The 72,089-nt window shown below is 44.2% G+C and overlaps 1 long non-coding RNA gene across 1 annotated transcript; it reads left to right on the plus strand.

The window, feature by feature from the left end:
• The first annotated feature begins 3,012 nt into the window (after positions 1-3,012).
• On the plus strand, positions 3,013-55,258 carry LOC128324578 (uncharacterized). Its single transcript, XR_008306951.1, has 4 exons — positions 3,013-3,138; positions 40,065-40,124; positions 42,995-43,061; positions 54,195-55,258. It is a non-coding gene; the product is annotated as an uncharacterized LOC128324578 (long non-coding RNA).
• The last annotated feature ends 16,831 nt before the right edge of the window (positions 55,259-72,089 follow it).

Here is a 72,089-nt window from a genome sequence, read left to right on the forward strand (position 1 = left end):
GAGGGTTTAATACTGGCTGCACAAGAACAGGTGCTAAGATCAAATGCAATAAGAGCAAAAGTTGAAAAATCAACCACAAACAGCAAGTGCCGCCTTTGTAAAGAAGCAGATGAAACCGTGCAGTGGCGTATCGGTGGGAAGCGACGCCCAGGGCAAGCGCCCTAAAATGGCGCCCACCGACACCCCCCGCTCCCCACATACCTGGGCCAGCGGCGGCGCCCCCCAGGGAGCAGATCACCGGGGGTGGCGGCGATTCGGCGGCGGGCGGGCCGCGGCGGCGATGTGGCGGGCCGCGGCGGCGATGTGGCGGGCCGCGGCGGCGGCGATGTGGCGGGCCGCGGCGGCGGCGATGTGGCGGGCCGCGGCGGCGGCGATGTGGCGGGCCGCGGCGGCGGCGATGTGGCGGGCCGCGGCGGCGGCGATGTGGCGGGCCAACGCAACGCCACACTCACCAACGCAACGCCACACTCGGCGGGTGACCCGCCACCGCTGTGGCCTGCCACATCGCCGCGGCCGCGGCCTTCCACATTGCCGCTGCACGCACGCCGCCACACTTGGCGGGTGATCCAGGGGGGTGCGGGCGGGAAGCCACTTTTTGCCACCCCCCACGTGACCCGCCGGGGTGGCGCCGGGGGCATGTGCCCCCCCTGCCCCCCTATCATTACGCCTCTGAAACCGTGGACCACCTAATCAGCTGTTGTAAAAAGATCGCACAGGCTGACTACAAACAAAGGCATGACAAAGTAGCAGGGATGATACACTGGAACATCTGCAAAAAATACAAGCTACCTGTAGCCGAACATTGGTGGGACCATAAAATTGAAAAAGTTGAAGAAAATGAAGATGTAAAAATATTATGGGACTTCCGACTACAAACAGACAAACATCTGCCACACAATACACCAGATATAACTGTAGTTGAGAAGAAAGAAAAACAAGTTAAAATAATCCACATAGCAATACCAGGGGATAGCAGAATAGAAGAAAAAGAAATAGAAAAAATCACCAAATACAAAGATCTACAAATTGAAATTGAAAGGCTGTGGCAGAAAAAGACCAAAATAATCCCAGAGGTAATTGGCGCCCTGGGTGCAGTTCCAAAAGACCTTGAAGAGCACCTCAACACCATAGGGGCCACAGAAATCACCATCAGCCAATTACAAAAAGCAGCTTTACTGGGAACAGCCTATATTCTGCGACGATATCTTAAAAAATTGACAATAAAATTCTGGCATCCCAGGTCCTTCCTAGAAGCCATTTGCAGCCCAGCCGGCGAAGCGGACGGGGACGGCAGGGGAGTTCTCCTGCCGACCCCATGCAATGGGAAGGGAAGGGGCGGCAGGGGTCTTGGAGTCTCAAAGGGGGCGGCCGCTAGCCAAGCGGGGGCATTTAAGAGGGCGGCAGGGACTGGGAGATACCCTGCCGCCTGATGCAGAATTCAAAAGGAGGGAGCCGCGCCGAGAGGGGGAATGAAGCGGGTGGCAGGGAGGTATGCCGCCCGCTTGCTCAATAAAATACGGCACCGTTCTTGAATTTACTAGAGGAGTCCTATTTATTCCAGCCTCAATTAAGTTATTTGAGACTAAGTCTTTGACCTAGATTCTGTTTGGCGTTAAATTAGGTCTGCCCCATAATATTGTTATTTTAGAGAGAATAAAGTCAAAATTTCTGAGGGCTATCTTTCAGATCCCATGCTGTGTTGCTAATGTGCAGAAAATGTGGCAGGTGTGTGTGTGTAAGAGCACCCTCCCTGCTCCTTAAAGGTAAACCCATAGCCTCCAAACCAGCTGTCTGAGATTCCATGAACATCCCTGCTTTCTAGTTTCAGTTATATTCTCTACTTAGCAAGCAGTAAAGAAGCATGTTTTTCTGCAATAAGTGTATAAAAGTTTGTTTCTTCTAAAATCATTATAATTGTGAATAGCCAGAGCAGAGCTAGATGTTTAAAAGGCACTGGTGTATCTATTTTATTTATTTATTTGATTTCTATACCTCCCTTCCAAAAATGGCTCAGAGCGGTTTACACAGATAAATAATAAATAAATAAGATTGATCCTTGTCCCCGAAGGGCTCACAATCTAAAAAGAAACATAAGATAGACACCAGCAACAGTTACTGGAGGTACTGTGCTGGGGTGGCCCGTGTTTGTGGAACCCTGTTGGGACACTGGTGGGTCTGCCCCTGTTAAAAGGTGTAATAAAGATGTACTGTAAAGTGAACTGGAAAATATCTTTCCTAAATTACCAATTACTATATTAAAGTAATCCTGGAGCACTTAATGATGGCAAAGGCGGGGGGGGGGGGGGTGGACAGAGCCCTAGAGGAATAAGCATGTTGTCCTGCACACTACAGTTAGCTAGCTGGCTGGCCAGCCAGCCACCTAGGCTGTACTTGGGCCAGGGCTTCAAGCACCTCAGAGTTGCACCACTTGCTCTATTATTTATGCTTCTCCCCTGAATGTGTGCATAGCAACATGAGGCCTTTTCAGAGTTCCTGGGCAGTAGAATCTACCCTACCAGTTAAAAAATAATAATAATCAAAAATATTGCCACAATACATTTCCAATTGCTGAGTTAGTTCTGGCAACCAATGGTTAGTAACGGCAACCAGTTAAAATGTTTTCCTTGGTTGTCTGACAGAAAGGACAATCTAAAGAGAAGTAAGGGAACAAGACTAGGAGGGGGTGTTAAAAACCTTGGTCATATCTTATTTTCTCACTGTCCTTCTAGAAATCATTAAGAGTCGTTGTATGGACTCAGGGGCGTAACTACCATTAGGCAGGGGGAGGCAGTCGTCTCGGGGCCCCACTGCCTTGAGCGCCCCCCCAGAGACACCTCACATGACTCCCCATTGCCCCCTGCCCAGCCCCAAGACCCTTCAGCCACTTGCCCTGTTCGCCCTCTCTCCTGCTGGTTGTCCTGGTCGGCAATCAAAGCAGCAGGCAAGCTGCTTTTCTCCCCGCCTCTCAGCTGATCGGTGGGTGGGCGGGGCTTCCAGGGAGGCCTCCGTGTAGGCCTCAGTAAAGCCTGAACTCGAGTAGGCTGGCAAGCCCCAGGAAGAAGGCTTGCAGTCAGAGTGGCCACTACAGTTCTCTGCAGCAGACCCTCCTCCCAGGCCAGACAGCTCAGCCTTTGCCAGGTAGAATGTGAATTCCTTTTTGTGGTTACACCCCACCCCCACCCCTATATAGGGAACTGCTTGCCATAGGGCTTTGATTGCGGGGGGGGGGAGACTGAGAAGTCTCTGAATATTTAATTTAAAACTGATTGGAAAATTTGCTGGCTTAAAAAAAAACCTCTAAAAAGTCCTATAAGTGGCTTGTTTCATAGCAGGAAATTACAAAAACTTCTGGAACAAATTTATTTATGTATTAATTAATTAATTAATTAATTCATAAATACACTTATGTTCAAGTTGTTTTGCAACCCAGGTCTGATTGAGAACTGAGACGTGAGTGAGAACAGTGACGCATGTGTTGTGCTTTTATATTTTTTACCCTTAGGGTAAATCTGGTCAACATGTGAATGCAGCACCTCCATTCCAGAGGAGCTGTGTGTTAAAGGGCTTTAAAAGCCTTCTCTGAAAAACCTCCTGGAATCAAACTTTACTGAATTTGTTCAGAATTCTGAGAAAACAGACATAGACTCACCCTGCATGGTTGAAAGTCTCCTTTGCTAATCTGCAGCAAGGGGCCCATTTTAATAATTAGTGTTTCTAGTGTGTTCTAGGCATTAAAAGTAGCACAAATATATAGTATTCAATGTATATCACTATATATTGTGAAGTGTGTGTGTGTGTATTCAGTGAAATGTATTTCTTGGCAGCATACTTATTTTGAAATATCAGACTTAAATCCTTGGAAGCCTGGGGTGTGGAGGCCCTGGACTTTGGGGGGTAGGGCATTTTAAAATCTCTTCTCAGGGCCCACTCCAACCTTGCTACACCCCTGAGCGCATTCGGCTCCACTCTTAGAGCTCTTCTTCGAAAACGGAGCACAATGCAGAGAGCTTCACCATTGAAAAGGGAGCTGCATCTGCTGTCCACAGAGCCACCACCGGGTATTACTTGCTGGCAGACTGGAAGTCGCTTAGATGAACTTCAAGCTCAAATCCTTGGTTTTGCAAATACACCATATGAAAAAGGAATTTTTGACTTGGAAATAGTTGTGCCTGAAAGGTATCCATTTGAGCCTCCAAAGATGCGCTTCCTGACTCCTTTTAAAAAAGGTTTTACTCCCATATAATTCTTCTCTTCTCATTTGCTCAATTTTGTACATCTGGTTTTTGTATGTTTTGAATGAGGACAGAAATGTGAGAATAAAAGTCCCCTGCTAACTGGGCAAAGAGGCCCCTTTTTCTCTTTGTAAACCGCGCTGAGCCATTTTTGGAAGGGCGGTATAGAAATCAAATTTATTATTATTATTATTAAAATTTCTCAGCGGGGGGGCCCATTTAAGAATCTTGTCTCAGGGCCCACTCCAACCTAGTTACGCCCCTGTATAGACTACTTTGTTATTCAGGTGGAATCTGAAACTGATTTAGCTAGTTCAGCATAAGATCCATATTTCTTATGAAACAAAAATGTAGTAGGGATTTAATTCCTGGTGTTCATAATGAATTTTCTGTTAACCCAACCTTTACATAGCCTATTATGTACGTTAATGCTCTCTCTGCATGAAGGAAGAGTGAGGGGAAAGGTCAACTGGGCAAAGACATACCTTTCAAAGAGGTGATTCTCTTTAACTTTAGCAGGGGGCGAGCAATGGCTGTTGCTGGTGTTTCCTTTGTGTTTCTATTTAGATTGTGAGATCTTTGGGGAGGGAAAACTGCCTTATTATTAATTATTATGATGATAATCAATTTTCTATATAAATCACTTTGAGGACCTTTCTATTGGCAAGTGGTATATCAATAATGATGCATATAAAGATGCTTCCTTTCCCTTCCCCCTCACATCCTCCTCTCACAGTGAGGGGAAAAAAATTCAACTGGCACTGTGCACCAGCAGAAAGAAAGAAGGAAGGAAGGAAGGAAGGAAGAGTAAACTAGGCTTGAGCCTGAAATGTTTCAGAGGCCATTATGAAGGCCTCTGAAACGTTTCGGCTCTGGGGCCATTTCGGCATTTCAGTGCTGGTGTGGGGAGGGTCCTTTAAGGGCAGGGGAGGGTGCATTTAACTCTTCTGCCACTTTCTCCCCACTGGTGCTCCGTTTATACCAAAATCCATGGTGTGCCAGCATACCTCCCTGCCGCCCCTTCCCCCTTTCATCGCCAAAAATCGCTGAAAGTATCGGCTGCAAGTGCACCCATTACATGCATGCGTGCATGTGCCTGTGTGCTGTGCACATGTGTGCACGCAACAGGCACACACGCAGCCGGTACTTCTGCCAACTTTTGGCGATGAAAGAGGGAAGGGGCGGCAGGGAGGTACACTGCCGCCCCATGGATTTTAGTATAAACGGAGTGCCAGCGGGAAAAAGCAGCGGGAGGGGTAAGTGAACCTTCCCCTGCCCTTAAGGAGCCACCCCTGCTGCCGCTGAAATGTGGCTGAGCCATTTTGGGCTCAAGCCTAGAGTAAACCCCACCTAGAAATGTGGCTGTTCCACCTAAGAAAGGAGGCTGGCTATAGAACTGGTCTAGAAAGAAAAGCAGCTTTGAAAAGGGAACTATAGAGAACTATAGAGAAGCGCATGGTTGGGAAAGTGTCATGCAACCCCCACTTCTCAATTATGAACTATTTCTTCTAAAGCAGCTTTTCCTTCTCTGTCTTTTTATTTAAGAGGTGTTTGGGATCTCCCTAGACACATTTATGTACAACATGTTGAGGCTGTTCTCACGAGCAGCCAAGCCCAAGTGAGTGCAGCCCAGCCTGGACTAGGCTGCTTGCGTGCAGCATCAGGATCCAGCCAAATCCCAGCGCTGTCCGCCCACCAAACCTGACTTTTAATCTCTGGAGGCTTAGCTGAGGTTAAGAGAACAGCAGGTTATATGCTTAATCTGTTTATATGCAGATATATATGCTTAACTTTGTCAGGCAATCGTCTGGGCCAGGGATTCTCAACGTTGGGTCCCCAGATGTTATTGTACTTCAGCTCCCATAATCCCCAGTGGCCTTTGGTTGGGGATTATGGGAGCTGAAGTCCAGTAACATCTGGGGACCCAATGTTGAGAATCCCTGGTCTGGACAATCACCGCCGGGTTAAAAGGCTTCTGCATGGCCCGCCACCATTTCTGGCAGCGAGCTGGGGGGAAGGAGCAGCCATGTTTAGTCGTGCCACAGATGCCCTAATGCAAGCAGCCACCATGCTCGTGGCACTGTGCACTCTGGGATGTGGGGGGGGGGAAGTCTTCCCATTCCCAGCGACAGCCTTCACCGCACTACTGTTTATGTGGAAGCACAATGTAGCGAGAGCACAGATAGTCACCGCTTGTCTGTGGGGAAAGGCAGGAGAGCTCTTTCCTTCCTTTCAGGCCACCCGCCCTCCCAGCTGAGGTTGTGTGAAATACCTCGTAGACTGCCTCTTAAGCCAAGACTCCCTTTAGCTGGATCAGAGCCTATATGGAAATCCTGGTGAGTAACTATGCATGGATTAAAGTGCTCCCCCTCCCTGCAACTAGTATGTAGGTCTTGCTCAATCCTGAGTTAAACTGAGTTAAACTATTCTAGGTAGAGAAGAATGGTCTTCCTTAGACAACACTGGCAAGCATCCTGACTACATTTACTCAAAGAAGTCCCATTTGAATTAAAAGGGCAGGCTAGGCATGCGTGCTCTTCAGTTTCCCTCTTAATGCAATGAACTGCCCAGATTATAAATTTCTATCTCAAAGCCACAATGAAAAGAAAAATGCAATGCACGGAAATGCAGGAGTGTTTCCGTTACCCCTAATTAAGCAACACTCCCTCCAGCAACAGATACATTAAACATCCAATCCAAAGTGTCTTACCCCCAACTTAGAGCCATGTTTTGAGAGCTGTCAGTTGCTCATATCACATCCCTGATCCTTTTGTTTTGAGACACACAATTTTCTTGCATCTTCTTTTATGACATTTCACTGTGATAAATTATTATACAATGTCACATTTCCAATCGTTTTTCATGTTACATTGATTGCTTTGTGACATGGTTAGTCATTATTTTACCCAAGAGCGTTATTCCACTGCCATTCCAATAAAATGTGCAGAAGCCAGTTCAGTGCCAGCATTTTGGGAAGAAGTCAGCAAAGGGTTGGCAGCATACAACTAGAAAAACATTTAAAGCCAATATTCAGCCAATTATTGAAGTAAGAGCTGGAGGTTTAAAGAAGAGAACTGTGCAGAGTCAGGGCTGTAATGATAATTAATCTTTGGAACAAATGCAAAAATTGTGTTTCCTGCATCTCATTTAGCTATGTGCCACCTCCACCTTAAAAACTGCATTGCACATTTATGCATGCGAGTGTCCATTCAGCTATCAAAACAGCAGCTATACATAAACAAATATGGTGGGATCCATAGAGGGCAACATCTTAATTTATTTTAAGATCCAAAGCATCTACTAAGTGTGTAAATGCAATATAATCCCCAAGACAGTAGCGGCATAGGTGTCAGAAGTTGCAGAAGGTATCAAGCAGAATAGGAATCATGTACAGAAGTAACAGAGGACTAGGGATGTGCAAGTTGGCTCACATCAAGCCAGGCTCAACATCGAGCTGGCCTGGTTCAGGCAGTCCAAGATCGAACTGGACCAATGCACAAAGGGGAGGTGCTTGTCCACATTTGAACCGGACCAATACCTGGTTCACAGAACTGTCTTGTGGGCCAGCTCAGGGGGTATACTTGTAAAGGGGAATCTGGCTAGGCTTCTCCTTTACAAGTACAGGGGATTCCCTATGCTAAAAATACCTTCTTTTAACTTTAAAGCAGTGGGGGTGTGTGAAATGCTTCCTTTTAAAGAAGCTTGCTTCCTTTAAAATGAAGCCCCGCTGGCATCGGGGCAGCAGGGGCAGCCACTGTGGTGGTGAAGACTTGGGAGGCAGCAGCAGGGGCTCCTTCATCCACCCTGCCGGCCTCCCAAGTGAGAGTCTGGGTCAGCTGCTGTGGTGGCAGAGAGTTGGGAGGCAACGGCATGGGTTACTCCATCTGCCCCACTGGCCTCCTAAATAATTGTCCAGGCTGGCTCCAGCCTGGCCGTGTGTGCAGAGGCCCAAGCTTGGCCACAGCTGGCCTGGACTGTCATTTGAGGGGCTGGTGGGGCAGATGGAGGAGCCTCCATCTCCAAAGTCTCCACTGCCCTGCTGCCGTTGGGGCTTAGGAAGCTTTTAAAAGGTATTGAAAGGAAGCATCCCCCCGCTTTAAAGTGAAAAGAAAGCCTTTTTAGCGTCAATAATCCCCTGGACTTGTAAAGGGGAATCCCAGCTGGATCCCCCTTTACAAGTATACTGCCCTCCCCAGAGCTGGTCTGCAAGCCAGCTTGGTGGGCCCGCAGGCCAGACCAGAACCAGCCAGGCTCAATCGAGCCCAAGCCTGAGACATCCAGGGCGGCTTGAATTCAGCCCAGATTCAAACAGAGCCAGCTAACATCTGGCTCACACATACCTACAAAGGACATTTGTCCACAAAGTAAGGTCTACCATCTTTGTGATGGATATCTCTGCACCCAAATACAGATAGCTATGCTTGTAAAGTCACAACTTGTCAAGTCATTTTGATGTAAACTGCCCTAGCCATTTTTGGAAGGGCAGTATATCAATCAATCAATCAATCAATCAATCAATCAAATACATACATAAATAACAGAGATCAAGCCTGTCTCAGGATCTGCAATGCAGTGATACAGGATGCAATATTCCCTTCTCCAACACCCTGGTCATCTCACCCATCTTTCTTTTACAGCCATATTGTCATCCAAAGCAGGAAGTGCTGGGTGGACAGAAGGAATAAAAGAGTGAGCTGCAGTGGGCATACCTTTCCCCCCTATTGCAAACTGTTAAAGAGACGTGCTTATAAATATTAGAGACTAGGAATGTCTTGAGAATTTTTGCTAGTATTGTGGAAACTCTTTTGACTCCTCTCAACATTCTTCACATGGTCTGCCCAATTAAGAACCAGCAAAATTGCTTCAGGTGGAATTTCAGTCAGAGACTTCATAGTGACTCAATTAAAAAGAAAGAAAAGAAAGAAAGAACTGTCAGAAATTGTTCCCCATGAGAAAGAACTGAGGTAATGGTTCAAGATAACTCATCCTTTATGGATGATGATCTGAATGTCTTATACTCAGAAACGAAGAACAGGGTGGACTTTCATAATAAGCATGGAGAGACAAGGAAGAGCCAATCAGTCAAAATTACCATATTGAACAGTCATATTAAGAAGAACAAAAACATGTAGGTTTGGGGGTTGTGTTTTTGGGTGGGTGGGTGGGCTAATAATAGATGTCTTACAGTGATGTTAGGGCAGGTGTGCTCTTGGCACATCCCCATGTTGTGACTGGCATCCATTTGAACCAGTCCATAATTACAATATTATATTGGTAATTAAAAGATTCAGAATGAATGTATAAGACCTATAGAAGTGTCAGAGTACATCGCACTGTGCTGGTGCAGTTCTATGTGCCAAAGACTGAGAGCAATAACCTAGAGATTTCAGAAGGAATAAATTCAATAAGAATCACTGTAGGCAGAAATAGCAGGCCAAAATTACAACTGGAGACAGACTATCACCCTCTTCCCCAAACCAGGTGTGTAGGGAGCTTACCTGAGGCCAGAGGATGAAGTCCTGACAGCTCTCCTACCCCTACCCCTTTTTATTTTTAACCATGCACACTTCATGCACATCCCAAGCCACACCCCCTCCATCAGATGTCAGATTTAGGAGGCATGGCAAATGCCGGGGTCGAGGCCATTCAGCCCCTGCAGAGTCTCCCCAGTCAACAGTTCGTTGATTTGCTGACTGGGAGCTCCTTTCCCTGCCTCTGTGCTCCTGAGAGCTCCTTTCCCTGCCTCCTGCTGCCCATTCAGACCCTCTCCAATCCTCCTCAGTCAGCACTGCATTGAAATGCTGACTGACTGGGCTTCCCCCCCCCCCGCCCCCGCCCCAGTCCAGCCAGAGTTTCAATGAAACACTGGCTGGGGAAGGTAGGGCACACCTCATGCTCCCAGCCAGCAGGTGCTTCATTCACCATCTGGGTGTGGGAGGGGGCAAGGGTGTGCCCTGCCCAAGGGCAAGGCAATGCCTCGTTGGTCTCCCCAGACCCTGGTTGCTGAGGGATAGTCATCCCCCCTTGTTCCATTGTCCCCATGCCCCTGCCCTAAGCTCAAATAGTGATCCTAAGATGGAGAAGGAAATCAGGGAGGCAGCCAAATGAAAAAAATATTGTAATAATGGGAGACTTCAGATATCTCTACATTGACAAGGTAAATGTACATTCAGATTATGACAAGACAAAATTGTAGGATATGATAAATGATTGCACCTTAGAACAGTTAGTTACGGAGCTGACAATAGGGGAAGTGACCCATGATTTAATACTGAGCAATGGTACAAGGGTCGCAGAAATGCCTGGAAAGAGTGACCATAATACTTTCATGTTTAAGAAAAAAAGAATTAAGGGAGCAATTTGATAAAGTGTGGATTCTATGAAAATCAGATTTTCAATGAGACACCATGAATCCACTCTAATATGCTATCATAGAATCCACACTCAATACCTCAGAAACAACAGAACCCTGTACCCCATGGGTTAGAAACCCATGGGGGTGGTTGGTACCCTATGTGCACTATACCACCACTCGCTCTGGGCCACCCCGGCACCCCCCAAGTGCACTTATGGGGCTGCTGACACCTCAATGCTTCTCTATGGGGAAAAACCTTAAAGACGCGTAAACTTCAACAATTAACCAAAAATCAGCCCTCTGCCCAAATCCTTTGAAAAAATTCAGATAGCTTCCCTGCTCATAACCAGCACTACCACCAACCCCACACCGCTCTAGGCCACCCCTTTCCCCCCAATGTGAAGCGATACACCCTTCATTATATCTAATGGGGGGAAACCTTAAAGACACGTAAACTTCAACAATTAACCAAAAATCACCCCTTTGCCCAATTCCTTTCAAATAATTCAGGTAGCTTCCTTGCCCACCCTAGGAACTACCAGCCACCACACTGCACTCTACGACACCCCTTTCCCCCCGACGTGAAGCTATACATTTGCTGCAATCCTCATTATTCTCTATGAGGAATTCAAAAATACTTTAAAAATTCACCAATAATCAGAGGAGTGTCCAATTGCCTTGGGACTTTTTGGGTGGTAGGCACCCCTGCCTGTCTACCACCCACTCCACTTTTGTGCCCCTAGGTGCTCCACAATAGGGGATATGGACTGGTTCAGGTCCCATTATACTCAATGAGAAAAATAATTACAAATATTTCAAATATTCATAAAAAATCATAGGGGTGTCTGATTGCTTCAGGGTTTGCATGGTTGTTGGCACCCATGGGTGCTCCACAATAAGGAATAATGGCCTGGTTCGAGTCCCATTATATCCTATGAGAAAAAATAAAAATATTTTTCAAAAATTCATAAAAAATCGTACGAGTGTCCGATTGCTTTGGGGTTTGGGTGACAGGTACCTCTGGGTGCCAGCTACCATCCTAGCTACTTTTTGAGATCCAAACCAGTTCAGTTCGGATCCAAACCAAACCAGGGGGTGGTTCGGACAAAACCAAAACCGAAACACCCCCTCCCGGTTCGGACCCGGTTCAGACCCGAACCGAACCGGGAGAACCGGTTTTATGCACATCCCTACCAGGAACATGGTAGGACTTTCACATAAGAAGAGTGTACAAGGACGAGGAAGATCACAGAGTGGATACATGAATAGTTTGGGTCAATATGCAAAGGGAAGTTCTGTGTCAAGCCTTTCATATTCTTAGAGAGTCACCAAGCACTTATGTACAAGCACTGCAATAGATATCATCTACTTGGGCTTGCAAAAAGCTTTGTCAAATATCATTCATTAAACTCACCTAAGTAAACTTAGCAGCCATTGGATAAGAAGAGGGGCCCTCTATCATATAGACCAACTTAGACTGGTTAAAGAAGAGGAAACAGAGAGTCAAAAGTTTTCACAGTGAAGGGAAACAAGCAATATAGTCTCCCCAGAAATTGTACTGGGACCAGTGGGTCAGACCAAGCCCAGGAAATTCATTCCCATCCCTACTCATCCCCCTCCCTGCCAATTCCTTCCTCAAACTTACTCTTGCATTGAGATTGGGTAGTGTACTCCTGGGCCTGTGCTAAGGATGTCCTTCTATTTATTATATTTTGTACATTTTTATACTGCCCCAAATACAGATCTCTGGGCAATTTACAAATGTAAAAACACAAACAGTAATTAAAAAATAAAATCAATTAAAACAGTTTAAAAATAACTGTCTGTAGAACCTTAAAACATAAAACTCATGAACTAAAAGCCTGATTGACCAGGTATATCTTCAGGTGTTTCTTAAAGCTACCAGAGATAGGGAGGCTCTAGTTTTGCTTGGGAGCATGTTCCAAAGTCCTGAGGCAAAGGCCCAGTTTGGGTCACCACCAAATGAGCTGGTGGTGGCAAAATCACAATCAGACCTCCTCAATGATCTTAGGCAGCAGGGTTTATGAAGAGGAAAGTGCTCTCTTAAATGCCCTGGACACAAGTGTTCAGGGATTTATAGGTAATAACCAGCACTTTGCATTTTGTCCAGAAACGTATTGGCAACCAGTATAGTTCTTTTAGAATGCGAGTAATGTTGTGTCTATGAGTAACCCTGGAAAACAATCTGGCTGTTGAATTCTTCACCAACTGCTGTTTCCAGGCTATGTACAAAGACAGCACAACTTTTCACTTGGATGTATGGGGATTTGTATTGCAATGCCTCCTAATTTAGTGAGCTCAGCTCATGAGGCTAGGATTACCCAAACTAGGGAAATTTGTCCCTGAATTTCCACTGACATACCAGAATTCACTGACGTCACTATTCAGAACATTGTTCTGGGCATGTGACAATGATGACATTATTAGTAGGTATCACACCTCCTGCTACCACTGACACAGGCGTTAATGACAAGCTAAATAAAAGTTAAAAGGTTATTCTTCAATATATAAAACAAACTGCGTTTTCAAAATGAATTGGGACCTTTTGAATGAATGTCAAAATCAATGATGCAGGATCCAAAAGAGCCAAAATCAAAATCAAATCTAAGCCAAGACAATAGAGTTCCTAAATAAAAATGTTAATGTGGCACACCCATACCCATACCCATAATGTACTCAGCCATAATGAAGAGGGAAGGAAGAAATAATGTTCCATTTGCTTAAAAGATTAAGAAAGGAAATGGTGTGGTTACCATAAATATAATAAAGTATGAAATATTCCATCTTTCATCATCTTATCAAGAGCAATTAGTTGAGTGTATTGAAGAAATTCAGTCTAATAAGGCTCTCTAATGTACAGGTTATAGATGCTTTGGTAAGAAGTAATTCAAGGTGCTTGCCAAGAAGCAGCTCATACTAACAACACAGGCACTGGCGAAAACCAAGTAAATTAATATATAATAGCTGGGCTGGGTGCAGAGTTTCTGTGCCTCTGGCCAGCCCACCCACCGCTGCTTTTTCCTCTCCCCTATTGCACACCCAGCTTTCTGGCCTGCCAGCCGGCTGCTTCACAACAGCCCCCCCCCACTTTCTGTTGGGCCAGCTGCCCAGCCCACTTCCTCTCCCCCCACCCACTTTTCGCCCCCACACTGTGGTTTCTGGCTGGTGGGCCAGCCAGCCGGAAAGCCGGCCTGCCACCTCCTCCTGCCTGCCCACCCACTCCCGATAGCGGCCGCCAACTCCTGCTGGCTGGGTCAGCCTGCAGCCTTCTCCTCCCGGTGGCTGGCCCGGCCCACCACCACCTCCTGCTCCTGTGGGTTGGGCCAGCCCACTGCCGCCTCTCCTCCCAGTGGCCGAGCCACCCGCCGCAGCTGCCTCATGTTCCCGCCATCCCCCCGTCCCCATTGCTAATCCTATCCAGCAGCTGCTTGCGAACTCTCGCGAGAGCTGCCACACATGGGATTAGCAACGGGTACACCTAGGAGAAATAAATACACAGATTTTTATTTTTTTTAATGTGGAAATGAATGAGGTTGCTCTGATGATCAGCCAAATCCAGGCTAAGAAAGCCAAGCCTGGAGGCTCAGCTGATTGTCAAGATCACTGGAAGCTGTGTGGCTCCTGGCAGCAAACTGGCCTCTGGAGCCTGCCTTTAATATGAGGTTGCAGGAACAAGTTCTCCCTTAGCCACATTTTTTTTCATCTGCCAGTTCCGGCTGCTTGCAGCTGGGGCTGGGAGACTGTAAGACTGCCGGCTGGTGTTGGGGGAATCCCCATAATTCACTGTGTACTTGCACAGTGCATTATGGGAGTTACGGGGCCTCCTGGCCACAAATCCTCCTTGCTGCCAGCAGCAGCTGGCAATCATCTGGGAGGGCAATCTTCTGTGTCCAGCAAAGCAACAGAGATCTTCTGTGGAGGAGGTAAGCTTTTTGAAGCGTCCTCCCCTAACCCTTCAAGCCCTTTCTCATGGATTGTGAGAAAGGGCTCAATGAGTAGTGGGGTTCCAAAACCAAAGTCCATTCCCTGCTAACTTAGCAAATTCCCTGCTAACTTGGCAAAGAGACACCTTTTAACGTGGTGATTCTCTTTATTCAGCAGGGGGAGAGTAACTGGCCCTATCCACCCCCAGCACAGTACCTCCAGTGACTGTTGCTGGTGTCTATCTTATGCTTCTTTTTAGATTGTGAGCCCTTTGGGGACAGGGGTCCATCTTATTTATTTATATTTCTCTGTGTAAACCGCCCTGAGCCATTTTTGGAAGGGCGGTATAGAAATCGAATGAATGAATGAATGAATTAATTAATTAATTTATACCCATTGATTGCACATTACATTTGTTCCTACACTCAAGGTTACCATTAAGTTTAAGCCCTCTTCAAACATTATCAGTGCGAACAGCACTCAAGCTTAGAGTGGGGAAGAAGTCCCACTGATCGACTGAAGTTACAGATCACATAATTGTCACAGAATTATGGTGCCTCCCGTTCAGACAAATGGTGCTGTAACCATGTGTGCCTCGCAAGAGAAAGTGACAGCAATTGGGCAGGACATCCTCCCCGCTTTCCCCACTGAAAGCGTGAGCCCTGCTCACCCTGATAATGTCTGAAGAGGGCTTTAGATTTCATTCATTCCAAAAATCATACCCTCGTGAATATATCTTTCCCGAGTTCCTTGCTGGATCCTTTGGCCACCTGGATCACTGCAAGCAAATAGGGTTGGAGCCAACATTTCTCCAAAGTGAAATTGGAAAGAAAATATCAGGATTCCTCCCAAGAAGAAACATTGCTGTGTTTTCTCAAATGGCTCCTCCACATCCCTGCTTGCAGGGTGATATTTATTTGTATACAGTTTAACAATTCAGCAATTCTATGAATACAAAGAAGTTGTTTAACACACATTTAGCAGGCTGCAAGTGTTAAGCATCTGTTTGCATGTTTCTTTTCCAGTCACTTTCACAGCAAACCTCCCACGGATATTGTGTTTTCTGAAACAATGTTTTCTGTGCCAGGTGCAATGGGGCTTGAGTAGGAGACCATTGATCCTACAACTATATATTGCATAGGAATATATTTATATAGCCAAGTGTCTCAAGACATACTGCCTTTTCCTCTACAGTTTTGTCTTTTAACACTTACAATCGCCAACAATGAAGCTCTGACACTTACCCACACAAACAGATCAAGTGAAAAATGATGTGCAGCCACTTCACATATTATGGATTAAAAGTGTGCTCAGTTAATGGCAACAAGTGCCTGTGTCCGGTAATTTGGTTCAATAATATATTGTTCTTGAGGGGGAAGAGAAACTAACCTAGAGATGTCCAAGACAGTGTGTGTGCTCAAACATCTGAATGGCCAACAACCCCTGTTACTCACAGGCAACTTGAGACCTCTGGAATGGCCAGACTGGGTATAAGTTTTAGAAGCCTCATCAACAGAGCAGAATTGCATCCAAATTATGAATTTGAGAAGTGTGGTTCAAAACAGTAGCTTGCCTGGAGGTAACCAAGCAAACATAATGACTGAACAAGATTTTAACACTTTCTCCAGGCAAATAGCAATACTCTACCCACTACCCCACACTGGATCTGTATTGCATAAGGACACAAACTTAATTCCATAAGAGAAGTTTCATCAGGGACTGTGGGCAAGTCTAATATTATAGCCCTAGTCTAGACAGAAGCAATTTCAAACAGCCTCCATACTGTGGCTGAAATCTTGAAAGTGGCTTTCACTATCAAATGATTTTCCATACCATTGCAGAAACCAATAGTAATGTCTAGGGGCGGGCATTTCCCTTGCTGTAGTAAAATACATGCTAAGCTGTTCTACACGTTCCAGACACTGCATGAAGCATTCACCCCACCGAGGCGGCTGTAAGAGGCTATAAACTGCACACTGGTACTTAGACCTCCCCATTATCTGCTACAAAATAAACTCTGGGGGCTAGTTCACAATATATGTGAATGGCCTCTACAAAATCCCTCACATACTGCCCCTGGGTACAGGGATCAACATGTATTGTGTAAATGGGTGCTTCTTTGAATACTCCCATTGCATGGTACAGCATGCTATTTCTCTTTTTAAAAAACGCTCTGGGATCCCATTCCAAATATATCATGTCACACCTCTGCTGAGCCAATAGCCAAACAAGCAAGCCCTGTGCCTTCCTCTCCTGCTCCAGAACTTTCAGGGCAAGTATGGATTTGTGTGTTCAGCTGTGCTTGGCCGAGGTGCTGCGGCAGGCAATCACAACTGTGGCTTAGCAACCATGACCAATTAATTATTGTGGAACCCTATCATACTTTAGGTTGGCCTGTTCACCTAGAGGTGGGGTGCCCCGTAAAAAAGATAGTGACAACATTGTCTCAAGATCCAAGGACCCACTGAATCCAGAGCTTCCTCATTCCTCCCTACTGTATTTATCCAGCTATCAGCAGATATGGGTCCAAGATATGACGAGAGAGTCATGACACAGTAGGGGAATTCCATATCTGCCACCCTGAGCTCCTTGAAGGTAAGGGTGGAATACTTAATGCAATCAAGAAAACATTGTCTAAAGATCAGTGGTCACAATCCAGTACAAAATAGAGAGTATGCTTATTGAAGCAAACAGGCTCAAATGCACAGCACAATATTCCATCCTTGCACTGAGGCCGATACATATTGCTGTCCATCACAATGCTGTGCCGGATAAAGAATACATGGAAAAGGACTTTATAGTATGAGTCATACAATTCAATAGTTGTGGAGTATTCTTATCATGATAAAGCTTGGCATCATTTCAGAGAATTTGCACTAGCTCCCCGTATAGCCATGTTCAATTTTTGTCCTTCCTTTAATGTTAACATTTAGCATGAAGACAGCTATGTCTATTAAAAACCATCCCGTTAATTTATTATTCCCTTTTATCTGCTCCTCACCTAATATATTTGCGCCAGAGGATTAATAAAATCAGACTCCGGCTTCAGAGAGTGACAAAGCATGAGTCAGTTACGATGACTTATATTTCAAGGGAAGAGCAAGAACACCACTTTAGATAAATATGCCAATCAAGGTAAAAGTCATCTCCTAATGGGGTGGGTGAATGGAAGCGATAACAGCATTATCACCTTGCATTTCACAGCACCTCAGTGCCAAAATCGCCAACAAAGGGGCCATGATACTGGTCAGGTACATTGATTGTGTATTCTCACTGGGGACAGCCTGATCCCAGGTTTTTTTTCCCTCCATGGAAGGGGGTGGGTTATTAATACTTCTTTGTGCATGCAGCTCAGCCTCATAACCTGAACTTATTATAACTTCAGGTTATAACCTTGTCTTATCTAGAGCCAATTCTTTATCCTACCTCCTGTCTGTGGTTTCCATCTCTTCCACAAAGTCTCTTGCAATACAACAGGGCATGGCTCTGCAAGCATCTCCTAGATGAGTGGTATCCAAAAGAAAAAGGGAAGATTGTGCTGTCGAGTTGGTGTCGACTACTGGCGACCACAGAGCCATGTGGTTTTCTTGGTAGAATACAGGAGTGATTTACCATTGCCTTTCTCCAGTGCAGTATGATATGCTGCCTTTGCCATTGTCAATGAAGTGAGCATCCGCCTCCAGCATCTTCCTATATTGTTGCTGCCCAATATAGGTGACTACAAATATATATTTACTAGGCACAGTCTGGGAAGCACACCGGCGGGGATTTGAACTAACAGCCTCGTGCTCCTTAGGCAAGCTGATTCCCTGCTGCACTACCGCAGCTGATATCCAACTGCTCTTGAAAACCCTGTTTTCCATAGAAGGTTCAGGAGGTCCTTAATGAGAAGCTTCACAACAATGGACAAGCTTCCCCAAAAGACAGCTTGACCACCATTAGTAACCAGTGTGCAGACACAGAGTACTGGATATGTTCTTAGCCGTACAGCTACCTCACTTTATATTGGACAGTTGCAAGGCCCTGCATGAACCAAGTATATACTCTAGAATGCAGTAGGGATGTGCACGGAACAGGTGCCCTTCAAGCTGGTGGGGGATAGCTTTAAGGATGGGGGAGGGTGCCCTCCCCCCCTGCGCTTCCCCCTCCAGCGCTCTGTGTAAAAATAGTCCGGCGGGGCAGCAGAGTACCTCCTTGCTACCCTGTTGATTGCCTGACCAGAAGTGACTGGAAGTGACCGGTGCACATGTGCACGCCACGGGCGGGCATGTGCATGTCACATGCACACACGGCATTTGCCCCACCTGCCCACGATGTGCACACACACTGGTTACTTCTAGTCACTTCCGGTCAGGGATCAATGGGGTGTCAAGGAGGTATGCTGCCACCCCGCAAGACTATTTTTATACAGAGCGCCAGAGGGGGAAGCAGTATGTGTGAGTGTGTGTGTGTGGGGGGGGGGTAAATGCACCCTCCCCCATCCTTAAAGCTATCTCCCCCACCTTCAAACTGGCAGAACTGCTGGTCTATCGAACTGGTGCAGAGGTTCGTAATGTGACCCCAAATCCTCTGCAGCATTCCCAGGTTCCCTGGTGGATGAGAAATGGTTCCTCAGAAGATAGTTCACCAACTCCAGCTGAAGCCATCCCTGGGGATTTTTTTCCAGGAATCTGAGGTTCGGAGGGGTGTGTGTGTGTGTGATAACTTATACTCAAGCAAAAAAACAAAGAGGTGTCATCCTTTGATCCTAGCACCCTAGGTTTTTCATCATTGGTTAACTGCTTTTTGTGGCCATGAAAATGAGTAATGCTGTCCCAGTTATGAGCATAAAATGAGAGAGGGCACTTTGTATGCCATCCTGAGCTTCTTGAAGGAAGGACAGAATAGGTGCAACAACATATGGGAGTTTCAACTAAGCTTCAATGCAAATCACTTTCATATCCACCATTTATTTGTCTGTTTGCTCAGTTAAGCACAAATTTCTTTGAATTTTCTGTAAGCTATAACAAGACCTCTGCATTGTTCTTATTTTATACAATGAAAAGCTCTTCATGAGCTAGCCTCACTCATCCTACCATGCTCTATTTTTTGAGGATTGTGCAACTGAAAACAAGGAGAAATTGGGAATTGCCTGTGTAGTTGCTATAGACATAAAATCCCTCTTCCATCATCACGAAGAAGCAAAAACAAAATGTAATATTAATGGCAGTGTACATTTTCCTTGCCTCACACTGTGCACCCTTTTCTCATCATTGGCATTGCTTGCTCTCAGGTTCCATTGCCTGACATCATGCCTCTCTTCTGCCATGCCCAGCCTTCTTGCGTGGATGAGAGTCTTGTACTTTGATGGCTCACTTCACCTGAGACATCCAGTCCATCTTCTGTGCATGTGCCTCCCCTTGCTGTCACACAGTCATCTCTTTCCACTCCCACCTCCAGCTGCATCTCAGCACAGATGAGAAAGATGGGTTAGCAGGTAAACAGCACAGCATGAATATGACAGAAGACAGGAAGCAAGATAGGAAACAGCCTGATCAGCAGCAAGCAGCAGCAGCAGCAGCAAGGCTTTAGGGGCATGTGGATGGACAGTGGCACCGTGGGCTGAAGCATTGCTAATAGCAGTGGTGCCTGTGCAAGATCTCATGCACCCTTGAAGCCAGCCATGGTGGTGGTGAGAAGAGCAGCCCCTGCCCACCTCCCAGATTGCTGTCAAGGAACTCCATGAGATTAGGGAGTTCTCCATTAGGTTCTGAAAAGGTTGCCAATCCTATCAGGTGGCAGCATTTTAAAAGGCTTCCCTGAAGGCAGAATGTCTGGAAAACTATTTCCTTAGAAGATGTTCTGTGTTTTAAAAACCAAAACACAAAATCTTGTTGTTGTTTTGTTGCCATAGCTTTGAATGCCAATGGAGCAAAAGAGGTCCCTAGAAAAAGTCCATGGCTATGGGGATTCCCCCTGCCCCTTAATAGGAAACCACAGCCAGTTTCTAATACAATGAGGAAAAGTGACTTATAATAAAGAACATGTTGGCAATGAAGGCCTGCAGCCATATACTTTCATCCAGTATTAGCAGTTTCATTAAGAATTCCTATTTACAGAACTGGATGGGAGCAAACACATCATCTGGTCTAGCCCCTACAACAAGGCAAGACCCATTCATCAAACAGCCTCCCACCTCAAGTCCCTGACTGCTTAATTTTAAGCTATGCAATTCAGAGCAAGGGACTGATTTTTAACAACTTTCTGATGTTATACCATATGTCTTCAGCTAGGGTTCCAAGTCAGCATACAATTTATTCATAAGATTTCTAAAACTACTTTCCTACTTTAAAAGAAGAACCCATGGTAGTATACAAAATTCAAACAATTTAAGGTCTATGCTCTGCCCTTGTGACAGCGGGGAGGTAAAAACCACTGAACACATTCTCCTCTCCTGCCCTATCTATCTATCTATCTATCTATCTATTTATTTATTTATTTAATACATTTCTATACTGCCCAAAATGCAAGTTCTCTAGGTGGTTTACAAAACAATAAAAACAGTCAATAAAAGATTAAAACATTTCAAAAATTAAAATTAAAAAGTTAAAACTATTAAAACACAATTAAAACTTTATAAAGTTTTACAATTTTATACACTTTAAAATTTTATAAAGACAGTCGCGACAATCTTATACTCCCACTACTCCTCAGATATCTGGGTCGCCCCAGTCGAGACTACATCATGATGCTACTCTCAGATTACAACCGGACTTTCACGTATAATACTGCCAAGTTCTGAGCAGCAGCCTGCAAGATCTGCCGAAACCTGACTATCACTTCATAATCAGTGTAGCAGATTTTATTTACTGACTATTCTATCTGACTTCTCTACCTCAGTTAGTTGTCTTCCTTACATCTTAGCTTTTGTGTCCTATATATTAAATATTTTATGCATATTTTACATATTTAATTCTCCATTTTTATCTCTCTCCTACTAGCTTCCTTACAATAGTTGGGTAGTAATCTATAATACAACAATTGATTTACACTTTTAATCAATAATTGATGACTCAGTTGCCTCATAACTTGCCTTATGACAATGATTATACTGCCTTATAATGTAATCTGTAACTATATCACGCTTTTTCGCTTTTACATTTTAGCTTTCATGTCCTATGCCTTAAATATTTTATGCATATTTTACTTATAAAGCTCCCCATTTTTACCTATATTTTACTGTCTTCCTTACAACATTAGAGTAGTATTTTATAGTATGGTAAATGATTTATACTTTTATTCTATAATTGCTATAGTAACTATAGTCATAAAGTATAGTATAATTATAGAATGACAATTAATCATGATTCAATTGTCTCATAATTTGTCTTATGACAATGATTATGTCAGTGTCATCTGTAACTATATCACACTTTTTTGCTTTTATCCCGTGCTGGTCTCTGACCATAATAAAGATGATTGATTAATTAAAGTATACGAGATCAAACAAGCAACCAGATATCAACAGGTTCTAATCAAAATTCTACAGTTACATCAGTAACCCACAATGAAAACAAAGTAAAATCAAATCAAACAGCAGTAATCCAATAGTCAACAGTAGAGCATGTTCATTAAAAAAATAAATAAATCAGAATGCAACCATTAAATCACCTTCCACCTCATTTCCCACATAGTAAAAACCCTTCTAAAAAGAACCAAGAATGCAACTCACCATATCTTCGACATCAGGAGCCAGCTGAGTTCTTGGCTATGTGGATTAAAGTAGCTCTGAGCACTGCAGAGTGCCTTGAACAACTGCACTGAATTTACAAGCAGGTTGTCTGAGTACATGGCTAGCCCAGGATTTTCTGCACTGTATAAGGCCTGAACCCACAGCCCGTTACTTCCAAAATAAAATAAAATAAAATAAAATAAAATAAAATAAAATAGGCTGGTTTGTTTCTATTGGAGTTTAAAGGGGCCATGCCCTATTTTTCAAGCACTGCCGCTGCCAGACTTCCTGGCACTGCCAGATCTGCCTGCATTTCCTGGCATTTTGAAGAGGAATCCTCAGAACAGGAAGGCAAGGCCAGGTCCTCAGCAGTGTTCCCTCTAACAGAGATTCCCAGATGTTGTTCACTACAACTCCCAGCATCTCCAGCTGCTGTGGCCTTTGGCTGGGGATTCTGGGAGTTGTAGTCAACAACATCAGGGAATCCCTGTTAGAGGAAACACTGGTCCTCAGACCATGCTAGTGCAGGCTCCTAGGCTCCTTTCTCTGGGTGGTACCTACCGAGGCTGTTCCTGGAAAGGGATATTTCACCCAGAGTTCCCCCATCTTCTCTGTCCTCAGATCCCTCTTCTGATAACACACTTCTAGACCATGACACATATATTCCATTCAAAATGTTATTGGGCATACATTTCGGTTTTGTTTACAAGGTCCTTACCTGAGGGAATGTATAGCAATAGCAATAGCAATAGCACTTACATTTATATACCGCTCTATAGCCGGAGCTCTCTAAGCGGTTTACAGTGATTTAGCATATTGCCCCCAACATTCTGGGTACTCATTTTACCGACCTCGGAAGGATGGAAGGCTGAGTCAACCTTGAGCCCCTGGTCAGGATCGAACTTGTAACCTTCTGGTTACAGGGCGGCAGTTTTACCACTGCGCCACCGTATGTAACCCATCAATTTCTAGTATCTTCCAGTGACAGAAAAATGAGATGAGCATGCGCACCTACTATGTACAGTATCTTGTCTTATTCACTTTAATGCACTCATTACCAGATAACCCTATGGAACTTATTTCCAGAAGGTGTTTTACTTTGTGCTTTTGATTCTTGAAATCTTTTTATATTGCATTTGTAGGCTACAGATGTCCATATACAAATCATACATGGATTCAAAGCTATTCAAACGAGAGTTTCAGCACTCTTTATCCATTTCAGCCATCAGCTCACTTGGTAGTGACTCAAAACTGGGCCTTTTCTAGGGTTGCCCCAGGACTTTGGAATGTGCTTCCTAACAAAATTAAAGCCTCCTCTTTGGATGTTTTAAATAAAAAACTGAAAACATACCTGTTTAATCAGACATGTTTTTAATTTGTAGTTTTATAGTTTTAAGTTTTAGAGAGTGTGTGTGTGTGTGTGTGTGTGTGTGTGTGTGTGTGTGTATAAATTTCTAAGGCATACCATGGCTAATCCTGTGTGTGGCAGCTCTCACGAGAGTTCGCAAGCAGAAGTACCTGTTTGGGCAGTGAGGATTCCATATGCAGATAGTGAGGAGGAGCCTGTGATGGTTAAGGTCAGTTGGAATACAACTGTTACTGGTCAGAAGATCTTCTTGATTGTAGAGGAGAGGAATCTAGATAGATAGATAGATAGATAGATAGATAGATAGATAGATAGATAGATGGCAGTGGTCTGCGAAGAGAGGAGTCATGAGGGAGGAAAGAGCCCCTTCAAGAGAAGAAGGCTACCATTGTATGATTAGATGAGGAAACAAGATGAACAAGATCTGTTAATTCAGGAAGGGGGAGAGAGAGGAAGGAAGGAAGGAGGGAAGGAAGGAAGGAGAGCAAAAGAAGGGAGGGGAAGAGAGCAAGAAGGAAGGGCAAAGGATGAACCCAAGCCTGTCAGCGGCCTGAGGGGAACGAGTAGCCATGGCATTGGCAACAGCGAGGAAGGGCCTGGTCAACTGCTGCTGCTCCTGTGCTGAGGAGCAGGAGTGGGTCTCGGGTGAGAGTGTGGAGGTCTCTGGGGATAGGGGACTGCAGCTTGGCCAATAGGTGCCAGCAACTAGGGATGTGTGCCCAATGGCTTTGGTGCACATCCAAGGGTGCCAAAACATTTAGGCGTGGGGTGATGGATTCCCTTAAGGAGAGGCAGGCAGATCCTACCTTCTCATCCTCCAAGCCCCTGCCTGCCCATCGCAGCACTGTTTAAGTGGAAATACCTCCATGCAAGTGGCAGCTTGTGCCGCTTGCCCCTTTGAAATGCCACACCACGGCAATGGAATACGTCCCCTGGCATCCCTTGTGCAGCATCGGCACTTAAATGGCGCTGGCACATGCTGGCCCTACAAATAGCATTGATGCATGCGCCGAGGCCATTTACTTGCCAATGCTGTGCGAGGGATGCTGGAGGACTCATCCCATCGCTGCGGCATGGCATTTTAAAGGGGCAAGTGGCACAAGCTACTGCTTGCATGGAGGTATTTCTGCTTAAACAGCGCCGCAGCGGGCCAGCGGGAGCTTGGAGGACAGGCAAGTAGGACCTGCCTGCCTCTCCTTAAGGGAACCCTCGCCCCACGCCAAAATGTTTCGGCACCAGGGAAATGCTTTATTTTTGGAAAACGTCCAAAGAGGCGCTGAAACACTCATCCTTACCAGCAATGCTGCAGCTGTGACCAAGAGGGGTGAGGGAGATGGAAGCAATGGGATGGAGGAGGAGGAGCAGGAGTGCGGCTCAGGTGAGGGTGGAGAGATCTCTGAGGTGAGGGGGTCTGTGGCAGGGGGTGAGGGGAGCAATCACATACTAGTGTGCAGCTGCTTTGAGTGGGTTAAGCTAGTTTATCTATATTTCTGGACCAGTTACCACCGGCACATCTGGTGGCGACTCAGAACTGGGTCTTCTCTGTAACTGCTCCTGGCCTGTGGAATGCACTCCTGGCAGTAATCCGTAGTCTGGGCTCTTTGCTGGCCTTCAAGAAAGCCTTAAAGACTTACTTGTTTGGCCTGGCCTTCCAAGGATTTTAAATTGCTTTTAAGTAATGATTTAATTGTGTTAATGTTTTTATTATTTTTGTGTTTAAAATTGTAAGCCATCTGGAGATTTTTATATGGGGCTTTTTTCTTTTATATAGAAATGTGCTTAAATAAAATTAAATAAATAGAATAGAATAGAATAGAATAGAATAGAATAGAATAGAACAGAATAGAATTAAAGCTTATATATGTGCCTGACAAAGTGTAGACCAAAGCGGAAAAGAAAGGGTTAAAGGCTCGAGCAAGTCAATTGGTTTTCTTCCTCTAGTCCCGACCATGTGATCTTCCCTGCTCAGAACTTGAGCAGAGTTGGAGAGTGAGGGAGCCACAATGGAGACCTGGGCTTGTTTTTTTTATGTCTGCTAATTTAAGTGTCAAGATTATCCATTCAAAACCTGGTATGCGGGTCAGTGGGAAGTATGTTCAGAATTTCTCCTAAAAATACAAAAACATGTTTCAACCATTCTCTGAGCATGTTCTGGAGTAAAAGGAGTGCATTCAGCTAATTTAAGTAGCAGGATTGTCTGTGCAATCCTGTATAGTATCTGCAGGTCAGTGGGAACTATGTTATTCAGAATTTCTTCTAATAATAATAATAATAATAAAAATTTAGCCACCTAAGCTAATGACATTCCAGCCACAATTAAAACATTTGATGCAAAGTTGTCCTCACAACTTTTATACGGAGTCTCTGTATGGATAAATGCAGCATCTTACAGATTTTGTAATATTCAGGCCCATTTTTTACAAGTTTTGTTAACATTGCCCAGTTGTGTATCAAATGCTACAATCCCTTTAGAGATGGGGCTATGTCCATTGGAAACCAAAGCATGGTTAGCAGCAATTAAACTCTGGTTTAGCATGTATGTGTTTCAAAATACTTCATGGTCACTTTGTCACCTTTTTGAGGATTCATTTATTAGCTCTTGATTTAAAGCTGTATCCCGGAAAATTAACCAAATTGGTCTGTCTCTTGACCATTTGTTTTTGATGAGACGCACTTCAGCCTTCTCTTTAATTAAACAAAGACTTTGGGATATAACCTCTCAAAAGTTGGTTGGTAAACTTATTCCGTCCTGCTCCTCAGCCCATTTGGATATCAACTACCAGAATAATTGGCGTATGGCTTCATACTAGGAATGTGTGAAATGTTTCGGGTACAAAACATTTCGGGTACAAAATGGGCCGTTTCGGGTGTTTTGTAGACAAAACAAAATGCCCGTTTTCCAAATCCGAAAGTTTTGTACACAAAACAAAACGTCCCTGTTTCGGCTACCAAACATTTCGTTGTTTCGGACCTCCATTTTGTGGCGATCTCTGAGTAAGTCTCCATTTTGTGTTTGACATCTCTTTGAATTTCCCACCCTTCCAGCCTTCCAATCAGTGACCTAAAGCATGGGCTGACCTGCTGACGATTCCCTCCTTGTTCCTCATTGGCTCTTTTGCCTCTTGCCACTCTTTACTTACCCCACATTGGCCAGAGGAAGGGTCGAAGGGGCAAGGGGGAGGGGGAGTTCAAGGGGGGGGTTTCAATTCATTCAACGTTAGTTACTCATTTGCCATTCTGCCTTTCTGCCTCATTGAAGAGAGAGAGAGAGAGAATTAGTTTGCATTGCATGGCATGCCTCAAGTTGCCATGATGATGCCACACCATTGCCTATGCCTGCTGCCTGCCTTGTTGCCAGCCTGAGCCCAGCCTGCCAGCCTGCTATGGCTACTGCATGCCAGCCTGGGAATGGATTTATCTGCTGCATTGCTTTTTTGTTCCAGGAGAATTTTTTTTACCCCCTTGAGAGATGCCATACCATTGACTATGCCTGCCTTGTTGCCAGCCTGAGCCCAGCCTGTAGATTCTCTGGTAGCATATGAGGTTTTCAACGACAAACCATGAATCCACTCTCATATGCTACCAGAGAATCTACACTCAAAATATCTCAGAAACAACAGAACCCAGTACCCCATGGGTTAGCAACTCATGGGGGTGGTTGGCACCCTATGTGCTCTACACCACCACTCGCTCTGGGCCACCCCCGTGCCCTCCAAGTGCAGTTATGTGGCTGCTGAAACCTCCATCATTCCCTATGGGGAAGAACCTTAAAGACGCGTAAACTCCATTAAATCTTTAAAAATCAGCCCTCTGCCCAATTCCTTTGAAATAATTCTGGCAGCTTCCTTGCCCCCACTGGGCACTACCACCCACCCTACTCTGGGCCACCCCTTTCCCCCTGACGTGAAGCTATACTTTTGTTGAAACCTCCATTATTCCCTAAGGGAAAAATCTTAAACTTCAAAAATTCACCAAAAATCAGTCCTTTGCCCAATTCCCCTGAAATTTGGCTGGTAGCTTCCACCCATTGGGTACTACCACCCCCAACCACTAGTTTTGCCCCAGGGCCATTTTTGGAATCCAAAACATTTCGGATTTGAATTTTACAATTTTGAACAAAGAACAAAATGGGGGTGTTTCGGATTGGCTGATTTTGAACAAAGAACAAAATGGGGGTGTTTCAGATTCAGGCCAAAAACAAAACAGAACAAAACCAAAACGCACAACCCTACTTCATACTTAATTAATCTTACTAATAGTTTCCATCAGGTTGCTTTTGCAAAGGCCTGTTTAAATGCTTTTCCCTCACAGGTGTTGTTAGGGAGATTCCAGGCTATACCACTCATGCAAAGATTCTTTCCATGCAATAATCTAGAAATAGAGACTGTGGAGCATGCACTTTTGGTCTGTGGATTTTATGTTGATTTGAGACAAAATCTTATTTGCCCATTATTAATATCACAATCTAGTCGATCAATTCAGGTATATATGAAATTCCTCTTATCTGACTCCAGGTCTGAGGTAACTGTTGCTGTAGCTAAATTCTTAGCAGCTGTGATCAAACGTAGGAGGAAATTAATATCTTAAATAGCTGTTTTGTATTTAATGGTATATCAAACTGCTGTTACTCTTGTGTTGTTTCTTGTTCTTTTGTTGTATTTTGGGTCTTTTGACCATAATAAACACAACTGCTGCTGCTGCTACTAGTGTCCATCTTCATGTCCTGAGTTTGCCTCCATAAAGTGATGAGGATAAGGTACTGTGCTGCAGTTTTCCTGTGGCACCACCTTTAATTTTTTGCTGTATCCACCCCTGCATACACACAGACACCAAGACAGGGAGAAAGAAAACCAGTCCAAAGAAAGTCCAGATAGAGAACAACAAGTAAACTGACTGAGTGCTGTTAATCCATTTGGTGGAGGGGAGGGGAGCAGCTATTGGGCGGAGACTGATAAAATAAAATGCCAACAAAATCCATGTGTACCTGGTCTGGAAGTGCTTTCTGCTCATGCATGGGGCTATTTGGATCCCAGCCCCACAGAAGTTCTTTATTGAAGGACTTTATGTCTCCCAGATCCCAAGAGAGATCTGGTGCTTCATCTTTTATTGCCTGTTTCTGGTTGTTTTTGTGGGTGGGGCGGGGATGGCCGGTACTTAGTCCCATCTTCTTTTCAAACCCCTTCCCCATCAAAAACATACACCTGTGAAATGGCTGGTGAGTAAAGAAAATCATTTTACACATCTGGACACATTCTTGTGTAGTACTAAGAAAAAAACTGTGAAGTAGAAACTAGGTTAAATACTGCATGTGTCACGGGGTGTGTGTGTGTGTGTGTGTGTGTGTGTGTGTGTGTGTGTGTGTGATGCATATCTTATGTCCAGGCCCAAAATTACCTAGGTGCACCTCTGACTGCAGAAGTGAAACTGAGAGGCAAGCCGTACCATTCTTGATATCACCACACCTCTACCTGCTGGAACGTAAATCCATAATTTATCAACACTGGGAAAAACCCTCAAAACTTTCACAAAACAAGTAAATTTTCATTATATGTAATTAATTTGCCTTATTTATCCTGTGTTCACTATTGGCATTTTCTTGAAGTTTGGAATTATTTGACAAAACATGCAAACAATCTTTCATAAGTCCTTTTCAGACATTTTTAGCAGGGACCCTGAACTTGAGTATATCTCAAGGTGGATTTGGAAGACCCATACACCCATCATTCAATTTTACCCACATGTCAATCAATCCAGGCAGTGCATTGACTACAGTCACAGCAATGTTTGTCTGCAGTAGCATTTGTCTGCCCTTTCTGATCACAGAAACAGCAGCCATCACAGTTATAGAATGTCCCACTGCAGATAAACCCCTCTGTAACCACAAGCATCACACTGCCTGGATTGATTCACTGACAGGCAGGAAGGATTGATCAATGGGTGGGCATCATTTCTGGACCCACTTTGAGATGCTGTTCTCGAGTACAGCATCTCTACTAATAACGTCTGAAGGGGACTATTCACACACATTCATCAGTGAGTTCAGCATTAAGTGAAAACGCACATGGGTGAACCAATACCACAGAACTGATACATCAGATGGATCTTTCATATCCACTAAAACACTATCTCCCATTGCAGTTCATATGTTTGGCTGTGAGTCAACCAGTTATATGCACATGTGAATCAGCCACAAAGCATTTTAATATTTGTACTAGTAACCAGATGATTGCATCTCATGTTTCCTAGTTTATGACAAATGTACTGTTTGATTCTGTTTCCACATATCTAGCGTTTCCCTATATCAAACCCAATTCCAACATATCTTCATGAAGAAGAAAGAAAAGGCTTAAAAATAAAATGATTGACAACACTGTCTTCTGAGCCAAGGCTGTGGGTATTGCTATGCAAGGGAACACAAGAAAATTGCTGTCAACTCTTCTGTACTTGCAGCGTCTATTTCTGTAGATTTGAAACTGAGCTGCCAGTTGCATTTGAAAATTAATTTCACACATTTGAATCAGAACAAGCATTACAGGCAGGTCTGGTGTGATCAAAAATTACTCGTAATAAGAATTCAGAAGCAAAGAACCCATACTATTACAAATCGAAGGCATAATATTGCAAACAGGGAATATTGAATTAAGAATAATAATATTTCTTTGACTTGAGTACTGTTTACTGTAGGTGACTTGCTATAAATCGTTTATGAATATTAAAATATTAATCCCCCTTCATGAAGTGTTAGACATACAGGAAATTGGGGACAAGATTAGTTGCCAGGTTATAATCCGAGATCTGACTTTTACCTTTAGATAGAATGATAAAGCAGGATAAGCTGGTTCCTACCTTGGTGCCTCTATTCTATAACTTCCTGGATCCTAATGACCTCTCCTATGGCATCAATGGAGCAAGCAGAACTTGAATTTTGCACCTCAAAACACAAAGAAGCAACGTACCGACTGGCTGACATCCAGGCTAAAGGAGCACACATGCAGAGAGGCTCTTTTTCACTGGAGGTCAGCTTCCAGGGACATATTTTCAGGAGTCATGAGCAGTGTGGAGAGCCTTACTGGGCTCTGCGAGGAGAGTGGGTTTGCCCACTCTCCCCGCAGATGAGCAGGGAGCTGTCCCTGGGTGGCCGGATTGGCCACCCACATGACTACCGGCTCCATCATAGAACTGGTAGGGGCAGTGGGGATTGGGGGCTGCCCGGCCCCTGGAAGTCCCAGGATGCCCCGTAAGAGTGTGTGGGGCATTCTGGGCAGACCCCCAAGTCTGGGAGGTTTGTTGGAGCCTCCCGGTTGGGGGTCTCCATGTGACTCAATGCGGAGCCGCGCTGTGGCTTTTCACGATCGGAAAAACCAGGCTAATGGAGCACTCACTTTGTTAACCTGGTTTAAGAGGAGGGGTATTTTTGGAAGTTTGCTGCCAGGAGCCGTGCGGCTCCTGTTGCAACACAAGACCACATGGAACTGGGCTGGCATCCCTTAGCCTGGTACTGCGTGATCATGAGAATAGCCTTATAGTCTGCTTCAGAGGGAAGGGGAGATCAATGAAAGTCATATTTCCCCCATATCATGTGAACAGTGTCACTGCACATGTACCTCATAACTGCCTAGAGCCTCTGGAGTCAGGCAGTATATACATTCAATAGAGAGATAGACAGATAGATAAAATATCTCTGGATGTTGGCCAGTGGAAAATGGCAAGAATAATAGAGTTGGAGGGTCCATATAGGGCACCCCCCTGCTCAATGCAAGAAATCAAGAGCTCGAGCAAATTCAGCAGATAGTTGTCTCTGCTTGAAGACATCCCACAAGGAAGAGCCCATCCACCCTCTAGGCCAGTGGTTCCATTGTCAAAGTGCTCTCACTGTTTACATATTTCTCTAAATGTTCAGCAGAAATCTACCCTCCTGTAACTTAACCCCATTAGATCTTGTCTTTCCCTCTGGGGCAACAGAGAACAATTCTTTGCCCTCTTCTATGTGATACCTTGAGTATTTGAAGAAAGCTGTCATGTCCCCTACATGCCAGTCTTCTCTCTTCCAAGACAAATATAACATACTCAGTTCCTTCAACTTTTCTTCATAGGGCTTGTTTTCTAGACTTCTGATTTTCTGTACTGCCCTCCTCTTAACCCATTCCAATTTGTCTAGAAGTCTGGCTGGTGTAAAATAAAGAACTATTGTGATTTAGAAACTATGTTTCTATTAATAAAGCCTAAAATCACATTCGTCTGTTATGCTTGTAATCACTGCCTGTGATCAGCTGCAATCGTGAAATGCTTTTCACATGCATGATTGCCAAACCAGATACTGCATATCCCACCCCACCCCCTCTCTCTCAGTGCAGAACTTTGCATTTGGTTGGTTTCAGCCTAGCGTAATCATCATCATCATCATCATGCTACCCCTGCTAACTTGGCAAAGAGGCACCTTTTAAATGTGGCAATTCTCTTTATTTAGCAGGGGGAGAGTAACTGGCCCTCTCCACCCCCAGCACAGTACCTCCAATGACTGTTGCTGGTATCTATCTTATGTTTATTTTTAGATTGTGAGCCCTTTGGGGACAGGGATCCATCTTATTTGTTTGTTATTCCTCTGTGTAAACCGCCCTGAGCCATTTTTGGAAGGGTGGTATAGAAATTGCATAAATCATCATCATCATCATCATCGTGGCTAACATAAGTAGTATAACTCCCTTTTGCTACTGGTTTTTTTTAGTTAATTGTTTTATTATGATTTTTTCAAATTATAAACTGCTCTTAACAGAAATGCCCAGAATTGCTTTGAATTAAAATAAATGTGTAGGTATTTGTATTTGTAGGTAGCTAATCTGTGTACACCATAGTTTGTAGAGCAAAATAAACAGAAAGAAAAGAATACCTCTAACTCCAAAGAGCTTATCTGAATTGTGACAGAGGGAAGGGAACAGAAAGGCGTGAACATGAGCAAATGCAGTTATGGAGGGTGACAGAAAGAGGTGAACCCTCAAAAACAGTTGTGGAAGGAGACTTCAATTCCCTTGGGAGACTCTCTTGCACCAAGGGTCCTCTGCAGTGGGGAGGTATCTCCCTACCTCCTGTGGTTTGGGGGAATGCAGCCTCTTTTGCCTGACCTCCGGCGTCAAACGAACTCCCACTGTTCAAAGGGGAGTTCCTACAGGGGGACTCTCCTGACAGCAGACAGCTGGTAGCTCTTTGAAGGAAGAGATGGTGGGCAGTTAGGGTAAGTTGGGAATTCTTCTCCAGCTTTGATTAACCTTGAAGCTGGAGAAGAATTCGGAGTCTTCTAATGCTTACTGCTTATCTGAGGGTAACTTTATGCATCCTGAAGTTTATTATTATTATTATTATTATTATTATTATTATTATTATTATTACATTTATATCCCGCTCTTCCTCCAAGGAGCCCAGAGCGGTGTACTACATACTTGAGTTTCTCTTTCACAACAACCCTGTGAAGTAGATTAGGCTGAGAGAGATGTGACTGGCCCAGAGTCACCCAGCTAGTTTTATGGCTGAATGGGGATTTGAACTCAGGTCTCCCCGGTCCTAGTCCAGCACTCTAACCACTACACCACGCTGGCTCCTTTATATGGGAGCCCATGTTCAACGGCCTCACCCTTGCCCCTAAAATTCAAACTGAGGTACAATTTTTGTCCCTAAAAAGGGGCTTAAATTTGATTAAATTGTGGTTGCAGTTTTAATTACAAAATAGGGAAGAGTACCTCAAAATAATAAATATTGTCTGGCATGCGGTCTAACATAGTGCAGGTGCTGCTAATGCTGCATTGGTGCTATAGGGGTGTGGCAATTTTCATCCATCTCCCCTTCCTCCTGAAACCCACTGTGTGCCTGCCAAAAATATGTGCCTGAGGGCTACATGATTATTTCTGGAGTTATTCAATTGTTTGTTCACCACATAGGGAACTTTATTCTAGTAGGATTTTTGGACATAAATATCAGATCTCCTTACTATATTTCTGAACACTAGTGAGATATTGTTACTCTTTGCTAGAAATATAACACACGTATCTTTAATGTTCTTCCATGGTGCATAGCTGTTAAAGAAGACTGTTGTTATTTTCATATTTCATATTGAATTTACTGTGATCCATGGCATAACATTTTGCATCCCCTGAATGGCTCTGGGAATTATTTCCTCGTGGATTATTGCATGAGAAAATGAATCATTGGAATAGGTCATCCATGCAGTTCAAAGATCTCAGTAGCTGAAGCTGGATTAAACAAACAAGAGGGTCTAAGGGTCTGTTCACTCTACCGTAACAACTAAATTGGGAATGAACTCCAAACCAGAGTTAAAGGAGGAATGTCCTCCTGTGGGTTCTGGGTTACTTGCTATCCTATGGGCTGGTGTGGGCTGTCCTTCCAGGGCCGGAGGAAGCCTGCTCAACACTTTGCTGGCTCCCAGACAGAAGACTGTGGTTGTCTGGGAGAGTGCTGGGGAGGGGGGGATGAAGGCAAACTGCAGGTCTGTTGGACCAACACTTTGCCGTTCTGTCAGAAGAGGGGCTTTATTTTTTGGTTTCTGGTCAGTTTAAATAGGTGACCCTTCTCATCGAGCATTTTCAGATCTTTGCACCAGTGGGATTTTTTCTAAATATTATATACAGATGCAAAATATCTCATCAGAATGGACTTTGCGGTATTATTTTATTTTATTTTGGTATTGGTGTATCCTTTCTCATAAATTAATATTTTAATGAGTTGTACCCTTATTCTATTGAACAGTTTACAAGATAGAAATGGAAATTTGCTCCCACATAAGCAAATGAGAAATTTTAATTTTACTGAGAGATTTGCCAGGCTAGATAGTTTAATTCAACAGATTAAAAACCTATTATATCCCTGCATCATAAAGGGATATTAATTGCAGCATTATTAAAGCATGCCTTCTGGTTTGACCATGCTTAATGCCTTCTCAGAAGTAAATGCTGTACAGTAATATTGACAATAAAATTAGAGGCTGCCGGACAGCAAATGTCATGTTCAAGTATTATACAACACAGAAAAGGTTTCTGTTTATAGATTTCATTATCAACTGGATTTATGTTCAAAATGTCTAATCTGTCCTTTTTATGGGAAACCCGCATTGACCTTCATTATCTGGAGGCGGATTTAAACTGTGTACAATGTTCTGTTTAATCAGCTTTATTTTAGCTTCTCTGAAAGCAGTCCAAAGGCTTAGAGAGCTCCCATTAAAAACCAAATTCAGAATGATGAAGGTCCTACTCATTTCTTTCCTGTTCTTACAAGGCTGGCCAGAGCAACAGAGGTCAGTTAGTAATAGAGCCAACACTTAGGTTCTCTTTGAACATATACAAACCAACAACCAACCTCCAATCATAGGCAAGGGAATGCAAGAGCTTAAAGGGCAGCTGATGTGTTTCAAACACATTCATCAGAAATCTCCTAGTGTACTTCTAGTAGGGAAGCAACAGAATCAGGTATGATCAAAGTGATTGATTCTCCTTACCAAAATGAAACACAAATCAAAAGGCATTTTATGAGGTCACTTTTTCTCTGTAACCACAGGATATTACTACACCTGGTGATGGTCTGAGGAAAAGGGTTTAGTCCAACAAGATGCCTGTGGGTATTCCTCTGTTACTCTTTTACCTGATAAGTAGGCCAAACTGAAAACTATGGAAGGATTTTTGTTTTTTAAATCTGTATAATTTGGTAAAATATTGCCGCTCAGGGATGATTTTTCCCTGGACTGCAACAAAGTGTTAGTATTTGATACACAAGCATTTGCAGTACATACTGGTTGAGGCTGTTCTCATGTGCAGGCCAAACTGGGTTAGGGAAGCCCAATCCAGCTTTGCCTGAACATGAGAACCTCCAGGAGCCATGCAGCTTCCAGGAGCAGCATGGCAGCAAACCTGCAAGGGAGCCCCGGCTGTTAGCCAGGGTTAAGGGCGCAAACTTGCCATTAGCCCTGATTAACTGACCATGTGCTTTGAACATTGCTTGTGGTGAATGTGCCCCCAAAGCTGGCTTCGATCTTAAACAACACCATGTTTTTCATATAACAAGTACAGCACAGCAGCTAACAACTGTTTGTTTATGCCAAGTAACCATTATTTGGCTCAACAAGAATATTGCCTTCATTCCAATACAGTGTACCTTCAGTACTAATGATCTTATTAGGCCTACTCAGCTGCACCAATTCAAAAGGGGTCCAACCAGCTATCATTTAAGTTGGCAATGTCATTGGTATTACACAGTTTAGCAGCAAGACCAAGGCAAACATATTTTGTTGGAAGTCCTGAGCTGATTGTTATGTTCTGACAAGATTAGGGCCTATGACAGGGCAAGTGTCTTACTGACAATTATATTTGGCTAAGAGGCCAGGTCCTTTGGAATATGTACTTGCCATGGCCAATAGTGTTTATTCTATTTTACTGAATATAGCATTGTTCAAAAGGATTTGGTTACTGAGCAGGTCAAAGGGTTGAGTCTAATTGTCTGGCTGTATCAGAGCTAAGTAACACTGTAGCAGAAGGTCTGGCATAGCAGTAGCTTTGTAGAGGAGATCTGCAGCAGCTGTCCTCTGTGATTCCACGGGTTGCATTTGTAGCCAAGTTCAGAATTGATTAGAGATGCCAGCAAAGCTTGGTTGGGCCCATATCTGAGCTCTGGGGCGCATAATGCTCACCTCAAAGAAGAGCTGGACATTACAAGGAGAGCTGGTCTTGAGGTAGCAAGCATGACTTGTCCCCATAGCTAAGCAGGGGCTGCCCTGGTTGCATATGAATGGGAGACTTGATGTGTGAACACTGCAAGATATTCCCCTCAGGGGATGGAGCCGCTCTGGGAAGAGCAGAAGGATCCAAGTTCCCTCCCTGGCTTCTCCAAGATAGGGCTGAGAGAGATTCTTGCCTGCAACCTTGGAGAAGCCACTGCCAGTCTGTGAAGACAATACTGAGCTAGATAGACCAATGGTCTGACTCAGTATATTGCAGTTTCCTAAGAACCCTGAATTCTCCCTTGGCTCTGATTAAAATCTGAGCTAAAGAAGACTGAGTTAAAGAGTGTTTAGCCATAGTTTTTCCTCCTACCTTGCTTTCACACAATCACTTCTACTCAGGTATTCCTCTTACCTTGCTTCCACGCAACTGGAAATTGGGCGCACACACAGCTGCCAAACCCATATAGAACACTCTTTTTGATTATGTGAATGACCTCAGTGAATACTAGAAATAGCTTGGCTTATTTTTCAAAGCTAATCAAAATTTGGAAGTCACTTGCCAATCGCTTCACCTCCCTTTTCTCACATGCTCCTACATATTGCTGCACCTTTCCCTTTAAACACAACGTTTCTGGGTGGACAGCAGAAATGGTGGTGACACTCTGGTCCTGCCGTGGGAGAGGAGAAGGGGCTTGAACAGAGCTAGCTCCAAAATTTGAAGAATTCTTGAATCAGGAATGCACAGTGGAAATACTTTTGCTAGAATAGGTATGGCATAGAAAGAGTTCTTTCACACTGAAAGGAGAGCTGGTCTTGTGGTAACAAGCATGACTTGTCCTCTTAGCTAGGCAGGATCCACCCTGGTTGCATATGAAAGGGAGACTAGAAGTGTGAGCATTGTAAGATATTCCCCTCAGGGGATGGAGCCACTCTGGGAAGGTTCCAAGTTCCCTCCCTGGCTTTTCCAAATAGGGCTGAGAGAGATTCCCACCTGCAACCTTGGAGAAGCTGCTGCCAGTCTGTGTAGATAATACTGAGCTAGATAGACCAATGGTCTGACTCAATATATGCCAGCTTCCTATGTTCCTATGTAACCACTTGGGTTCTTCATGCAAAATGAGAATGGTTACAATGAAGCTTTGACTGTGGGCCCTTTCCTAGTGTAGAGACTGCAGCAAATGCAAGACTTACCCACTCTTTGGAGCCAGCCCTGAGTGTAGAACCTGAAGAATGACAACTTTAGTGTATATTCATGTACACTAATGTTTAAGGGGCATCCACAAAATGTTCCCAAAAGGGAAAATAGAGACAAATCAGGAGAACAATTTGCCAGAGACTGATACACAACAGGATGAATAGGAGCACATCTGGTTTTTTGCCAGCCCTATACACCTAGCACTTCTCCTGCAATACAGTTGACATTGCATTGCTGATTCTGCAGCTTATTCATTTTCTTCACTAGAGGTCAGAGTTGAGCTGGTTGATTCACAGCAACTCGACCACAATAACTTATGTTAATTAATCACATCCTGACATGGAGACAGAAAAGAGAGAGTGATATTTTATTAATGGTCTGAAAAAAAAAATCTATGTGACACAACTGTCTGCAATGCAATTAAGAAGAAGTGTGTCGAGGGAGTGGGCAAGGGGAATCTGCAGATACGGAATTTCTTCTACCAAACAATATCTTCATGAGGAAAATGTATGTCCAGAAAAAATAGAAACAATTAAGGAAGCCTGCAGTGGAAGAAAAAATGTATCAAGTATGTTTGATGCACATTATTGTTCACTAGTTAATTTTGGCCCGTTGAACAACGGGCCCTAGTAACGACTCTCCTGTCCCCCCGCTGCCATTCCCCCTCCCTCCCTCATTAAGGGCCAAATCGGCCCAGCCACTTGCCTCCGCAGCTTCCGCCGCCAACCAACCGCCCGTCCACCCAGCTGCCGATACCTCCTTGCTCCCGGAACACGTCCTCCGCTTGATCCGCTGCTCGATTAACAGAAGGAGAGAGGTGCTCGCATGCAGAGCTCCACTCTCTTTAAAGTCTCTTCCCGAACTGGCAGTTTGCGCGGCAAGGACGCAAAGCGCCAGTTCGGGAAGAGACTTTAAAGAGAGTGGAGCTCTGCATGCGAGCACCTCTCTCCTTCTGTTAATCGAGCAGCGGATCAAGCGGAGGACGTGTTCCGGGAGCAAGGAGGTATCGGCAGCTGGGTGGGCGGGCGGTTGGTCGGCGGCGGAAGCTGCGGAGGCAAGTGGCTGGGCCGATTTGGCCCTTAAGGGGGGGGATCAGCTGGGAGGGAGGGTCGGCGGCGTTGGCTGCGGGTGCCTTTTAAAAAATATTTAAGTGGCCTCCGCTCTGCCCCCGGCCTCCGTCTCTTTTGGCCGAGGCAGCGGCGGAGCCGCTGCCTCGCCCAGTTTACCCCGGCGCCGGTTTTCCGGCTTCTTCGGGGCGGCTGCTTCTGGCCGCCCAAGATGGCTGCCGGGTGCCGGCGAGCGTGTCTCCCTTGCCCTGTTCTGCGCCTGCGCTTCGCGCAGGCGCAGAACAGGCCAGGGAGGCACGAACACACGCCTTGGTGTCCGTCCACGGACGGACACCAAGGCTTTTATTAGAGAGGATTAATAATATCATCTATTAGAATTTAGAGTTGTCAGTGTAAAGTGTTCCCTCAAGCTGATTTTGACTCCTGGTGCCCAGAGAGCCCTGTGGTTTTCTTTTGGTAGAATACAGGAGGGGTTTACCATTGCCTCCTCCCGTGCAGTTTGAGATTATTCTTTTCAGCAACTTCCTATATCGCTGCTGCCCGATATAGGTGTTTCCCATAGTCTGGGAAAACATAGTTCCCATAGTCTGGGAAATATACCAGGGGTGATTCAAACCGGCAGCCTTCTGCTTGCTAGTCAAGCATTTCCCCACTGCGCCACTTAAGAGTTGTCAATTGATTATTAAATTTGATTAGCAATCTGTGGGAGACTACAAAGATCTCTGTAAAAATGCCAAGTAAAGGTTTCTGGGCTCTCTGATTCTCATGGCCCCTTTCTTGCCTTATGCTGGTGGCCTAGGAGCTGCTGCCATCTGAGTATGCATGATGTCTATATCTCATTCTTCTCCCTGTGATGCTGAGGAGGTTGGAACCACAGAGCATGTACTCCTCTTCTGCCTCTTTTATAGAGACAGTCGGGCCAAGCTTATATTTCCGCTACTTCTCAAGTAACTGGACACCCAAGCCATTTCTATACCCAGATGTCATTCTCAGATGAAGACCTGGACTTCACGTATAATACTGCCAAGTTCTGCGTGGCAGTGTGTAGGATCTGCTAGGCTTTGACCTCCAATCCGTACCCTTGTATCAGCTCTGCATAACTTTAAACTACTGACTATTTTATCTTTTCCTTTTAGTGTCCCCATTTATCTAATTTATTTCACATACTCCATTTTAGCCACTGCTTTTTACATTTTATATATTTTATTATTGTATATGTTCATAACCTTTTAAAATATAGTTGTTTATAAGAGGTTTTAATTATTTCACAGCTGCCCTCTTTTCTAAGGTGTAGCAGGTTTATACTATTATAGTATAGTCTTATAGTATTAGAGTAGCAATTTTAAAATAGTATATTTGTATGATTCCATAACTTTCTTTTATTATTATTAATCATGCGCTACTGTTCTGTCTTATGCTGGTCTTGGACCACAATAAAGATGTTTGATTGATTGATATCCCATTCTTCTTTCAAGGAGCTCACAGAAATGTGCCTAGTACTCTTCCCATTTCATTCTCACCAACAACTCCATGAGGTAAGGTATGCCAAGAGCGAGAGAGAGTGATTGGTCTAAGATCACTAAGTGAGCTTAATGTCTGTGAGGGGATTTGAGCCTGGTTCTCTGCAGTCCTAGTCTAACTTTCTTACCAATACATCACACTGGCTCTCACTGTGTGGTTCTTTTCTGGCACCTTCCTACACAGCTGGGTTAAAAGGAAATGCTTCAGGGCACATGGGAGGAGTCCACTCGACAGCTTCACCTCCATGCCAGGGTGCAGAAGAGGCAGCACCAGAATTAACAATGTGGGGAGGAATCACAGCATAGGCTGCTCCCATGTGGCCCTTGCTTTGGCATCTCACATTACTCTAGGTGTGAGGGAAGGAGCCACCTGTGTGATGTAATGTAAAAAGGTTTTCTTTGTGGTACTATAGGGCAAGGGTCTATAAGGTGTTCCCACCTTAGAGAGAAGTTAGGGGCTGCTGACAGTTTAACAGCTGCTATCTTAATTTCCCATCCACTGACTCAGATTAAAACAGCCCAAGGGAGTAATGCAAAAATAGAGCTTATGGCCTCCTTTCGCCTATCATCTTGGGCACATTTCCACACCATTACACTCAAACCATATTTATTTACTCAGAAATCACTTCCATAGATTTCAGTAGGACTTGCTTCCCTGTAAGGATGCTAAGGATTGTAGCCTTTATTGTCAAGATGCCTCACTGCTTTCAGAAAAGAGTCTTATCATTTCAGAAAACATTTGCCTTTAACAAATAAACTCAAAAAGATTTGATACTAAAATAGATATTGCCTGGATTACAAGAGCAAAGTGTGCTTATGATAATATACTCTTACGTATGAATTCCCTAACAAAATATATCATATTTCTTGGTCGAGAGAGAGGGAGAGGGAGATGGGGGGGGAGAGAGAGAGAGAGAGAGAGAGAGAGAGAGAGAGAGAGAGAGACTTAAATAGCCACTGGGAAGGCTAAAGGATATATAAGGCATTCCGTTCATTTTGAACATGCTGTGAAGGTCAACATTTTTACATAGCTTTTTGATGATTAGAATCTACTCTGAGCCTGCATTCCCTTACCTAGAGCTGTGGAGTATTTTCCATCATGTTTTTCTTAAATATATGGGACAGCTTCTGGATAAATTTACTTCTGCCTGAAAGAAGAGATACAACATTCTGAAACCTCAGCAGAATATGTTGCTTACATTTTAATGATAAACAGTGAAGTCCCTCATTGCTAGAAGGGTTATAATAACTTAAAATAAAGTACAGGGCATTTCCTGGAATTAAGAAATAATGCTAAGCATTTATACAGCAATTTAGAGTGTTCAAAGTGGCTCATCTACATTATCTTCTTGTAATCCTCCTGCTCCTGCACTATATACATGCAAGGTTGGGACAGGTCATCTGGGCCCTGGAGGGTTGCTGGTGAGTCAGAGTAGACAGAACTGGGTAAAAGGACCAATGATCTGATTAACTATGAATAATCTCCATATGTTAGAAGATGCTCATGTGCTTTTGAAATTCTCTTGGCTTTCAAAATGGGTTTGCTTGGAACATGATGGTGCTGTGTTCAAAGAGCACAAGTCCATAGCCCCACTGGGAATACAAAGCTAGAGTTTTCTGCAGCTATTAACTAGTCTCATGCTTCTTGACAAGAATGTGTAAAGGTTTGTAGATGTCCCATTACTGTTGTACATAGTTCTGCCTTTCCACATGCTGGCATCTGGTAAGGATATGTATTTAAAATACATGCATCAATTTTGCAGGGTGCATCCTGTATTTTGTTGTACATTACACACATCTGTTATAATGCAGATCTGAATTACTGTTGTGTGCCTCATGTGCAATTGACCTCATTGTAGGGATATTCACTAAGATTTACTGGCAAATCAGTTCATTTGAATTGCACCAATTTGACCGATTTGACCTTGAATCGAATCACATTTGGATCTCATGGTGATTCTAGAGGTCAAATGGAATCAACCCTGATTTGAATCAAATTGATTCGTCAATTCAAGTAGCCATTTTGTTTGCCCATTCTAATGCTTCTTATTGGTTTTCTGGCACAAAATAGCAATTGGCTGGTGACCTCCTTGCTTCTCAATTGGCTTGTTATCATTCAGATCTATGTTTGGTATGGGCAACTGTGTAAGGGGACACACTCAGACATGCATACACCCATGCCATTGTCAGGCCATTGATGATGGGCTGATGCTGGAGGTCCAGCTCCAATCAGAGGCCATGGCGGAGCAGGCAGGAGGTTTGAATTTGTTCATTGTAGTTAATGTTTTCTTTGTTGTTGTTTAAAGTTTTTCTCCTAGATAGCACCCCTACCATGACTGATGATGAGGTAGACTGATGCCTTGACATATCTCAGCTTGGCAGCCTCTTAGTCAGGGTCCAGGCAATCTGAGGCCACAGTACAGTTTAATCCGCACACACGGCACACATATTTCCATAGTGTTGAGGGTTTTCATTTCTTACAGGTTCCTCTTTTAAAAGTTACAAAAACTACAATTCTGTGCTTATTTACACAGAAGTAAACACCACTGAGTTCAATGGTACTTACTCCTATGAAAGCCTGCACAGGACAGCAGCCTAAAAGTCATTCAAGTGTGCGTTCTCTAAATAACTAATGGCTGATGTCAAGAAGTTTAAAAAATGCACATTTTTCAAGGTTCACAAAATGTCAGTCTTTCAATAAATATATATTTAATGCAAAGTATGGTACTGCTAGCTGCCAAATACAGATCAGAACCTTGATTCACAAAAGACATGACCTTTTTCCCGCAGCGGTAAGAGAGATGTGTCATGAAAAATGTAACAGGTTGTCTACATCTGATCTATATGGTTCTGTTCTAAGAACAATCATTCTCTCTTCATATTAGGACTACAATCCCACTTCCACAAGCAACACTAAGAATTCTGTGCGATCAGCTTTCATATTCCAATAAGGTATGTAACTCTCCTGCTTTCTGAAGTGGTGCATCCCAGAAGGGCTGTACCATGTGCTTTTTCTACACGTAAAGATTTGCTCTGTGGTTGACAGTGCAAGTGCAGTAAAGGTAAAGTGTGACGTCAAGTCAACGTCAACTCCTGGCAACCACAGAGCCCTGTGGTTGTCTTTGGTAGAATACAGGAGGGATTTACCATTTCCTTCTCCCGCACAGTATGAGATGATGCTTTTCAGCATCTTCCTGTATCACTGCTGCCCGATATAGGTGTTTCAGGCTTTGCATATTTCAGAGAGCCTTTCACTCCTAGGCTGCTGTAATTGTCTACTGACCCAACAAATCAGTCTCTGTTTATCTGGGGTCTTTAAAGTCCTGGCCTCAGAGTTGGTCATCAGTCTGAGCAGCTTGCTACAAGCAACAGACTTCCAGTGCTTCACCTGGAAGATGGGCTGACCCAATGCCCCTAGCCCCTTGGACCCTGATCTGCTTTCTCCAGTCTTGAATTTGTTTGCTTTGGACCACACCCTTTTCTCAGCACTTGGTGACGTGAAGCAGGCCTTGACTGAGATCTGACAGCAATAGTCTGTTTCAGTGTTTCTCAATGTTTTGGGAGTCTGGTTTAATGGACGTTTTTGGAGTCTGGTTTAATGGACTGGTACATTATTCATGCACAGTTTTCTGGACCAGCTATTAGTAAGGGGGTTGTCCCACTCACCCCAAACCCCACCCCCAGGCAATCCCCCCCCCAAAAAAAATCCAATTCCAGGCAGCTCTGCGGGGCTCATTTCCAGGCAGCCCTCACTGCTGGATAATGTTCATTTCGATGAAGTGAAATGAACGTTACCCAGCAGCGAGGGTGGCCTGGAAATGAGCTCTGGAGAGCTCCAAGTGGCCCCTGCTGGCCCAAACGTGGTTTTTTTGGGGGTGTGTGTGTGATTTTTATTAGTGATGCCTCACGGATCGGTACCCAATGCCTGGTGGACTGACACCGGTCCGTGGACCGGTGCTTGAGAAACACTGGTCTGTTCTACATGGGATTCTAAAGTCACCAAGGTGTCGATGAACTATAACATTTTTTTTTTAAAGTAAGAATTTTCAATAGATCACTCATGGTGGTGATGGATCAGGTTATGTTGGGTTAATATAGGGTAGCTGGATGAATGACTTCCTTTTGGGTTTCAGGAAGCCAGGTAGGCAGAGACAGTAGCCAAGAGAGAACAATTGGGTTACTAACTCTTAATAATGGGGTGTGTGTGTGTGTGTGTGTGAGAGAGAGAGAGAGAGAGAGAGTGAGTCATGGCTTGTCCTTTCGAGCTGGGGGGTGTCAAATGAGGGACACATGCCCCTGGTTCCCAGCAGCCCTGGCTGCACCACTCTGTCCCACCCCACTCCACCCCAGAGTTGAGAGCCACACTACCAGACAAATGAATAGCCTGAGGGCAATGCCAGTCTTGTTAATGCCGGGGTTCCAGGAAACCAGAGGCAGCTGTGCCTCATTTAGCACCCACCTCCCAGCTCATTTCAATGAGCCACTACTGGTGTGTGTGTGTGTGTGTGTGTGTGTGTGTGTGTGTGTGAGAGAGAGAGAGAGAGAGAGAGAGAGAGAGAGAGAGAGAGATTTTCATTTATTTATTATTACACTTATATCCCACTCTTCCTCCAAGGAGCCCAGAGCAGTGTACATGGTTATGTTTATCCTCACAACAACCCTGTCAGGTAGGTTAGGCTGAGATATGTGTGACTGGCCCAGAGTCACCCAGTGACTGTCATGGCTGAATGGGGATTTGAACTCAGGTCTCCCCAGTCCTAGTCCAACACTCTAACCACTACACTAGACTGGTGATAGATAGATAGATAGATAGATAGATAGATAGATAGATAGATAGGAACTTAGGAAGCTGCTATACACTGAGTTAGACCCTTGCAGTATTGTCTAAACAGACTGGCAGTGTCTTCTCCAAGGTCGCAGGCAGGAATTTCTCTCAGCCCTATTTTGGAGAAGCGAGGAGGAAACTTGGAACCTAGCTGCTCTTTCCAGAGTGGCTCCATCCCCTGAGGGGAATATCTTACAGTATATAGAGATAGATCGATCTATCCCATATCGATAGATAGACAGACAGATAGACAGACAGATAGATAGATAGATAGATAGATAGATAGATAGATAGATAGATAGATAGATAGATAGATCCAGAAGTGACTATTAAGCAACATAGCTTTGTACCTATTACAGCATAACTCAGCTACATCTAGACAAGTAGTTAAGGGGGCGGGGGTAGCAACTTTGCATTTCCATTTATAGATATTGATATAGATAGAAAGACAGATATTTGCACTTGAATCAAGATGCATTTCCCACTCACTCAGAGATTTAACTTCAAGAAGCCATGGAGAGGACGAAACTTGAGAAACTCTAGTGTACATGGGTACACATCAATACACTTGTGAAAATGCATCCTCAGGCTGCACCCCACTTAAGGAAAGGAGATGCAGACTGGATCGTATTTCAATGTATTAGATTTTATATTTGTGTTTTTATATGCCACCGGTATACTGTCAGCCACAGCAAATCCTTAAGATAGGGCTGGATAAAGCTGGAAATATACACAGGATTGTTACAGACATATTTTGAAGAAAACAATCTGATATCTGCACTGTTAATTTTGTTTGAAGAAAAGTATTTCTTGTAATTAATTATCTGCAAGTTTGTTAATTCATAGCTACTTTCACACATTTTAAAAGCAACATTAATTGGCATCAGCGTGCTTGTAGGAGAAATCACCAGCTCCACAGATCTAATTAAAAAAGCTTTTTCTTTTAAAAAGGAGCAGTTAATATGTTTCATCATTGTAGAACAGGAAACAAATGTTAGATGATGATACATCCCAATGTGCATGTATGGATGGCTGCTATAAGAACCAGTAGAAGAAGAAAAGACTAAGTCTCCTTCTCATGCCCACCACCTGTGCTGGCAGACACTTCCATCTTGTGCAGTTCCACCACACTTTGGAGTGTGTATAAATACTGCAACAACATGGCTGGGACACTATTTCCTGTTTCTGATCATGGGCAATGAACTGTAGTATACACATGACCAAGGAAATAAGAAGAGGGGAAAGGGTCCATTGAATCCTATAGCCATCCCTCCATATATGTGCCCTCAACCCAGAAGAAATCAAGCTACTAATACCTAGAAAAGCTTCTTATAAGTATTTCAGCAATCCATACAACCACCCTGCAAGGTAAGCATGTATTATGACCCTTCCCATCTTGCATTCCATATTGCAGGCGGAATGGTGGCTGAAGCTAGAGATGTGCACTAATTGATGTTTCCAATGCAATTTGTGCCTGAATTGAATCACACCTGATTTGTTTTGTGTCTGAATCTGACACCCCCACCCCCATCCAAAATCACACTGGGGTACTCAGTTTATTTTTTAGGAATTGTTGAAGTGTTTAGATTTTTTGGAGTCTTCATTACACACCTTCATTTCTTCTGTTCATTTTGACCCCACTGTTTTGCAGGTGGGGGTGGGGAATTATTTATTTATTATTTATTTAAATATTTATTATTATAATTTTTATACCGCCCTTCCAAAAGGCTCAGGGCGGTTTACAATTAGTGCCAACTACCCCACAAGCCACTGGATACTCAGTTTTAACTAAGTGTAGCTTTGACTACACTCTTTGGTGTATAATGAATCCACACCAAATAGTCTAAACACTTGGAAAAATTCCTAGAACATAAACTGAGTAGTACCCCAGTGACTTGCAGGCGGGAGAGGGTGTAGTTGGCACATAGCAGTTGACAATTGGCACTGTCCAAAGACAGTCAAAATGAATAGAAGAAATGTAGGTGTGTTATGAATCCTCATAGGGATTCATTGATGAAAAGTTATTATATACCAAAGAATCCAAACTCTTGAAAAATAGTAAGCACACATTTTGCTCCATAACTCCACTTCTCCAAGGGCTAGAGTTTAGCTTTTTTTAAAAAATGAGAGCTGGGAATCTGGGGAAATTAATAGGAGGAATCCAAATCTCGAAGTATTTTTAATCGAATCTGGCACGATTTGATTTGGACCCAAATCTAGCCAATGGACCATGGGGGTGATTTGTTCTGTCTCCAAATCACCCGAATCAGCTAGATTTGGTTACAAATCAATTTGTTCCCGAATTGATTCACATATCCCTAGCTCAAATCATTTTGGGAAATAGTATCTTATCCAGGACCACATGGCAGAGGTAAGATTGGAAGCAGAGACATCCTGGCTTACAACTCAGACTCTTAGACATTCTGCTGCAATAAATGTAGGCTACTTTGGAGATCATTTTGTCAAAATAACTCTGAAGAATCCTAAAGATATTGATAATAAAGGATGTTGGCAAATATTGTGCTGTATAAGGAAAGCAGGATAAAAAATATGCCGCCAGAGCCCAGCTTTTAGTTAGAGGAAATTAACATTAGTGAGTCACTTATTTAAAATGTAATCTCTATATTCACTTTCAAATGCAATAACATGAAATTAAAATTTATGCCAAATTCCACTCAAAGGCCACCCTTATTAAATTGGTCACCCAACATGACCTTGGGCTTAATCTTGGCTAGCAGATGTCTTGCTAGATCAGCAGTCAAAAATATGAAAATGTTGTTAATAATAGCTCCTCCTAAGAATTGTACTGTTGCTTGAATCCTATGCGGTACAAGAGCATAGCTGTTCTTTGCTGCCCTGAATTTGTCAGTTCAAAGCAACAAGGATTAACCATTTCCATCACACTTTGGAGAGGAATCTAAAAAACTTCCCTGATGTGACATTAGATTAAAGATAAAATCCTTATTAACACCTTGGAATATAGTCCACAGAAAGCAGCACAGGAGAGAGGAAGGAAGGAAGGAAGGAAGGAAGGAAGGAAGGAAGGAAGGAAGGAAGGAAGGAATTAGTAATATTAGTGAAAGAGTGTCATTTCAGAGGGTGTGTGTGTGTGTGTGTGTAGAGAGAGAGAGAGATTTCACTAAATGGAGGCAAGATTCACAGCAAAATTAATTATCATTTATCATTATCAATATTATCCCACCTCTGCTAGAAACATGTAAGTGATTAATAAATCCAGAAGCAAATACAATAAAACAGAGCAAAAAAACTGCAGCAGCAAAATCATTTAACTAAATAATAGGACTGTGCACATCCATAAAGTGGGGTTTCTGATGCTGGAAATCCCTGCCCACACCACCACGAGGCATCAGTATGTGGGCCAAGTGCCAAAGTAGGGTGGTGCTTGTGAGGCCCTTTAACTGCCTACCCAGCACGGCCGTGGAGGTGGCAGGACGGTACAGTGATTCTCAGGAGACTGGTGGTGGGGGGGGGCATGGATGGGCAGGAAATGATGCAGGACAGCCTTAAAAGTCTGCATGGTTGCTGGGATGCCATGTGGGTGAAGGTTTGAGTGGGAATACAATCCCCAGATGTCCGCGCATCCTTCAGGAGCCACACTGGCTTCCCAGGCTGCCTTGTGCCACCCCATAAGCTTCTGAGAATCACTGTGTCGCCCCGCCACCTCCCACTCCAGTGCTGGATGAGGAGTTAAAGGGCCACTACCACACTATCTGGGGCACTTGCCCTGCATTCTCATTCCTCCTGGTGGTGGGGGCAGAGATATCAGATGTTGGAAATCCAACTTTGCTGATGCACACAGTTCTCCTAAATAAACAGAGAGGCTCTTCACGCGATTAGTGTGAAGAGCTGTAAAGGGGTTTGCGGGGAGAGTGGGCTTAGCCCATTCTCCCTGCAGACGATCAAGAGGCAGCCCTGGGCAGCTGGATCGGCTGCCCACACGATTGCCAGCTCCGTCATGGAGCCGGCAGGGGCTGTGGGGATTGGGCCATTGGAAGTTCCAGGATACCACGCGCGCTGCCATTCCACGAGGGTGGCACATGACCTGGGCCATCTCCACTCCTCCCTGCTTGCCGCCATAGGTGACTACCTACTCAGCTTAGTGGGCAGGCCAGCCCTGGCTCTGAGACATTGTTTCTGCAGGCATGCTGCTCTGTTTTACCCTACGAATACTCGGCAGAAGAAGTTATTATTATCATTATTAACGATATTTATGCACTCTTTTCAACTAAAAAGGTTATCAGAGTGGTTTACATGGGGGGGGGGGAATTAAGAAGATTCCCTGTCCCAAGGGGCTCACAATCTGAAAAGTAAGACAAGTTAAACACCAGCACAGCCAATGAAAAGACACAGAGCTGGTCAGAGTTCATTTGTTCTCCGCCTGCTTTACCATTGGTTTTGGACATGTCCAAAACATGTAGGGGAAACATCTTTAAGATATGCCTCTTTGCCCAGTTAGCAAGGGTTCCTTAGGCTTTAGTGTTTTTGACAGGCACAGAAGCTTCTGTTCGTAGCTTCTGTTTGTAGCTTCTGTGTCTGTCAAGAGCACTAAAGCCTAACTAACCCTTGCTTAACATCTTAAGGATGTTTCCCCTGCACGTTTTGGACAAGTCCAAAACCAATGGTAAAGCAGGCAGAGAACAACTGAACTAACCAGCTCTGCATCTTCCTATTGGCTGTGCTGGTGTTTAACTTGTCTTACTTACAAACAGACCAAGTCTAGATTCAAGTATGGCAAACTATGGCTCCAGCCTGGACCTGAGACTTAAGAACATAAGAACAGCCCTGCTGGATCAGGCCCAAGGCCCATCTAGTCCAGCATGCTGTTTTGCACAGTGGCCCACCAGATGCCGCTGGAAGCAACAGGCAGGAGTTGAGGGCACGCCCTCTCTCCTGCCGTTACTCCCCTGCAACTGGTACTCAGAGGCATCCTGCCTTTGAGGCTGGAGGTGGCCCACAGCTGTCCGACTAGTAGCCATTGATAGACCTCTCCTTCTTGTGTGTATCCTGATCCTTAATGTGCAACTCTGCTCTGAGTAGTTTTTTTTGTGCTACTATAAGAATGGGAGCCGCATACCTCCCAAAGCCCCAGTGTTGAGTTAAACATATGAAATTGCCTTATACCCTTGGCCTATTTATTTTGGGCCTATTCAGTCAGGCCGTTGGCCTAAACGGTCTTTCCTAGACTTGCTGCTGGAAATCCTCTAGCCAGAGATGCTAGGAACTAAATTAGAAATCTTCTTTTTTTTAAAATGCAAAAATATAATACAATCATAACACAGAAAACAAAGAGTAAAGGAGCACATCATCATCATCATCATCATCATTTAATTTAGATTTCCACAAAGTAACAAATAGAATCCATCATTGTACACATCTGTCTGCTTTTATATTCAGTTCTGATTAATTTTGTAGGTAGTGCAAAGTCCCAAATACATTTATACCAATATTTTAAATTAATCAATTGATTGATTGATTGATTGATTGATCGCCCCATCCAAAGGCCCTGGGCGGTGTACAATATTACACTGATATATTAATGAAGGTTGATGTGTACATTTGCAAGAAGATGAAATAAAGAGTCTTACAGCTGATATTTATTTATTTATTTATTTAATACATTTCTATACTACCCAAAACGCAAGTTCTCTGGCCGGTTTACAAACAAAAAACCCAAAACCAACTCTAAATCATCCTCTAGGACTACCGCTTTGACAAAGAGGACTATTTTTGAATCAAATGTTAAGGTATATCCTGTTATCGCCTTTATCATATCCAGAACATTCAACCAGAATTGCATAATTAAACGGCAAGTCCAAAACCAATGGTAAACCTCTGGGCTACAGCCCATGTTTTACAACTCTCAGCACATGGCAGCTGTTAATGGAAGTCAGCATGGACATGCACCAAGGAAGTGTGGAAAAGGGACCCTCTCTCCTGTGGAGTACCACTTTATTATTTTCATATTATGGGGCAAAAATATGTATGAGATTTTCTCCAGGCTACCATCAAAGAGGCTATGATTATAGTGGGATTTGGACCCAATTCTTCCAGTTTCAAGTCAGATGTTCTAGCCACTGAATCATTTTGGCTCCCAGACAATGGTATATGGTAGTTTTCTGCATCTATACTTGCATTTGTTTAAAGCATGGCGGCGGTTTCCAAATAAGAAACAAGAATCAATGAGACAAGCAAGTTCAGCCTCAAGGGCAAGTTATGGGTTGCCAGGAGTGCAACATTTCTTGGGACATGAAGTTTGATGAGCACTGAGCCCCTATTACCAATGTCTTCTTGTTCCATTCAATTAACTGCAGTGCTTTTGTTCTGCCTCCAAGGCTACAAGATCACTAAGAATCTGTGATCTGAAACAGGGTTGAAGAAAAAGGCTCCTGTTCATCCTTTGAGACTGTGGGAGATTGCTACAGGAAAAGGTGGACTTGCTGGAATAAATACAACTTTTGCTATCATGACAATAACTGAATTGATCTGGGGGAAGGAATTAATTCCTCTACCTGAAGATGATGGTATTGAGGGAGAGAAGACTGATGAAAGAAGTAGGGAGAATAATTACACTCAGGCTTGTGTACATGCTAAAATCATTAAAATTCTGCACCCAAGCTGCCCACATCTGGGGACAAGGAAAGCTAAACTGCATCTGAACCTGGAGGGAGTCATCATGACAAATAGCCATTAGTAGACTTGTCTTCCATGCATTTGTCTAATCCCCTTTCAAAGCCATCTAAACCAGTGGTCATCAGTACATCTTGGCAGCAAAATTCATATATTAATTATGCCTGAGGGAATACTAGATTCTCTTCTGAATCGCCTGCCAGTTAATTTAATTGAATGACCAAGTTCTAGTATGAGAACTTTTGAGAGAAGGTGGAAAACATATCTCTATACATTTTTCCCATACCATGAATATTTTTTTCACCTCTATCATGCTCTACCTTAGTAGACTTTTTCTAGAGAGACCAAAATGTAGTCCTTCAGCATCAGGAAGGTGCTTCATCTCCCTGTTCATTGTGGTTGCCTTTTTCCAACTTTGTAATATCTTTTTAGAGATGGGGCAACCAAAACTGTACAGTTCTGGTCTTGCCACCAAATACTGGAAATTGTATCCAGCCAAAACTCCAGCTCCTGCAATTTCAGCAAGCATTGCCCACAGACTTTAAAGCAATTCTCCACAGCCATAAGGACTAGAAACTTGCTTTTTTTTCTTTAAAAACAACAACAAAAAGTTGTTCTAGTATTCTGCCTACTTTCCTTTCACTATCCCTACACCTGGATTAAATTTGGTTCAAATTGGATAGGCAGTTCACAAGTTAGCCCAATTGCACCTCAAACATTCATGCATCTGCCATCTTGGATTGGGGTGGATGACATCATCACAAACTATGCCATTAAGACATCTCTATGTGTCCTTACAGCTGTAGCTGATTTGGTTCAAATTGGTTAGGCAGTTCACAAGTTAGCCCACTTGTGTTTCAAATGTGTACATGTCTGCCATCTTGAATCAGGGTGGATGACATAATCACAAACTATGCCATGGAGGTGTCCCCTGTGGGAGGACATTTTGGATTGGGATAGATGACATCATCACAAACTATGTTTTTGAGGTGTCCCTATGTGTCCCTAAAACTGTACGAAATATGGTACAAATCGGTTCCCACTTGCAACTCAAACGTTCACATATCCGGCATCTTGAATCGGGGTGGATAACATCATCACAAACTATGCCATTGAGGCATCCCTATGTGTCTACAGCTGTGGCAAATTTAGTTCAAATTGATAAGGCGATTCACAAGTCAGCCCACATGTACCTCAGGCATTTATGCATCCGCCATCTTGAACTGGGGTGGATGACATCATCACAACTTACACCATTGAGGTGTCTGTTTGTGTCCCTACAACTGTACCCAATTTGGTTCATATTGGTCCAGGCATTGCAGTGCTGATGGGGGCACACACATGGATGGACACACAGACGGAGACACACATGGAATGCTGGGTGATCTCACAAGTGTACTGGAAAGTAGGCTAAAAAGCAGCTGGGATTCTCAGTGTACTGAATACAGTACTTGAGATCACAACTGAGATTGAATCTAAATAAGATGGAGAAGCTCATTGTAGGGAGCCATAATTCAGGAGATGGGGTAGATCATCCTGTTCTAGACAGGGGTACACTCCCCCAGAAGGAGCAGGTATGCAGTTTGGGAGTACTTCTGGATCCAAACATCTCTCTGAAACCACAGGTGGAGGGAGTAGCCAGGAATGCTTTTTTTCAAGTTCGACTGATATGCCAACTGCACCCTTTCCTGGAAGAAAGTGACCTTAAAACAATGGTGCACATGCAGGTAACCTCCAGGCTTGGCTACCACAATGCGTTCCATGTTGGGCAGCCTTTTGTTTGTAGGCTGGAAACTGCAATTGGTGCAGAATACTGCTTCCGGATTGGTCTCCATTGATGTCCCAAAGAGACCATATTACTGCTGTTCTTCAAGAACCACAATGGCTGCCAATAGGTTTCTGGGCAAAATATAAAGGGCTGATTATTATCTATAAAGCCCTTAATGGCTTGAGCCCAGGGTATTTAAGATAACATCTTCTTCATTATGAATCCTGTCACCTATTAAAATCATCAAAGGAGGTTTGTCTGAGGGTGCCACCAGACTCTCTTCTCTGTGGAGACTCAAATTCTCTGTAGTTGGCCCAGGGTTGTAGAATACACTCCCTGTTGAAATTAGAACGGCTCCATTCTTGATGGCTTTCAGGAAACACCTGAGGATGCATCTCTGCAGCCAGGCTTTCGGTTGAATTTTACCAGCATAGCGTAGTGGTTAGAGCGTTGGACTAGGAAGACCCGAGTTCAAATCCCCATTCAACCATGAAACTGACTGGGTGACTCTGCACCAGTCATATATCTCTCAGCCTAACCTACCTCACAGGGTTGTTGTGAGGATAATAATAAGCATGAGCTCTGAGCTCCTCGGAGGAAGAGTGGGATATAAATGTAATAAATAAATAAATACTGATTTATTTTAATTTGAATTTTATATACATTTTAATGATCTTTTAAAATGTTTGGTTTTTATTTTTTGTAAACCACCTTGAGATGTCTGTAATAGGTGGTATCTAAATGCAACAAATGAATAAATGAATGAATGATTTGCACCTCTTCTGTGTGTCTGTGGAAGCACAGCATAGACACAATCTTAATCATGCTGACTTCTTTTTTGTAGGTTTGAAATCCCTAAAAGAGAGAGGTGCAAGTCTTAAATTTGCCATGGAGCCGAATGAGGAACATCAAGTTTCATGGGAGAAAACAGCCTCTGCTCAGGCAAAACAGCTCAGGGAGAGGAGAGCTGCTCTTGTGGTGATGAGCATGAACTCTCCCCCTTTGCTAAGCAGGGTCTACCCTGGTTTGCATTTGGATGGATAACTCCATGTGAACGCTGTCATAATCCAAGGAGACAATGGGGCGGGGAATTCAAAATGTTATTGCTTCACAACTCAGCAGATACTTCTACAGTCTGGTTGCTCTTTGTCTAAGCGCACTCTAAAATTATTCTGGGTCCGCCCCCAGAGTTCTGCTTCCCTTTCCCCAGAGTTCCACTAGGCTTTCCTTTTTAAAGTGATAGTACTGCATTAACAATTAACAAAGAATAACCAGACTGGATTGCATTTATTTATGTATGTATTTAGCAAATTTATTGACTGCCCGACTTCCATAGACATGAGGCAGTTTACATAAATTAAAACAACAATGAAAATAAGAGTGGGGGGAGGAAAAAAACAGACACACACAATAAAAATTAAACGCCTGGCAAAGTAAATAAGTTTTCAAAAGCTTCTTAAAGAACAGAGGGGAGGTGGCATTACAAATCTCAGGAGGCAGGGTGGTAATAGGTCAGTACATTAGTGATGTGCCCGGACTGGTCCGGAGGCCATTCTACAGGCCTCCAGACCGGTGCGGACATCAGCGGTTTGGGGTTTGGGTGGAAACATAGGAAACTGCCATATACTGAGTCAGACCATTGGTCTATCTAGCTCAGTGTAGTCTTCACAGACTGGCAGTGGCTTCTCCAAGGTTGCAGGCAGGAATCTCTCTCAGCCCTATCTTGGAGAAGTCAGGAGGGAACTTGAAACCTTCTGCTCTTCCCAGAGCAGCTTCATCCCCTGAGGGGAAGATCTTGCAGTGCTCACACATCAAGTCTCCCATTCAGATGCAACCAGGGCAGACCCTGCTTATCTATGGGTACATAGCTAAGGCATAGAAAGGCTTCAAGAAGCCTTTTGCACGTGCGCACGCCACGTGTGCGCTTCTCGTCTCCACGACGTGCATGCGTGCACGGCCACACACACACACATGCACGTCGTGGAGACGAGAAGCGCACGTGCAGCCAAGCGGGGGAAGGAGCGGCAGGGAGGTATCCTGCCGCCCCAATTACTGACAGAAATATGTGCGCCAGAGGGGGGAAAGCGGCAGGAGGAGTATAAACCCTCCCCCACCCTTAAAGGAACCCCACCCCAGTGCCGGACCGCAGCTCCGCGCTTCCATGCACACCTCTACAGTACATGTGGGGCCCATTTCTCACGGGATGATCTACCACATTTGGACGACATGCAGCAGACTCAGTTTTTGGCAGCTTGACACACTCAAGAGCAGAAGGTTCCAGCCTTTCTATACCCTCTTCGGGTAAATCTATGGGTTGATCTGCAGGGTCAGGAAGATCAGAGGTGGCAGGAGTAAGCTCTGGTTCATCAGAAGGAAACACGGTTGGTGCACTTGGGTCAAGAGTGCTATCCACCATGTGTCCTGTATGTGGTGGAGGGGCGTAATATAAATGATCATCATTATCTGAAGTCAGTGTCTGCCTTGCTAGAGCTGGGATACACAGTATTTTTGTGGTGCCTTGATTTCTTGTGTAATTTATTGGTGATAGAAGCATGCTCCTGAGTTAAAAAGTGACAGGGATGTAATAAATCATGATGAAGGACTCGAATGTTCCCATTGCCATTTTCCTCACACACGGCATATACAGGGCCATCACCTTTCCTCTGGAGCACAATATGTATTTTGTCTTCCCAGTAAGCTCTCAGTTTCCCAGGTTCTCCTCTTCCACAAAGATTCTGAGCCAGCACCCTGTCTCCAGGGCTAAGGGTAGCACCATGTACTTCCTGGTCATAACATTGTTTTCCATGGAGAGCAGATGTTTGGAAATATTGTGATGTCAATTCATATGCTTCCTTCATCTGTTGTTTGCATCTGTCTATATAAGTACCATGGTCTTTTGAAGAAGATGCTGGGCTCAGAGAAAACCCAAATGGTAAGTGTGGTAATCTCCTGAACAACAAATAAAGGGGGGGAAGAATCCAATATCTTCATGCTGTGTCCAAAGGTCACCCTTTGGAGTGACCTTCTGCCATTTCCTGCCTGAGTATTTTTTGGAGGTAACCTTTTGGCACAACACCCTGACTGGTAGTGTTCCTTACTTCCACATCTGAAACAATGATTGCATATGACTTGTTGTCCAGTCTGTTGGCAGGTTCTGCAACACTTTATTTGATACTGGCTATCAATGTCTCTTGTATTTTCAAAGTTTGCACATTGGCTTGCACTCTGAACAGCTTGCTTTAAAAGGTTGACTTCAGCATTAACCTCTTTAATTTCTTCAAGGCTGGCTTTCAGTTTCTTCATCTCATTCAGCAAGGAACTGCTCTTTTGCTTAGGTGGTAATGCTGCACTACCCTCAGGCTCAGGTTTTAGATGTAGCTGTTGAACAGTTAGACTTTCCCAGTCTTAGCATGGGACTTGCTTCCCCATTTCTGGATCTTTTCTCTTTCTTTACTGACAGCCATGTTCAGGTTTTCAAATAAAAGGTCATCAGTGATCTGGCTATTCTTTGAATGAAGATCAAGATCCGAACATTAAGTTCTGAACATTATCACTCTTAAGTCCTGTTAGTAAGGAGTGAAGTAACATATTTTGTACAAGGGCAGAGTCATACTTTGAGCAGGGGTGGAGCCACCATTGTGTAGAGGGTTTCAAAGAATCTGGGCCACCATGCTCAAGGGCCGTGACTGGCATCCCAGCCATGCCCCCTGTGTCTGACGTCAGTTGCAGATGGTGTGGTTTTGTTTGCGAACGAGGCCGCATGCCCCATTTGCAAGCAAATTCGGGCCAGCGCCACATTTGTGGCTCAGCTAGGAGCAGCTTTCCCTGCTTTAAAAGACAGGGAGACACAGTCCCGGCCAGTCTGGGAAGCCGATGCTGGGTAAGCCTCTGAAAAACAGAGCCATGGGCTGTAGCTCAGCAGGAGAATATCTGCCACATACAGAAGGTACCAGGTTCATTCTCTGGCATCTCCAGGTAGGACTGTGAGAGACACCTGCATGAAAACTTGGAAAATCTTTGCCAGTCAGTGCAGACAATACTGAGCTAGATGGACCAATGGTCTGACTTGGTATAAGACAACTTCCTATATTCCTACCCCAAGCTGACTAGAGAGATGTAACCTTACCCCTGGCCATGTTTTTAAAAGTTGCTTTAAAACTCCTATAGAACATGCATAGCTGATGAGTTGTGGGTGTCATTTGATGTGCAAGGTAGAGACACATGCATTACTTGTTGATCAGACAGATCAACTTTTCTAACCTCTTATTTATTTTTCTTTTTTTAAAATCAGTGACTTTGTCAGAGGAAATGCCAGGAGTTACTCAGATCATTTCAGTATCAACTTTTATTGCTTCAAAACCAATTTTGTCCTTTCAACATGCTGGTTAATCTAGAATGCATAAAATGAATGACAAATTTGTGTCAAAGGTTCTGCCCCTGTGTCAATTCGGGTAATTCCTCTCCTGTAGAAAAGAACAAGAAGCAGGGCTTTAAGATGCCAACAACAATATACCTCAGTCATCTGACAGGCAGCTATTGATCATCTGTGGAGGGCCATTACTTTTCAGACATTGACCCACTGCCAACATCAATCCAGGAACATCATCAAAATGTTCTTGGCATCATTTACTGTTCTGAAGACAAGTGTTTTTTTGGGAAATAAATCCAAGAAATAATGATTATTCATAGTCTGAGAAAAGATACAAACTCTTTAAAAAAAAATACAGCTCTATCTTCCTGTTCATTTTTTATGTGACAGTCTGCCCAAGGAATGTCCAGAAGCATAACCTAATCAATCTAACCCAAACCATGAGGATTTCTCCCCCACAAACCTATCTTGTGTCCTTACCTTCCATCCTATTGTTGGTCATATTCAGAAACATTTAGAGCTGTTTTTCTCTTACTGGAGCACGATGGTTACTGCTTCCCAGCAACTGAATGTGTTACTACGAGATCTGTGTTACTATGAAGCTTATGAGATCACTGGCAATATTTGAATAACTAAAATGTTATAGGAGGGGTGGTTCAGTTCACATGAGCTCCACAAGCTCTACATCAGCTCTTACATCAGCTCCCCTGGCCCCATAGTGTTCAGCACCTATTTGGAATATCCCATTTGACCCACCATCACATGATTACAGTGCTCTAAATGACATCAAAATCTATCTATCCATCTGTTTACTTCAGTCACCCATATGGTACATCCTCTACCAAATGACCCTCAAAGTGGTGTACAATTAAAAAGCAAAGAAACAGTATAAAACAGCAATACAACATTAAACATTTATACAACATTTTTTTAAAAAATACCCTAAAAGCCCAAAGCTAGCTTCAATAATACAGCAACACGCTGGTAGAAAAAGTTGGACAATAAAGCCAATTTGATTAGATCATCCTTACTCCATCTGAGGAGATAAAAATACGCAGGGGCTAAGAGACAAATAAAAAATAGACTAATCGACATTGATTTTCAGGAAACAGTGGGGCCATTCACACGACTTACCAGGTGGGCGGAAGACTTCCCGAACCTTGCCTTCCCACCAGACGATCCTTGTAAGCCTGGTGGGAGCATGCTCCATGGTCCCACATGATCAGCCCTGATCCATGCAGTGAGGAGAGCAGGGTGGATTGCTCTGAGGACAAGACTCATTGTCCTGGCCTCTGAGAATCCTACAATGGATTGCGTGAGTGCATTGTGGGGATCTCCCCAGTGACGGGAGGCCCATGTCAGTGTTGCAGCGCCAGCTAAAAGCAGCTGGCGCTGATACATGGGCAAGTAAATGGGGTTAAGGTAGCACTTGGTCCCTTAACCTTGTTTAAGAGCCCAGCTTCTTTGCCGGGCTTGTTGCCAAGGCGTGGCCAAGAGGCATGTGCCTCTTGGTGATTCCCACAGGCAGCCAAGCCCAGGCTTAGCTGCCCTAGTCTGGTCTTGGCTGCTCGTGAGAACAGCCTCATCATCTGCTTGCCAATAAAGTGGCATATGTGTGTTTCCCAGAATATGGGAAACTCCTATATCCAGCAGCAGCAATATAGGAAGGTGCTGAAAGGCATCATCTCATACTGCGTGTGAGAAGGCAATGGTAAACAACTCCTGTATTCTACCAAGAAAACCACATGGCTCTGTGGTCGCCAGGGGTTGACACTGACTCTACGGCACAGCTTTTCCTTTCCTATAGGCCCAAGTGCAGGTTACTTACTAGCAAACAATCTCCATGTTTTAAGTGCAACCAAATATAGGAAAGCCTGTACTATAGTGTGGGTCATTTTAATTGTCTCCCAACCGCAGTTATAGAGAGGAACATTTGAAGAATACTCCTATTGATCTAAGACTGCCCCCTTGTAAGTTAGGACTTGTGGAAATGGGAGAAAATGTTTTATTAGAACATAATTTTTATAACAATGCAAGGAAACATTTTATAACTCCATTATTAATCCTGCTCCCTGGTAGGATATAAAGTATAGAGTTTTATATTTCATATTTACTGACTGATCTTGACAAAGCAGTAACCAAAAAATGCAGCCAAATATTTTGCTGCTGCTATTAAAATAACCCAGTTGATTAATAGCTAACAGTTTATTAATGGTTTTAACGATAAGGATTTTTTAAATCATATTTACTATCTGGTTTAGATGTCTAAGATTCACTCTGGAGATTTATTGTACATTTTATATGTGCTGATATATTTTTATATCATTTTATTATATTATATGCTGATATTTTTTTTTCTTATATTTGTTTTATTTATATTTGTGGAAAGGTTTATTGGCCAAATAAATAATTGATTATTATATTTATATCTCACTTTTCCCAGAACAAAACTCAAAAGGCCCATATGTCCACTATGTTCACATAGTGAAGATGGGCGGCCTCCCTCCTCCTGGCAGTGCCCAGGGGGAGGTCATGGTAGCCTGTGTGCTCACATGCACACACACCCTCTCCCTCACTTTGCCACCCTCAGCTGGCCGGCTGGCCTGTGCCCCTGCCATCCAGAGGCGTAACTAGGGAAAACGGCGCCCGGGGCAAGCACTGAAATTGCGCCCCCCCCGCCGCCGCCGCCCCCCCAGCATACATCTGACTGACACACATGTGTTTTTTCCTCACAACAACCCTCTGAAGTTGGCTTGAATCTCAAACAACAGAATTATGATGCAATGATGATACACACCACATTATACTTAGGTTTTTCCTCACAAGCAACAACCCTGTGGAGTTGGCCTGTATCTCAAACAACAGAATTATGATGCAATGATGATACACACCACATTATACTTAGGTTTTTCCTCACAAGCAACAACCCTGTGGAGTTGGCCTGTATCTCAAACAACAGAATTATGATGCAATGATGATACACACCACATTATACTTAGGTTTTTCCTCACAAGCAACAACCCTGTGGAGTTGGCCTGTATCTCAAACAACAGAATTATGATGCAATGATTGATGATACACACCACATTATACTTAGGTTTTTCCTCACAAGCAAGAGACAATCTCCAAAGGTCCTGGCATATAACCCCCTCCCCCATTTTTCTTGCCAAACTTTGTGTCTTTAGCAGGATACCACAGGCACTTGTTAAAGCTAACACTGCAGGTTTTTCTGAGATGGAGCTGTTATAGGAGCACTTCAGCGTAAACTGAGATCACAAGGCAAGCTTTCACAGTGCAAAAACGAGCATGCCAGCAAGCAGAACTCATGGTAAAACTCTCTTGAAACACCTTGTAACAATGCACAGGCAGCTATGTTACACTGCTTGAGTCAACTCACACTGCTGTACTACCCAGGCTGTGGGAATTGACTCTCAGTTCCATATACATGCATGCATTTAAGATTGAGTGCCAAAGAATCTTTATGATCGTTTTTCTTTCTTTTGGGGCGGAGAGAGGAGCATATAATGCAAACATTAACACCTGTTAGGCATCTGAGAACCATAGTTGGGCAGCTAAGTAAAAGCCTGATTCTTTAATATGTTTTTCCCCCCACATGTGGCTTCTGTAGTTTTTGCAACTCATTCAATTTCTCACCCTGACACTTGGTCTGCTGCTTCCACCTGCCCGCCGCCGAATCCTTTCTTCCGTGCGGGTGTCCGTGTGTGTCCTCGTCATCCTGCCTGCGCCTGCTGCAGTGCAGCCCCAGCCCCAGCAACCACGCTTTCCTCCGCGATGGCGACCGCGCCACCACGTGCAGGCGAACAGAGGAGGACGGACGCACTGCACTCATGCACAGTGCGACACAGCACGCCGGCCGAGTTGCGCATGTGTGCGTCACTGACTAGAGACCCTCTGGCTGGCAAGCCACTAGAGGGCCTCTTTCTGGCTGTTCCAGACTAAGCGAGCGATGGAGCGAGCGAGCCTCAGCCAAGGGCAGGCGCAGTGAGCAGCATGAAAGGCGCCCGCCGCGGCGCCCACCGCGGCGCCCGCCGCCGCCAAGCCAGGCCACTGACTGGCCGCCAGCAAAGCAATGGGGGGGCGCGGGCGGTGCGGAAGGGACCGCTCATGGGGGAGGGGGTGCCAATGCGCTCCCTTGACTGCTGCAGTGCTGCTGCACTGAGCAGGATAAATTTGTATTAAAAAAAAATTTTAAAAAAAATTTGGTCATGGCGGCGCCCCCCATGTGACCCAAAAAGATAGCGCCCAGGGCACGTGCCCCCCTGCCCCCCCTATAGTTACACCTCTGCTGCCATCACCACTGTTGCCCACCTCTAATGGCTCCCCTTCCTAGCGCTCTTGCTGGTGGCACTCTTGCTGGTGGTGCTCCCAGGCCAATTCTCCTTCCATTGGGGCTGCTGGGAATGAGGGTGCACATGTGCTTCATGTCTCCATCACGGCACATGCATGCCTTCATCCCCAGCAGCCCCAATGGAAGGAGACTGGACCTAGGAGTTGGCAGGTGTGGTGGGAATGCCAGAGGGAGGGGAGTGAGAGGGAGCTGTCAGATCCAGTGGGAAACTCCCAGCAGCTGGGTGACTCGGATTCTTGGAACTCATCTACCCAGTTATAGCTCTGCCCCTGCACCCTAGTATACTACTCCCCAGCTAAATGAGCAAAGAGGCACCTTTTAAAAATTGTGTTTATCTTTATTCAGCAGTGGGAGAGCAACTGGCCCTATCCATCCCCAGCACAGCATCCCTCCAATAGCTGTTGCTGGTGTTTCCCTTATGGTTTTTTTCTTCTAGATTGTGAGCCCTTGGGGACAGGGAGCCATTTTATGTATGCATTTATATCTATGTAAACTGCTTTGGGAATTCTTGTTGAAAAGTGGTATATACATATTCGGCATATCCGTATGCCTACTACAGCCAGGCTTGCTTTTTTGGCAATGATTCTTAATATCATTGGAACAAACATTCCAATGCAGGAACAGAGATCTGGAATGTACCTCCAACACAAAAGCTCAGCAACATATTGGAACACTAGAGGAATTGCTTTAATAATCTGGGGTCTGCAATACATTTACAAAGGAATTTATATCAAGGAGATTGTGAAATGTAAGTCCTTCAATAATCATTCTTTTGTATCATTTTGCTGAACGCTTCTTTAAACTAACAAGATGGCAACATTTGTAGCAGAGTGGATAGGTCACGACAACCCTGCAGCTGTAGTTAAAATTCACAAACACATTTTGTCATTAACTATTTTACCCTATAGATGTTTAGCCTTAGGGTAATTCTGGAAAAAAAAATGACAGCACCAAACCTCACAGTACCTGAACTGCATTTTTGCTCTTATCCTCCACATTTTCAAATCTATTTTTTTTCTTTTGAACAAAAGTCATATGTAATGATAGCACTACAAAAGCCGTATTCCTGGCATCTTCTCAAATAATCTCCCTTCATGCTATAAATAATGTCTCTTCCTTTTTCTCGTGGGCAAAATAGCCTTACATTCTTCTGTCTGAAAAGAGCTGCTTCATTTCTCTGGGCTAATATTCAACTTTTTTATGTACAGAGGTCATATGAACAGGGTGGATTAGGGCTTGCTTCATAGAAGTGGGGGGTATTATTATGCATGCCCAACCCCACTTCTCCAAATGGCGAGAAGTTCCAAAATTACTTGGATACTTAGGTTCATTTGGAGGAGAGATCGCTGGAGGCTTATAGTGCCTTTGTAATCTTTGGTTTATATATAAGTTGAGCACTAGATGGAGTTGAAAATAGCAGAGTACTCCTATAAGGAACAGCTTACATCAGAGTACTCCTACAGGAACAGCTTACATCAGTTCACAGAGAGCCAACTCTTTGCGTGTCAAAGTGTTGTGGCTTTCCTGCTCAGTCTTTTCATTCTCTAGGCAGCTCCAAAAACTCCCTTATGTTTATTAGAGTCTCTCTTTTTCTAGTTGGCGTGCTTATACTTTACTCTAACCAAATGCACCTGGTTGGGGAGCAGGGGAATGAGGATGGCGAGTCACACATCAGCCCCTCGTGCAATAGCTTTCCCCATTTCACATAAGGGGCCATGAATTGCTTTTCCTCAGGTAACATTAACATTCCTTTGTCAGATCCTGGCACTCTGACCACACATTGTCCCAAGGCAGTGGTTCTCAAATTCTGATGGGTAGCACACGAGACAACTGCAATTATTCCCAACAATAGCAGCAAAAAGTCTTTGTGCAATAATGTGTTTACCTCAACAGTAAAGCAACAGATGAAAGAGAGTCCTGGAACAGATAGAGGGAAACTGGTCTACAAGGTCTACAAGATACCTCCAGGAAAGTCCTCAACTGCCTCTCCCCCCAGAGTTACACACAGAGTTTGGCCAGCGTTGTGTAGTGGTTAGAGTGTTGGACTAGGACCGGCGAGACTCAAGTTCATACAGCCATGATACTTGCTGGGTGACTCTGGGCCAGTCACTTCTCTCTCAGCCTAACCTACTTGTTGTGAGGAGAAACCTAAGTATGTAGTACATTGCTCTGGGCTCCTAGGAGGAAGAGCGGGATATAAAAATGTTTTTCAAAAATTACTGTCCTATGGCAAAAGCCATAGGGAGAGATCATTCACAAAGACTAGATCCAAATCCAATGCTATCTGAGGAACAGTGGTTGGAAGAGGAGGCCCTGCTGCAGGACTTCATGAAGTCACCATGCATTCAAAATTGATTCTTTGGATCTGAGCCATAAACCTCTAGAATTACATTTAACATTGTCTATTGTCTAGCATTAGGGCTGAACTAAAAACATTGTCTGGTCAAACAGCAATTCTCCTTTGGTGTCCTTTTTTCTGCGCCTCCTAACAAAAAAATGGTTAATCTGGTCCCATTAAATATTTAGTTAGGCTACCAATATTAGATGATCAAAGTGTAGAGAACTGAGTGGGAAGATAAAAACCATACTTAGGATTTTGATTAAAATATTTATTTAAAACTAGGCTTGGGGGAAAATACTAAATATCAGTGGTGCCCTGAAAAACATAACTACACACCTCAGTCTTATATGGGTTGCCCTTGGAAACAAACCCCTTGTGCCCGAACCCCCCAAGGAGACACGGAGACATTGCTATGGAGGGAACGGTCAGTTTATTGAGGTTTATGGTACAGGCTGGTTGGCTGGGATTGCATAGACATCCCCCCACTGCAGTGCGGTGCCTACTGGCCGGCCACGCTGTGGCCGCCCCCACCTAACAGACCGTGGCGATAGCACCTTGGCTCCAGGCAGGCCCTCTGCTCTCCAGCGGAGGCGCCCTTCTTCGCCGACCTAAGGTCAGGTTTCCAAGCTCCCCAGCGACCTCCCCAACGATGCTGCACAGCCATACGTATAGGGTGCCACTTGCTGAGGGGCAGGAGTCAAGCGTCGTCCCTGATCTGTCAAGCCTCAAGGGATTAGCTCCTCCTCCTTGATTTACATCTTACCTAAGGTGCCACACCCCTTAATTAGCATCCCATCACCGCACTGTACCTGCCAACCCCATACAAGGGACCTATTTACCAACTCCCTAGCTGCCTAGGGACTTGGATATAGCCTGAGGCAGGCGAAAAAAGGTGCACACCAAGAGCCAATCAGGTGTATACCCAAAAAATTCCTGCCCGGCCCCAAAAGGTGACCAGCGAACACCCAGTCTATATCCAAGGGATGGGTGGGAGGGTCCGACTCCGAGAGGCAGACTGAGCTCGCGCAGGCGCGCTGAAAGCTCAGCACTTCCGGTTTAAACTGGAAGTGCCCGGGAGCCAATAGGAAACGGCTCCCAGTCCCACGTGCTCCCTGGTAAGGGGGCCGGGACAAAAGGGCCCCGCCGCAGACGAGCGGCAAGCGGCCTCCATTGATTTCAAAAGGACTTGGGCTGCAATCCTAAGCACACTTACAAGGGTGTAAAACTCACTGGGCTGAATAGGACTTTTGATTATCCGAGTAACCAAGCTTAGGATGGCATCCTTACATTCATTGCCATTATACAATGACAGAATAAGCCATTTAGGCTATGATGTAACCCTTGTGTCTGAGGGCAGAGCACGGGTGCCACACATGTGGAAGAGAGGAAGCTAGTTCTATGATTCAATGATCTATACACCATTACTTCACCAGCAGTATGAATTTCAGGAAGTTATTCAAATGAGTGAATATTAGTCCATGTGCAGCTAACTGGGAAAGTCAGTATGGTTAATTCTAGCTGTTTAACAAAAATGCCAGAAGTCATAAATTATTATTAACTTGAAATGCCTTATGGAGGTTTTTTCCCTACTCTGGGATAGATTTCCTTCTACTTTAAGGAAATGCTTGTCAGGAGTTCTTACCCTCCCCTGTGAGACAGGGTTGTGTGCCCAGCCAAAAGGGAGGGTGCTAAGGGAAGCTGGGGGCTCCAAACACCAAGGCAACTCCAGTAATTACTAATTACCTCTCAGAAGTCAGGGAGAGCTTGGAGAGAAGTACAACAGCTGCTTGGGGATGGGCAGGGACAGCCCAGGAGACGGCAGCTTTGTGGAGAGGGAATAGCCATGATATTAACTCCACAGCTGCAAACAGGTGCAGGGATATTAAGGAAGGGGGTGGAGTTAGAGAACAAGTCCCTTTTGGGAGCCAGGGGTTGGCTGGCCACTACATCTGCCCAGCCGGGGAAGATGGAGCAGGTTGGAAGAGGGGAGGAGTGTTTGAAATGCAGGGCTTTATTTAAGCCAGGGGCTGCCGAGGATGAGGAAATCAGCCAGGATGGGCTTGTTGGTCTGACTGTCTCCCGAGGAGGAGATCAGACCTTTTGCTCCTGCTGATAGGAGAAGAAGGGAGTGAATGAACTTCCCTCCTTCCCCAGCTCTGAGGCCTTGCCCACGACTAGAATTTAGTGCTGGAGGGCAGAAGGTTTGCTTTGGAGAATTCCTCACCCCAGGAACGCTGACAATGCTCCAGTGTTTCTCCTTGAGAGGAACTCTGTATTTCCTTTGTCTTTCTTGGAATTTCCATTTCTCCTTGGAGGAACCCTGAAATTCTCTTTCAAATTGCACTTTGGAGAAATATCGGTTCCAACCGTAGTTCTGCTTCATTGCATTACATCACATTTTTCAGCTGAACTAGACCATTAAGCTAGAAATTATTGTCCATTCTGCTCAAACTATAATAATATGGTCACTCATTGCACATCACTCATTTAAAATGCCAAGATTCAAAACAAGTATCTTTTTGCCTAGTTAACAGAGGTAATACTGTACCTTACATAATTTATATACCGACTTTCCAAATTTAAAACATATACTCAAAGCAGCTTAAAGTGCTTAACACCAATAACCATAAAAACAAATGCATTTAATTAAATTATATTTAATGAAAGAAATTATGTGCCACTTTCTTCTTCAGATTTAAGGCGACTGAGAAAAATCAACAGAATACAAAAGAATAGGGATGTGCAAAAAATTTCGGGCACAGAACGATCTGTGCCCGAAACGAGCAATTTCGGGTGATTCGGGGCTGAACCGAATCACCCCCGATGTCCCCCGATATTTTTCGAGCCCGAGCCGAATCACCCGAATTTTGGGCATGAAAAATTTGGGTGATTTGGTTCATGGTTGATTTGGGGGGATTTTTTGAAGTTTTAGTGACTTTGGGGCAGTTTGGGGGCATAGCATGGGATCTGGGCAAAAAGAGTGGGTGGGGTGGTAGTGCCTAATGGGTGCAGGCTACCACCCCAATTTCAGGGGGATTGGGCAAAGGGCTGATTTTTGGTGAATTTCTGAAGTTTTCATGTCTTTGGGGCAGAATGGGGCAGATTGGGGCAGAAAGTGGGGCCTGGGGCAGAATAGTGGGGTGGGGTGGTAGTGCCTAATGCGTGGAGGCTACCACCCCAATTTCAGGGGGATTGGACAAAGGGCTGATTTTTTGAGAATTTTTGAAGTTTTAGTGACTTTGGGGCAGTTTGGGGGCAGAAAGTGGATCTGCCCCAAAAGAGTGGGGTGGGATGGTAGTGCCTAATGGGTGGAGGCTACCACCCCAATTTCAGGGGGATTGGGCAGAGGCCTGATTTTTTGGGAATATTTGAAATTTTGGTGTCTTTGGGGCAGATTGGGGGCAGAAAGTGGATCTGCCCCAAAGGAGTGGGGTGGGCTGGTAGATAGTGCCTAATGGGTGGAGGCTACCACCCGTCCCCAATTTCAGAGTGATTGGGCAGAGGGGTGAATTTTGGTGAATTCTGAGGTTTGTCTTCATAAGGTGAAGTGTGCTAAATTGATTCCTTCCTCATATTCATAGTAATTGAGAGTGTGAAAAAGTGAAAGTGGGGTCATGAGAGTTGTCTAATTGAAAAAAATCTCATTTGCTATGATAGAATGAGAATTCACACCTCAGAAAAAACTTCACACCTCAGATCCACTTTCTGCCCCCAAACTGCCCCAAAGTCACTAAAACTTCAAATATTCCCAAAAAATCAGGCCTCTGCCCAATCCCCCTGAAATTGGGGTGGTAACCTCCACCCATTGGGCCCTACCACCCCACCCCAAAATTTTGCCCCTGGGCCCCTTTTTTACCCCCTGAATCGATTCGGATTCGGATTAAATCCAAATCCGAACCGAATCAAGGGTGATTCGGGTGGCCCATATTTGGGCACAAAACAGAACAGGGGTGATTCGGTTCGGGTCCCGAACCGAATCACCGAATTCCCGAATTGCACACCCCTACAAAAGAATCCAACAATATAAATACAATAAATGCAGGACAGGGTCATAAAAACATCACGCAAAGAACATAAGGCAGCATAAAACCAGAAGGAAGAAACCAATAAAAACCATGCTTTTCAACAAGTTCTCAAATAGGTTTCCAGATAGATAGATCGATGGATGGATAGATAGATAGATAGATAGATAGATAGATAGATAGATAGATAGATAGATAGATAGATAGATAAGCAAGCTGGTTCCCTGTCCCAAAAAAGCTTACACTCTAAAAAGAAAAATAAGATAGATAACAGTGACAACAACTAGAGAGATGCAGTGACAGGGGAGGATAGTGACAGTCCCTCAGGCCCATTAAGCCTTTTAACCTCCAGGCTGGACTACTGCAATGTGGACCTGCCTTTGTACATTGCAGTAAACTAGGGATGAAGTAGGAAGGAACCTGTCTCCCTGGCAGCCCTCTGCCCTGTCTCCATGTTGGGTCATCTGCACAACCTTGTTGTCTTTTTAGAACCTAAGATGATGGGCAATGGGGGGGGGGGATTAAGACATTTTAAAGTTCCTCTGTGTCACAGGGAATTAAGTGTGAAGGTGATATACAGATTCTGTGGTTTGGCAGTGACATTTATCCCAGTGGTAGGTAGGTGTGTGTGTGTGTGTGTGTGTGTGTGTGTGTGTGTGTGTGTGATGGCGGCGAGAGGGGCACCTCAGCCTTGGGGAAATGCACTACCCAGCACCACACAAAAAGCATGAATAATGGAAATCAGGTATATTTCAACAATCCAGCAGTACAGTTTCTCTTCAAATTGCAGAGATTCACCATGGACTAATTCTCCTTCTCGGGATCAGGGGGAAATCATATGAGCCACATTTTTTATGTGCACATACAGAACATTAACCTTCATTTCCTATTGTATTGAGGGCAACATTTAGAAAATCACAACGTAAAGCCAACTGGATATAAAACAAGAGTTATTGGCCTTTCTATAGAAAAATCAAACTTATAAATAATCTTATTTTTGTTAAGAAATGCAACAGTTTTAGATAAAGGCAGCACTTGATTCACTTTGAGTAGGCAGGCACAGAAAGAGGGAGAGCAAAATCCCAACTCACACTGCTGCCATAGTTAGGGATATGCAGAAATCCTCTGATAAACTTCACTCATGTACTAGAAACTTCTTTGGCTTTGCTTGAACATTCTCTGAAGTTTTCTCTTGGGAGGAACCCTGATATTAATTTTGATTCCATTTAGTGTGAAATTTCGATGCCAACCCTAGGGATGTGCACAAAGCTCATGTTAAAAAAAATCCCTTCTCTTAATAATATTGGTTTGCCATGATCGGCTTCATACTCAAGCTTGTGCCTGCTTTAGCGGATGGGCAACCCCTGCCCCTGCCCATCCAAAAGGGGATGGACAACCCCTTTTGTGTATCCAGGTTAGAGATGTTCTTTGTGTGCTTGATTCCCCATGTGTAGGCCAGGGGAAAGGCTTGCTAATGAAGCTGAACTTAAGCTAATGAGCAAGCACATGACCTGGGGACAGGTGTCAACGCAGTTTTCCTCCTCTGTCCTGTACCATACATTTTGGTGTCACTTATTTCCATGGAAAAACATACTGAGGCTATATACACGATGGTAGAAAATCGGGCTAGCCTCCGCTAGCCCGATTTTCTACCATCATGAGAACCACCGGGCTTGGCTGCGAGCCTGGTGGTTCTTAAGCAGATCACCCACTTAAGTAGCCCTGTGCTTAAACCTAGTTTGCGGAGTGAGTGCTCCACAAATCCAGTTTTTGCAATCGTGAGTTGCTGTGGCACGGCTCCATGCCACGGCAACTCACAAGTAAACCGCTGACTGGGAGACTCAAAAGCAGCCTCCCGGTTTGGGGGTCTCTCTAGCATGCCCTGCGCACTTGCGCAGGGCATGCTGAAGTTTCTGGGGGCCACATGGCCTCGAACTCCCCAGCCCCTGCCGGCTTCGTGGCGGAGCCGGCAGTTGTGTGGGCGGCTGCCGCAGCCACCCGGAGCAGACAGACTGCTCGTCTGTGGGGAAAGTGGGCTAAGCCCGCTCTCCCCCCAACCCTCCCCAGGCGGCTCCCACTGATCGTGGGAACTGCCTCACCATGCAGCCCATAAAACATGGAATATCAACAGATTGTAAACGGGCTGAAATATTTTCTATGGAAATCTATAGCTCAGGCCGGGTTGTGGGGGGGGGGGACACACAGAGAGTTCTTCCCATGAGTTTCACATATCTCCAGTTTAAACCATATGTAGGCCAGTCCTTTACACCTTTACTTGGAAATAAGCTACATAGTGTTCAGTGGAAAGTAAGAAGGTGCCATATATTGAATGAGACCATTGGTCAATTTACTGTATTTAACCAAATTGAGGATGACTGAATTTAAGATGACCCACTTTAAAAGCAGATGTTACATGCGGGTTATACAGGTGTACCTCATTATCCTTGGGGATTCTGTTTCCACTGTTTTCTGCAGATAATGAAACCATGGATAATGAGGCACAGAGTCTATGGTGATTATGGGGTTAGGTTCCTACACGGCAAAAAAGGGGGGCACAAAACATCAGGAAATGGCAGAAATAGAAGCAAAAATGTGCTGTACCATGCTATGTAGGACCCCAACTGTCCAGCAATGCCCCTCCCCAAGCCACCAATTTTGGGGATTTTCTTTAAAAAATTGTGTTTTAATTTTTTTTTTTACAGAAGACCCACAAAATGGCTCCTTTAAACAAAATGGGGGCTAGAAATTACCTCAGAGGTCATTTCCAGTCACCTAGGAGATACGGATATGCATGTATTAACTCTTTTTGTACCCACGTATGCCAAGGTTGGCTGCCTGTCTTCAGACTGCGGATATGCAGAACCACAACGGTACCATGCATAGCTAGTTCTACTTGTATCTGCATTTACTTATAAGGAGCAGGACTCTGGCTTTAAGATGACCTCCTATTTTCTAATATCAATAAACTTGGGGGGACACACCTAGTTTTGGATTCAGGTAAATATAGTAGCTCTGTATTGTCTACACTTATAGTATGTTTCCCACTGGGTTTTAGATCAAAGTCATTTTCAGCCCTACCAGGAGATGCCAGAGATTAAACTTGGGACCTTCTGTCTGCCCAAAAAACACGTGCTCTACCACTAAGCTAGAGCCCCATTCTCTGCTATAGGAGAGCCGCCTTAAACACATAACAAATTAGGTGGCTGTTAAGCCCCATCTGCATGTTTGGCAGAATGCTCTTACTATGGAATGTGTCCTCTGTTCACAACTTTATGTGTCAAATGATGTAAGCTGAAAGAAAAAAGCCCTTGAAAGGCATGCCACTTAAAATATTTGATGCTACATTGTGTTAAATGGATGCTCTTTCTAAAATCTAAAACCTAGATGGCAGTTATGATTTTCAGTTTGGAAAAATACATAGATTCTACCTCATTTCGCTCCTACCCTTCAACAAAGTGGACCATTTATTGTGCAAAGGGATCCAGCCTAACCATATTACAGGCTCAAAATTTGCTACCAGCAATAGACTGTATTTCAAATAGACCCCATTTCAAGGTAAATAAAGAGCCATTTAGTAACTCTGGTCTTTGGCAAGTTTTACAATTCACTTCGCCACAGGTTACAGCTTCTATGTCATA

This window comes from Hemicordylus capensis, chromosome 4, assembly GCF_027244095.1.
Source record: "Hemicordylus capensis ecotype Gifberg chromosome 4, rHemCap1.1.pri, whole genome shotgun sequence".
NCBI lineage: Eukaryota > Metazoa > Chordata > Lepidosauria > Squamata > Cordylidae > Hemicordylus > Hemicordylus capensis.